This window comes from Odontesthes bonariensis, chromosome 4, assembly GCF_027942865.1.
Source record: "Odontesthes bonariensis isolate fOdoBon6 chromosome 4, fOdoBon6.hap1, whole genome shotgun sequence".
Taxonomy (NCBI): Eukaryota; Metazoa; Chordata; class Actinopteri; order Atheriniformes; family Atherinopsidae; genus Odontesthes; species Odontesthes bonariensis.
Window position 1 is genome coordinate 34,970,828 of NC_134509.1, and position 65,495 is coordinate 35,036,322.

Below are 65,495 nucleotides of genomic sequence, written 5' to 3' on the forward strand. Positions count from 1 at the left end.
ATTTTAGAAGATTTTGACTCAGACGCTGATCTTGCTAATGCTTTTAATAATTTCTTTTCCAGTTTTGACACTTATGATTTTAGTAGAGTCATTGGAACTTTTTCAGAATTTAGCAGATCAGGATCACTCTGAAATAAATAAGGGCTCTGTTGAAAAAGCACTACGTTTCACAAATGCAAACAAAAGCTGTGGTCCCGATAATATCTGTGGTAGATTGCTTAAGTGCTGTTCTAAGGAATTGTGTACAGTTTTTCACTACATTTTTAATAAGCCTTTACAAAACCAACATCCCAAACGTCCCAAAATGTTGGAAAGATGCAATAATTGTTCCTGTTCCTAAGATAAGGTGTCCCAAAGTCCACAATGATTTTAGGCCTATTGCTCTGACCTCGCTGGTCATGAAAACATTTGAAAAATTGGTAAGGAATTTTATTTTAATGAAGACCCAGGCTGATCTTGACCCATTCCAGTTTGCTTATCGGCCATACAGGGGTGTTGAGGATGCAACTGTATCCTTAATGAATTTGCTTTTAAAACATTTAGAAGGCAAGGGAGCACACGCCCAACTATTATTTATTGACTTCTCCTCTGCGTTTAATACTATTCAGCCCCATGTTTTATTAGAAAGACTTTTGGAGCAATTTCACCTGAGCAGGAACCTTCTGGGCTGGGTGCTACATTTTTTAACTGACAGGACACAAAGAGTGCGGGTCAATGGAGTGCTGTCTGACCAGACTTGTACCTCCACTGGCTCCCCTCAAGGTTGTGTTCTGTCCCCTCTTTTGTGTATTCTTTACACCAACATGTGTCGCAGTAGCAGGGAGGACCGATATATTCTTAAGTATACAGATGACTCTGTTATTGTCAGTCTGCTAAAAGACAATTAGACAGGTCATGGTCCAATTGTCCAGGAGTTTGTAGATTGGTGTGAGCAGTCCTTTCTACAACTGAACATCTCAAAAACAAAAAACATGCATGTGGACTTCCGGAGACACATCACTGATAAGGAACCAATTACCATAAAAGGTCAGGCAGTGGAATGTGTAGACAATTATAAATATCTTAGGACCATTATCGACAGTAGACTCACCTTTGTGGCACACTGTGAATCTGTATATAAAAAGGCAAACCAGCGTCTACACTGCCTAAGGAAGCTGTCATCCTTCCATATTGACAAAAAACTGCTAACCATGTTTTACAGATGTTTTATTGAGTCTATACTTTCTTTTAGCCTTGTGTCCTGGTTCAGCAACCTACCCCTAAAAAATAAAAACTCCCTGAATCAGATTGTGAAGTGGGCTAGTAAATTAATTGGAGAATCACAGCTCAACATGGAATCTCTTCACAATAGGCAGTTACAGAGACTGGTGGGGTCCATCTTAAATGATGCATCCCACCCACTATATGGTGAATTCCAGCCTCTCCCCTCAGGTCGTAGGTTCCTAATGCCTGCCTGCAAAACCAAGAGGTATAGATGCAGTTTTATCCCCTCTGCTATTAAAACACTGAACAGTACATGAGTCCTACTTTTAGGGTTTAGCCATGTTTTTATAGATCTATTTATATATTTATTTGTCTATTTATTACTCTTTTCTATATCCTTGTTTGGAGCACTTGTCTGCTTGTCATGTTCTGTTTTTGTTGTCCTTGTTTTTGCTTTGTTATTGTCCTTTGTCACTGTCATTAGTATTGTGTTGTTTGTGCAAGCTTTTATTGTTACTGATGTCAGTACTGTGTTGTCTATCTGTGTAAGCTTTTGCTACTTTTACCTGCAATCAAATCTACCTTCGGTATAAATAAAGTCACCTTACCTTACCTTACTTACAGCAAGAGGCTGGCCGCTAGTGGTGGCATGTAGACGAGCAACAATGGCAAGCGAAAATCAAACAACGACGTTAACGTTTGAGGGATGGAGGTATTCCCACTACTTCAAGTTTGTGGAGACTAAGGGGAAGAATATAACTGTAAGGTGTACACTGTGCGAGAAACTGTTGTCTGCTGCCGCTAACTCAAATGCCAACCTCACCAAACATTTGAAAGGAAAACATGCTAGCATGAAACTTGTAGCTCAGGATCCCCGGGGAAATGATGGTCCAAGCCCAAACAAGCAGCAAAAACTCCAGTTTCACCAGGTATCTAAAGAAGAATTGGACAAACTTGTAGCTTCGTTCATAGTCGAAGAAATGTTGCCCATCAATACTGTCGAATCGCCCACTTTCCGAAAAATCCTTGGCAAGATACCAACTACAGGAGATGCCCATGGTCAGATCGCAAAACGTTCGCTGGGTATCTGGATGAATGTTACCTAAAAATGGAGAGTGAATTAAAGAAAACGTTTGAGAGTTTGCCGTATGTGTCGACCACTGCAGATATATGGCGTAGTCACAACAGAAGCTTTTTGGGGATCACCGTGCACTGGATCAATCCATGCAACTTCAAACGTGAGAAAGCTGCTATCGCATGCAAACGAATAAAGGGCAGGCATACATTTGATGTTATAGGTTTCGAAATTGAACAGATTCACCCAGCATTTAGCCTTTCACATAGGATCACCGCCACCGTTACAGACAACGGGTCTAATTTCGTGAAAGCTTTCAAGATGTTTGCACCCACTGAACCTAATGAGGAAGAGGAGGATGAGCAAGATGTCGTTTTCACAGATATGGAAGAGTTGCTTGGGACAACAGAAGGACAGTTTTCTCTGCCTCCACATTTCAGGTGTGCTTCGCATACACCCAATTTAATTTCGTGTAATGACATAGACAAATGGCTGTCCTCCAACAGTGACTCAAAATGCGTGTACAGGAGTGCAACAGCGAAGTGCGCTGCTCTTTGGACAAAGGCTAGCCGTTCTACCGTGGCCTCCGAGATTGTTGATGAAATCTGTGGGAAAAAAATGATTGTGCCTACATGAACAAGTGGAACTCCTTCCACGATGCCTTGTCCCGTATCAGTGACAACTCGGCCCATGATCTGAACACGCTTTGTGCTAGATTCAATATCAGAGCCCCGACTGAGCGCGAAAATCTATTCCTAAAGGAATACTGCAGTGTTTTGAAACCTCTGACAGTAGCACTGGATATATTGCAAGGGGAGGATAACTAGTACTATGGAGTTATTCTACCAACTCTGGAGACCCTGATGTCCAGCACGCTGGCTCTGTCGGATAGACTGTCGAGGATGACTGCAAACCTACCCGGCGTAATTGTACTGGTAAGCCAAATCTTAATAGCCCCCAAAGGGTTTGTCAATTATCTGTTGTTTTCTATTGTCGTATTGCTGATGTGTTTTTGATATTTGCATGGATGTTTTTCACTAATTAAAAGTAATTAGTAGTGAATGTTGAAAAGGTAAGCTTTTATTTTAGTAAAGGTCAAGACCTGTTGTTTATGTTCCGGTGCAGACATGTGCTCTTGTATCCAAAGCGCGCTTATGACGGGCCTCACCTAAAAATACGCACAATGAATGGACCCGTAACGAGGCACAAGCTCTTGGTGGTTTTTGTTCATACGTTTTCATGAATGCACGTCAAAATAAATACATTCGTAAACATAACCAGCAGTCAAAGACCTTAATTGCCACGACAAGTTACGGGGATGCGTTACACTATGTGTTAGATTCAAGATTCAAGAGTTTATTGTCATTGTCAAAAAAAGCCAACGAAATTTTGTTTGGAGTACAAACACAGTAGTAATAGATCCAAAGTGACAAAGTGCATCAAAGACAAAAGGCATAGACATCACATCATAGACATAGTCGTGTACCTGAAACGTAGGCTTATGTCTTCTATATTATTTTGTCCTAGGCTATCAAAACGCGATTTGCACCGGTGTTGGAAAGCAGGGAAGCTCTATTGGCTGCCTTGACCTTGCCGAAGTTTAAGGTTCGATGGATAGCAGCAGCGGAGCGGAGAGAAGCGGCGCGTGCGCTGCTCATCGCGGAGTGTCGCACTTTACCCCATGATGAAGAGCCAGCTGAGAATAAACAAAGAGAAGGTGCCGCTCACAGCAGCACCAGTGAGGCTGACTTTCTTTCTTTTGATGAGGAGGAAGACGCAACGTCCTTTAGCGCAGACGCTGAGGTACTTGAGTACATGAGATCAGGCTCAGAGTTAGAGATCCTAAACCGATTCCCCCGATTGAGAGCTGTGTTCATGAAATACAACCATACAAACTGCCACACTGTCCAGTGCACCGGTGGAAAGGCTGTTCAGCCAGGGAGTATCGTTCTTACCCCCAGAAGAAACAGGCTCTCAGATAAACGTTTCGAAAGACTGCTCCTGATGAGATATAATCACACATTTTGTGCTGATGTGGAATAGGTTGCCTGCCTCCCATGCTATAGCTCAAACCTGCCTGTGTTTAATATTATTTTCTATCTGGCAAACTGAAGAAGGGCCAGCATATTCAGTGAACATAGCCTTTTAATTCTGAGGCCAGTCCTGCAATAAGTTGTTCTTGCATTACTGCATTAAGTTGTTCCAAGCAGTATTATCCCACTTTATTTTATTTTAACAATCCATAGATATCAAGCCATTTTGAAGGTATTTTTTTTCAGTTGGATTTACATGAGGCATGTTTTATTTTGAGAAACAAAAACCATTTAGAGGTTTTCAGAATGTTCCTAAGATTTGCACTAGCTTCTTTGCACCAATTTTAGGGGTAGCCTATGCTGCCTATTAGTGAGGTGTCGGTCGCGAACGATCCGGCTCTAAGAGCCGGCTCTTTGAAGTGAACGACAGGAACCGGCTCCACAATGGGAGACGTTTTTTTTCTTTCAGTATCTCGCTGTCTCTCCGCCTCCCTGTCGTTGTGCTTGTGCTCTGCAAGTGCTACAGAGCCGACAGTTGTTTTCCCCACATCGGTTTTTTTTGTCCTTCAGACCGGTGCCTCGCTGTCTCTCCCCCCCCCCCCCCCCCCCCCCCCCCACTCTCTCTCTCCTAGCGCGTTTTGCTCTGCATCTGCCAGTGCTAGACGGGGATACATGGGGAGCCGTTTGGGAGCCGAAAGAGCCGGATCTCCACAGTAAGAAGAGCCATTAGAGCTGCATCTCGAAAAAGAGCCGAAAATCCCATCACTACTGCGTATCTGATATTGTTTAATATTGTTGTTTGGTGGTGGTGTTTAAACCTACTCCCCAATGTGTACATGCTCTGTGGCATTTTTGATAATAAAGAGCATGAAAGAAATATCTGTTGTCCTTCATAGTACAACTTCCACAACACATTTAAGAACAGTTCTGCTCAAAGTCGAGCAACGTAACAGTAACATAAAAGGAACGTAAAAGTAACGAGTAACGTAATAAGTTACTTTCTTTAGAGAGTAACTAAGTAAAGTAACACTTTACTTTTTAAAAGAAGTAACGAGTAACGAGAAAAGTTACTTTTTAAAAGTAACTTCCCCAACACTGCTCACAACAAACATGTTCATACAGTAACCTAGTGCAGAAGTGCGCCGGGGAAAAGGTGAGGCTGATTAAGACATTTCACACTTTATGCACAGGGTTATCAACATTTGCACACAGAGACGATCAGGGGTTTGTTAGAAAGATCTTAAGCTGTAGTTCAACCAACAAAAACAGCAAGAAACTAACTTTAACTACCGACTAGTAATGATGCTGTGAATACGGGATAGAAATTGGGGGCGCACATGCTCAATGCACAAAATATTAGGACAATATTATGACAATTACATGAGAAGCCACAGATCGCGCACAGTGCCACCTTGTAGTCTGTTCCCAACAATGCTGTTACTCAATGTATGAATCGTGCATTGAATCAGGCCACCTCGCCACAATGTTGGTTAATTGCATTTGCGCATCACATATCAGAATCAGAAAAAACTTTATTTATCCCCGAAGGGCAATTAGAAGGGCGAAGAGCGGTACATTAAAAGAAGAACAAGAAAATGGAATCACAAAGAAAACTAGAAAGCTGCAAGCAGCTGTATGCGGGACCGAGATGTGCGCACGTTGGGGCACGCGCTGGACGTCATCGTCGCGTAGCTCTGCCCACACGCACGATACCCTCTGCGTACGTACGAGCACATAATAACCCCAATGCGGAGGAGCCATTTTGCTCTGCCCACATACGATACCCTTTACATACGTACAAGGTCATCAGGGTGGACGTGTGTTCCAAGTTTCATGACCTTGCGATGATGATAAGGCTTTCAAATCACAAAACGCCAACACACGATTTTCACCGCCTGGCCACGGCCACACCGTTCAGAGTTTGGGAAGGTTTCTCCATGATTTTTCCCCCCATGTCTTAAGAGTAATCTGGCCAAGTTTGAAGCTTGTAGCATTAAATCTGTGGGAGGAGTTCGATCAAATGCGAGGTGTGGAAAAAAAAAAGACGTTTCCAACCACCAGCAGGCTGGGTCCAGCGTTGAATGTATGACGGTTGGGACAGATTGGACAATGTATGTTGGAGTTATTACCGACTTCATTTTTTGTGGCGAGTGATGGCGAGTCATCCAACTTTGAGGCGTCGCCACGCCCACGCCCACGCCCTTTAAGTTTTGAAATAGTTTCCCAATGATTTTTTTCCCCCCCATGTCTTAAGAGTAACCTGGCCAAGTTTGAAGTCTGTAGCATTAAATCTGTAGGAGGAGTTCGATCATATACAACAAAACACACACACAAAAAAAGTAGAAATAAAAAGAAAACCGCTCAGCGCTTCGACCGGTCAACCGCAAGAGCAGTGACCCGGAAGGACGAAGGACGATCTGTACATTGATCGAATGAAAGCAATGTGTGGGCAGTCGATAGCTCCGATTACATTAGGAAAACGGGCAAATTGCACTTTAATGTTGACCTGTTCAACTGCATTGTATGGGAATTTAATATACCTGGCTGAGATGCGGAGAATTCCGTCCCACTCGGCTGGCATGGCTCGGCTCAGGGTCGACTGACACAGTCCTAATTGGTTGGCCTCTGTGTCTCTCCAACGGCGGCCGCAGTTCTGCGCACAGTTCTAGGAGGATTTCCCTCGGGAACCTAAAGCGGTTGATGAGCCAGTTGCCATCATGTCCCAGCAAATCCTCTCTGTCTCTGAACACACGCTCTCTTCGAATTGCACCATTTGCAAAGTCTTCTAATACCGCTGAAGCTGCCATTGTTTTTAATGGTATGCATTGCACCAATTTTTACAACACAGGAATGTAAAAATGGAGACAGGGAAATTTAAAAAAGAAAACATGGAAATAAATGGATTTGGGAAAATAAATGGGAAGAGAAAATGTAAAGGGAAGCCACGAGTCTGTGGGTGCTCCTGCCCCGAAGAACCCACGGAATCGGCGCCTTTGGTCTCTTTTGTGTCTATGTTGGAGAGGACAATCCTCCTCTTCAGCCTTCATGGACCCTGCTTTGAGATGTAGGTACCACTGTGGATTAGACGAGTCTTGGTAGGGATCCTTCTACCTACCAGCAAAACACTGTTGCAATGCAGCCAAATTTTAGAACTGGAGAAAATCATATCAACATTTTGGTGAGACCCAGCCAGTGGCTAGACAGGAATCCCTCCAGAATCTATGGAGGGCTCTAAAGGCTGGAATGATGGCAAGAAAGCCTTACAAACTAAAAGAAAAAAAAAGTGGTCCAAATTTTCAGTATTGGAATACATAGAACTTTAGCCGTTTAATTGCAGTGATGGCAGATAAGAACTTTGCCACTGATCACTGAGATATAGTAGACTAATGTGACATTCCATTAAATGATCTGGAAAAATAACAATACAAAGACATTTACACATAAAACTTATCCAAACCTGGTCTGGTAGCTTTTCTTGTCTCAAACTCGATTTTTGGCTAACTTCAATAAATGCTCTCTATGCCAATAAAGTTGATATAAGCAGATATATGGATATTTGAAGTTTTTATTGATACAGTGATACTTTTATGCAATGAATATAATTAATATAATTGGATTTGCGTTTCAATACATTTTCATCCAGTAACCTCAATCTGTGAGTATCCACTAGAAAAGTTAGTTATTAATATTACAAAAAATATTAACATAATTTTGCAGAGGCTTACATTGGAATATTAACCCTTTACTGAATGTTTTATACTATTTGTTAACACAGAATAGGGGAACTAGGGGAACAAAAAATGCTCATCTTTTTGGAAAAATACACCATGATTCAAAGGGCCAAGATATGCTGTCGCACTGGCAAGATGCAACAAAGTGGTCTCAGTAGGAGGCTCTGAGAATAATAAAAAAATGATAAGTTTGTGTTCTGCTGGGGACTGCAGCCAGCTCAGTGTTCTGCACTCAATGTGTGCTCATGTTTTCAGCTGCTAATGAAGAGAGGAATTGTATCCTTGCCTGTCTGCTTGGATGTGTTAACTGGAGGAATAGAAGATAGCACCATTGGCATCACTACTGATGTAAATGAGTAAGTAGTTACAAACAGGTTTTTCATAACAATTGTTTTAAAAGTACTAAACCTTTACAGTTTCGTATGAGCAGCAACTAGCTGCAGTTGTAAACGTAGTATTCTGTCAAATTTAAAACACCAAAATGACATCCTCAAATAAAATGTTATGTAAATAAAATTTAAAAAAAAACACTGATCCATTCACTGCAGTTTGGAGACTCCCCTTACAACTCATTGTAAGGGGATAAGACTCATTTTGAATATCCAGGACCATCAGGTAGAATTTCTCTTCTCCAGTGCCATTAGGTCAGCAGAACAGTTCTCCTGTGATGCTGCTGTATCTTTGCACTTTATTTGCTTCAGTTCAATCCGTGTTTCTCCATCTACATCCCTCTGCCTGTGTCTGAACAGAAAGCAAGAAAAGCAGGGAACAGTTATTTTCCCCCTGCAAATGAACACACTCTACTAGAGTTAGCTAAACCTATGAACACTTTATTGCAGTGACACATGATATCTCTTGATTCTGATTGATTTGTTGGTATTGATTAACATAAAGTTATTGACAAGTGTAATTGGACATCAGCTCTGAACTATAAACCTGCTTGGGTTAAAAATATAAACAATGAGTCTGAGTTACCACTGATGCTAACCACCTTGGATTCTGACGTGATCACTCCCAAGTCCAAATAACTTGCGTGTTTCTTGTTCGACCCATTCTACGGACATTAAACTAATGCAACACAACTCTTATCAGCAATAAGGTAGTCCTTCTTAGGTTCCTGTGTGCAGATTCATAATTGTTGCATTAGGTCATCTTTATCTGCATTTGATCAAATCTCTGAACAGGGTTATAATCTACACCCAACACATAGATTGAAGGACTGAAAGATCTGGAAGCAAATTCAAAACTCCTGGACTGCTCCGGAATCTGTATACTTAAAGGCTGGCGCACACCTTTACGATTCGTGTACGATTTTGTCGGCCCGATGACTTCGCATGCGAATCGTAAAGGTGTGCGGTAGCAGCCGACAAACGATTTAGTCGTTTGTCGTTTCATTGGATCAAATCAAACATGTTTGATATTTCCGTACGGATTTTCCTTGTGCCGAATACAATCATATGTGTGTGCGGTCTCTGTTCCGATGTCATCACACAGGATTATTTAAACAGCCAATGGGAATAGCGCACTTAGTCACGTTGGACGACTACGACATTTTCAGTTTGAAAGTCACGTGATTTGTGGCTTCCCATTTCGGTCATGTGATAACATTCGGTCAAAAATATCGTAGGTTCGCAAGTGTGTGCGGTGGACGTGCGAGCGTGTCATATACGGTCCGAATTGTTATGCCGATCACCCGACAAACGATGCAACGATGACATCGTAAAGGTGTGCGCCGGCCTATAGTCATCATTGTCATGGTTATTGGTCAGAATAGATTTGTGCTTTATTATGTGTCTGTAAGGCAGTTGCCTAAATATATCAGCAGGTGGCGCCCTCGTGCTGTATATGCTCTCTGGTTCGAGGCGAAGTTGGTAGTTTGTCCCAGACACCGTATTCTTTTTTTACTGTTTTTTTTTACAGTCTTTTTTTACTGCGCTGGGTGCTATTTTGATCAATGTTCATTTATGGTTTGTAAGTTAAGCACTACAGATCATTCCCTCCACATCATTGTCAAATATCTTGACCATAAACACTTGTTATGTTTGTTGTGAATTAGACGTTTATTAAAGGGGAACTCCGGGGCATTTGAAGCGCGTTTCCATTGCTAGAGGTTGTCAAATACTGATAGTAGGACACAGAGAGGTGCAAATCTGCGCTCCCTGTGTGGAGATCGCGCTGTTCGCACAGCGTGTCATGCGAGGCTAATACGTGGTGGCTAAGGGGCAACTGCTAACCCTTCCATGTAAAACAACAACTTGCACACAGCAGAAACGTCACACCACTTTATAAACCATCCGACAATAAAGTCACAAGCCTTACCATCAAAACCAAATGCATGGTTCTCACATTACTGGCATGGGGACGTTACAAAACAACTTTATAAACAGCATGTAACTCACCGGTTAGTTGTACGCTCGAGCATGTGAAAGCCCAAAAGAGTCGATGGACGATAATCCCATATACAAAACAATTATTTTCTCTAGAAAAACTGCGTTCAAGTATTTAAAACATTACAACAATACATGCCCAGTAATATTGTTATTGTTGCTTTCACATGCGCGAGCCTACAACCAGCCGGTGAGTTACATGCTGTTTATAAAGTTGTTTTGTAACGTCCCCATGCCAGTAATGTGAGAACCATGCATTTGGTTTTGATGGTAAGGCTTGTGACTTTATTGTCGGATGGTTTATAAAGTGGTGCGACGTTTCTGCTGTGTGCAAGTTGTTGTTTTACGTGGAAGGGTTAGCAGTTGCCCCTTAGCCACCACGTATTAGCCTCGCATGACACGCTGTGCGAACAGCGCGATCTCCACACAGGGAGCGCAGATTTGCACCTGTCTGTGTCCTACTATCAGTATTTGACAACCTCTAGCAATGGAAACGCGCTTCAAATGCCCCGGAGTTCCCCTTTAAGATTAGGGCTGGGCAACGATTAAAATTTTTAATCTAATTAATCACATGATTTCCCCGATTAATCACGATTAATCGCATTTCTACGCAAAATCCAAAAATGAATTCAAAAGTAGTGTATAGCTTTTAGCATTTAGTTTTATTCTAAATGTGCTGCCATATAAATGAAAGTGCCATAACATTTGTTGTGCAAACACACTTTTTACATCAGCAGTTTTATGTAGAAGCCTCGCTCCACTGTCTGTTTCCTTGAATGACTTGCTGCTATCAGTTGTGTGTTTTGCCTTTAAGTGATATTTTAAACTGGAACTACTACGGTGATAAGACAATTCAACTTGGCAGTGTTTACAGATGACTTTGGTTCTGTCGACTCAGCTGTCTGGAAGAACTTTAAAATGAAAATGGCCGAGTAAAAGTTCCGTAACCTTCTCCATGTTTGGTGGATCCTTTCTTTTCCGTTTTTATCTTTTGTTTCGAGTCTGGAACCTTGCTTAGTAGCTGTGAAGGTGCAGTGTTTGACTTTATTTTTAATTGTATATGAGTAATCTTGACGGAGTGTTCGTGTATGGTTTGTAAGGTGGAGCTGCCTGGACTAATTCTGAATAAACGGAGAGGTCTGAGCCACGTTCCTGACCACCATGTGTGTGACTCATGCCTCACTTTGCACCCAAACAACAACAACCTTTAACACAACGCAGAGTTCTCGGGTGTAGAGAAGCGCAATCTCACACGGGCTGGGTTATATGTCTATAATGATATAATAGCAGAACAGAAGATCTCTGAATGGCTGTGCTGCTTTGTTATCTGTACCTTCCCTCTTCAACATCAGAGATGTTTTCAGGCAGACAACTGTTGAGTGTCTCTGGGAGTAGGAAGACCAAACAGCCGCTAATAATCCCAGTCCCAGCAAAGATTATAGGGGGCAGAAGAAGCCAAACATCCTCGAGCAGCATAATCATTGGAGCCAGGGAACTTCCGATTCGACAGAGACACGATGTGTAGCCTATACCACACTGCCTGTTCAACAACACAACAAAGGGTTCCAATTGGAATGTTGCATCACAACACAGTACATGTAGAGTAACTTGGCTACAATGACAGAGATGACTCGCTGATTTTTTCTATTAGAGTGTACATGTCACTGGACGGAACACATCACCAATATGTGCTCCCATTAACTTGACTTGACTTGACTTGCCCTTCAGCCTCTTGACATACATCACTCTATCTGTTTTGTTTTTGGAGTTTTTTAGTAAAAAAAAAAATTGTTTAAACAGCATTAGCCTAAAGGGCTTTAAACTGATTCTTGTAGTCTCCAAAACACTATGGAAGTTTACCTTAGGACTGTTGGGTAGAGTTCAGCTGAGTAGAGGAAGGCAGTGGTGAATGCTGCCTCAGAGAAGCCCTTTGCTACCACAGCTATGCATGTACGAAGCACAAAGTACTCTGCAAGAGAAACAGAACAAATAAGAGCTTAGAAATGTCAATCTGTATACACAGAGATTTGTTATGTATGTTTATGTATGCATACATGTCAAAGAACCAATAGAACCTAAATTTATGGCAGTGTTTATTCCAATCAGAGCTCCCGTTGTGATAAGAAACCATGCCTGGCCATTCCGCCGGCCTATCCAGTCCAGGACAAAGAAGGTGAGAATTTTGGCTGGAACTTCGATGGCAGCATAGATGAACTGAGTAAGGTAGATGCTGACACCAAAACCAGAGATTTTGAAACTAATCCCGTAGTATAGGAAGGAAACAGCAAACCTGGTGATACAACACAGTCAGGATGAAAACATATCAGCCTGTAAACCTGCTCAGAGGACAGTACTTCCCAAAAGGTGATCAGGTACCAGAACAACCCAGAGCAGAGCGTGATCTTCCTCAGCTGAGGGGTTTTCAGCAGATCCAAGTAGGTGTGGTTCTTTCCAGCAACTTCAGACACTGTTACCTTCTCCAGCACCTGAAATAACCACATGATCCTACTGTGAGAAGACATCACATTTGAAGCAAAGCTACACGAACAATTAGGTATTGTTAATTATCAGCATACCTATACCATGATATAGGTATGCTGATAATTGACAAGACATTTCAGTACAGAGATGTACAAAGGCTACTTCATCCCTTAAAGTGTGTATCTTTTAATGGTCATTTGGGACTCCACATTTCAGTCTGCGAATTTGTAAGAGTTAAACTGGACTTACTTACTCAACAACAGCTCTCAACAACTCATCTATGTCCCCTTCCTGTTGCCTGACATCACTAAGTTTCATCACTAAGAACCACAGAACAGAACTCGCAGAGCCTTCTGTTTTCTCTCTCTTTTTGTTAAGTACCAAATCCTTCACACAAGCTGCTCGTCACATACTGCTGCTCGGTCAGGAGCCCACTGCATGGGTTCTGAATACAGAGGGTTCCCCTGAGGTGTCACTTTTGGACATGCAAGGTTTCCCAAGCGAGGACCATGTAGCCATGGCAATGTTTAAAAAGTTGGCGAAGATTGTAAGCCAGTACTACAGAATTAGGTTTTCCAGTCACATGTTACTATTACCACTGCAGAAGATTAACTAGCAACATTCAGCTGTAGAGCAGTTCCCTGTATATCGAAAAGTGACAGTAAAGGGGTACCCAGTCTGTTAAAAACTGAGGCTAAAGGCTCACCCATACAGCACACTATAGAATTGTTTTTTGTTCTCATGTTGATGGACACATTGGTAGGCAATTTTGGGTCCAGTGTCTTGCCCAAGGACACTTTGACATGTGGCCTGGAGAGAAGCCTGGAGTCAAACCAGCGACCTTCTGATTGGCAGGTGACTGCGCTTCCTCCTGAGCTGCAGCCATCCCTGTTGAACACTGCTGCTGTTATACCTGGACACTGTTGCATAAATATCTTCTCTCAGTGGGATTTATCACTGGTTCGATAAGGGTTGTCATATAAGGGTTGCCATAAAATATAAAAAAATACTTTTAACTCCTAACCAGAACCATTTCAGGGTGAAAATGAAGTAAAAAAGTAAGCAATCATTAGATTGAGCAGAAATAGAAAAAGTTATAGGACATTGTCATTTTTTTTGTCCAAGATTGACACATACAGACCAGAAATATCTGAGACTAGTTATTAATTCCCTTATTTGTCGGATGGTGTCCCATACTTATTGATTCATCATCATTCATCATCATTTTATTAGATATCAATGTGAGCTCTTGGATACTTCCTAATCATTTTTACAACAATGATTAGGAAGTATCCAACTAGCTCTTCCTCTCAACACTGACATCCTTCAACATTTAGAGAAGTTCCACCAGTTGAACAGAGGGCATAGATACGATCTGGGGAATTTGTCTTCCTGGCTTCTGTTTTGATTTCTCCAGTCTCTGATTATCCCTTAAAAAAATTATGACCTGAATATAAGAGGTGAAGAAAGCTTCAGACTGAAAATATGTGTCATGTTATACATGTTTATTTTTTTCCTGTTGTTTTATCATATACAGTTTATTTCTACTGATTACATTGGCACAACAACTGTGACATGCCTTCCTTCACAGTTTTTCAAAACTTCTAGTTCTTTCTTGTTTTAATTATGCCTTTAATTGAAAACACATACAATAAAAATTTAGCGTTATCTATGGTTTTAGAAATGATGGACAGATATATAAAACAGAACCAGTTGAAATTAACAGTCCAAATTTCTTCGGGGAGTGTTATAAAAAAAACAACCCAGTCTCACAGAAAAACGTGTAATACCTACGTTGGTCCACAAGGGAAAACGTGGAATTGTCACAATTTGGCCCCCAAAATTGTGACAATTCCACGTTTTATTCGGCCTATTCATTTACATTGCTTCGCAACCAGGTCAGTTGACTATCAAGTTTCCCTCAGCTAAAAAAGGAAAATGGCCGAATGTCAACCTTTTTTCTGTGAAAAACATAATATTTTAAGAAAGCATCTGCATTTGTATGCATTTCGATGGCATTTCTAGCGAGAACTATGCATCATATTTTCAGAATCTTCGTTCAGAGAACGTAGACGATCTTTCGTTTATTAGTTTCGCCGAAGATTTTGGCATCTCCTTGAAAAACGTAAGAATGTCACGTTTTCTACCTTTGTTAAGGTGGTTGCTATGGACGCTGCTATCTCAACGTCACCGACCTGCGCCGACATTCCCCGTAATTTCTGTTAAAAAATAAAAATAAAAAATGTGTATATATATAAAGATATAGCCACATAACAATAGTGACCTTATCATAGAAATGGTTGATAAAACATTATCAACCATTTCTATCAGTGGGCCATTATTTCAGTGAGCTAGTAGAGAGAGAAGGCCTGTTATCAGGCATGGGCTTTTTTTTTGTTTTTCAACTTTATTGACCAAACGTGTATCTCTCATAATATATTCATCATAAATATATTATACGCATATATAATCTGTCTTTATGCGACTATAAATAACCCTTGCAAACCGGAAGTACTACGAGTACCGTGTTGATTTTGTATGATATTACATGGTGCGGCTCTAAAAGTATCTGAAGTAAATTTATTTAATTTTTTTTTGTATTGATCATCGATATCAAGTGTAATTACTAATTCGGCTGTACTTGATATTTGATATATTTAGTAGATGTATGTTTTTCCAACCCCACTTTGCAAAACGGAAGACGCTGCTAACCCAAAACCACATTTCGACAATAACAGTAAGAATATCTAACATATACCAACATCTTGACTTTTTCCAAACCTCAATCATATAGATGAAGTATAATTACTAATTCGGCTGCACTAGATATTTGATATGTTCAATATATATATGTTTTTAAAACCCTACTTTGCAAACTGGGAAGAACTACAAATATGGCGCTAATTTGGATCAGATACATAGCACATCACTGGGAATTGTAGTTTATTTTAAAAACGGGCGTATTTCTTATTATTTCGAGTAGTAAATACTAAATTGAGAGTACAAGGAGAGATTTAAAGGGGTGGAAAACACATTTATGTCATCAGATTTTAAATATGCAATTGTGAAATTGGTGAAAATGATTTTTTACCATATTTGATAGCGCCCCCACTTGGTGGTCATATCCATATGGGTATAGTCACATAGCTGAAGTCAAGAGCTCTCTATAACAGTTCATTCCATATCTGTAGCCTCTTCTGTTAATGATTAACAAGCCTTCTAAATTGCACTGAGGTCAACGTTCAGAGGTCAATATTTCAAGGCAGGACTGATTTATAATCTTCACACTGACATATGTTACTCACCAGGTCAAGGTCTTTTCAAAAATGTCTTTCATTTTGTCCTACAACAAAGTTGAATTTTCACCTCTGTTTGTCGTCAGCCTCTTTCAGGTGTAGTTTCTAAGACCATTTGATTGTCCAGCCTGGATGAAATCAAGGTAATTTTTGGGGATTTTTTTGGATTTTTGGGATTTTTTTAAAATTTTTGGTCAGCAAGAACCTTCAAGGTATTGATGATTTTCCTAATCATGTTCATAATTTTGGATTTGGGCTACTGTAGACTTTATTTGACTGATAGGTGGGTGACAATGGGCCCCATACATCTTCTGTAAAGACAGACAAATGTGTGTGTGTATGTTATCTGTCCTCTATATTCACTAGTATAATACTACTACTCTTTCATAACTATATTAATCAGCCCAACTTCTTCCATCAAATCAGATACAAATATAACCAAATAGACATATGTTTGTTTATGTCGGCATACATACATACATGAATAGGAGTCATGTTTTTTGGTAAGTAGCTCTTTAACCAGCTTGGAGTGGTTGCCAGGTTCGCTAGTACCTGCGTTTATTACGCATTACGTGACCAGTCCGCGTCTATTGGGTCAACAACCACACTGCTACAATAGCGACCAGGCAAGCTAAGCATAAAAGACAAGATGTGGCAACCTGATAAAAAAATTTTAAAAAACGCAGCAGGACTGATGTGTGCTGATAACGTCTATTGAATAGACTGATAACAGTCAAATAGGGTGCATAGATATACTTATATTATTATTTATGATCAAAAAATTATCTTTTGCTTGTTGTGAATACATATTCCAAAAAATGTAAAATGAACAGAGTAAAGCATATTAGAATGCATACACAACAGAAGTTCTGTTGTGTCATTTGTACTACACACAATTAAATTAGACATTTTTAAATCCAGGTTAAAAACATTTTTGTTCTCATGTGTCTATGCATGAAATCTGCACGATATCTTTTAACTTATCTAGGCTGTTGCTTGTTTTTAAATTCATTTAAATTATTTTATTGGTTTCTCTTGATATTCTTTTATGTAATGCTTTTTCCAGTCCCTGCTGCAATGCTTTTATTTTATGTAAAGCACTTTGAATTGTTTGTACATGAAATGTGCTATATAAATAAATTTGATTTGATTTGATTTGATAAATTGTTGTTCCTTCACGTCAGCCTAAATTCCTTTCTGCATTGTCCTGATCGGGTTGCTGTGCCTCAGCCACTGGCGCATGCGCCACGCAGATATAGTGTGGCTATATCTAAAAAAAAAAAAACACCAAAAAATAAATATTTATTATATTTATTATATTATATTTATTAAATATTTATTTTTTTAAACAAAAAGTACGGGGACAGTCGGCCATTTTCCTGTTTTAGCCGAGGGAAACTTGATAGTCACGTGACCTGGTTGCGAAGCAATGTAAATGAATAGGCCAAATAAAACCTGGAATTGTCACAATTTTGGGGGCCAAATTGTGACAATTCCACGTTTTCCCTTGTGGACCAACGTAGGTATTACACGTTTTTCTGTGAGACTGGGTTGAAAAAAAGGACAAAGAAAAACAAAGATTTTGCTGTTGCACTCATTGAAGCCATTTATTTTATTAGAAGTTACCCTTCAGTAGAAGTTAAATGATAGTCCGTAAGCTGTACCTCAGTGTCCAGTTTGGATGTGTTTTCATTCTTTCCATTTATTTTAGCACATTGAACCAGATACTTCTTAGCTTCCTCTGTTCTGCCATTAGCCAACAACCATCGTGCTGATTCAGGCAGCCACCTGAAGAAAAGGAAGTGGCTTTTATAAACACAGAAAAACATCAATCTATTATTGTTGTGAGGGGCTGAAACTCCAACAAACATCCACCTTACCACCAGGAGATAATGACAACAATGCAGGGCGCTGTCACTGCCAGCGTCAGATGCCTCCAGTCTTGTATGAAGTAGGCAAGCAGGGCGAGAAGCATGTTCCCTACGCTCCATGACAAACTTATAATAGTACCAGTGAATGTTCGGTGCTTTACATCTGTCCACTCAATACCTGAGCAGGATTTAAGGTCAACATGTAACAAATTACAATGGAGTACTCAAAAAACTTGTATTACTTTTAGAGAGAAGGTCAGTGTCATCTAAGATAAATCAGTGGTCATAAAACATTATCATAAGAATAATCAATAACTTAACAATGTGATCAGAGTTTCTTCTCCACATGAAATAACCCCTCAACCTCCCCATGTAACCAACACACTTTGATTCTCAGCCAGGGGGTTAGAGGTTAGAGGTCAGGCTTTTATTTTTTCAGCTGTTAACTGTCTATTCAAAGCCAAATGTTAAAGACATTTTAAAGCAAACTGTGCTTTTCTCAAATCCATGCTATAAACTTAAGAAAAATTAAATGAATAAATAAGAATGTCATATTTCGTATATACTGATAGCACTGAATAAGCATGCAAATGTGAATTTCCTTAAAAAAAATTTCTATATGTTATAAGTGTGCCATCGAGTTTTACCAAGGACCACACTGATGATGGACAGCCCACTGAGTGCCATGCCACAGAGCGCTCTGGAGACAGCAAACATGACGTAGGAGGTGGAGAAGGCTGAAATGGCTCCCAGCATGGTGGTGGCAATTAAAGCCACCAGAAGCATTGACTTACGACCAAACCTGCATCACACACAGACACAGACACAATAGTTAATATCACAGGATTTAAATTTTCAGATGGAACAATTTTTTCTGAGCACTAGCTCAAATTTTTCAAGTTGGTGAAGTCACCAGCTATAGTCCTGGTCCCACACTGTAGCTACAAAATAATTCGATCACTTTACAGCTATGGAGTAAGTCGCATTCGGTAATAACTTCAATGAAAGTTACACTTGGTGGTGGACATGTACTGTCGTTGATGTGGCATCAGTTATTAGTGGTCAAGAGGGTAGAAACTTGGGAGAGAGAAAATAATAACAGCAGTTTATTTATATATATTTATATATATTTATTTCTACACCCTCAGCAGGATCCTGGAGGGTGCATGGAAGTTCGCCCAACCGGTCTACATGTGTTTTGTGGACTTGGAGAAGGCGTTTCGACCGTGTCCCTCGGGTACTCTTGTAGGGGGTGCTCTGGGAGTATGGAGTGCCGGACCCCTTGATATGGGCTGTTCGGTCTCTGTATGACCGGTGTCAGAGTTTGGTCTATATTGCCGGCAGTAAGTTGGACATGTTTCCTGTGAGGGTTGGACTCCGTCAGGGCTGCCTTTGTCACCGATTCTGTTCATAATTTATATGGCGACCTCAGAATCGGGTCTCTGCTCTTTGCGGATGATGTGGTTCTGTTGGCGTCGTCGGGCCGTGACCTTCAGCTCTCACTGGAGCGGTTCGCAGCCGAGTGTGAAGCGGCTGGGATGAGAATCAGCACCTCCAAATCTGAGACCATGGTCCTCAGCCGGAAAAGGGTGGAATGCCCTCTCCGGGTCGGGAATGAGATCCTTCCCCAAGGAGTTCAAGTATCTCGGGGTCTTGTTCACGAGTGAGGGACGAATGGAGCAGGAGATTGACAGGCGGATTGGTGCGGGGTCTGCAGTGATGCGGGCTCTGCACCGGCCCGTCGTGGTGAAGAAGGAGCTGAGCCAGAAGGCAAAGCTCTCAATTTACCGGTAAATCTATGTTCCTATCCTCACCTATGGTCAGGAGCTGTGGGTAGTGACCAAAAGAATGAGATCGCGAATACAAGCAGCCGAAATTAGTTTCCTCCGCAGGGTGTCTGGGCTCTCCCTTAGAGAAAGGGTGAGAAGCTCGGTCATCCGGGAGGGGCTCGGAGTAGAACCGCTGCTCCTCCGCATCGAGAGGAGTCAGATGAGGTGGCTCGGGCATCTGGTTAGGATGCCTCCTGGACGCCTCCCTGGTGAGGTGTTCCGGGCCCGTCCCACTGGGAGGAGGCCCCGGGGAAGACCCAGGACACGTTGGAGAGACTATGTCTCTCGGCTGGCCTGGGAACGCCTCGGGGTCCCCCAGAAGAGCTGGAGGAAGTGGCCGGGGACAGGGACAGGGACGTGTGGGTCTCTTTGCTCAAGCTGCTGCCCCCGCGACCCGATCCCCGGAGAAGCGGAAGATGATGGATGGATTTATTTATAGATCTCTACTGTCTGCAACAAAATTTTATTTTTTATACTTTGATGTGATCAAAAGCACATTATTTACCTACATTGACATTTTCATAATTTTCAGTATCTTGCTCTGTTATACTTATTTATATAGCCTCGCACTGTTGATCATCAAGTATATGGACTGCCTCACGACTTAACTAAATCGTTTGCACATTGAATGAATGTTTCTTTTTTTGTGTGTGTTTATTTACACTGGTTCCAGGAACAGTAAGACATTATGAAGACATTATGAAGTTATGTTTGTGAACCTTCACCAGGTCAGACGAAGCTCTCTCGAGGCAAAATGAATCCAAACCTCAACCACATCACGAGACAGTGAGTCAGCAAGTTTAAGATGAGAAAAAAGGGAGCACAGTTGTTACTGTGTGTGTGGTCATGTGAAGTTGTGTTAGGAATCACTGACGTAGGTCTATTGGGTAACTGACATTTTGGGGTTAAGCTGGTGATTGTAGAGACACATGGGCACAAACACACACACATACAAACTATGTTTTATTAGCAGAGCAGCCGCTGACTTCGAATAAATGTTGCTAATGAAAACACAAATCACTTGACAAATATGTGGTAATGGAATACCATACTCAGAAGAAGTAGAAATATTTATCTAAACATAATCATTAAAAAGCTCTGACCCAAGTAATGGCTTTTATAATGACACAGTAATGACATACAGCAGATAACGTATGTTAAAGCCAGACTCATTCAGAGATTTATTTCATTTTGAACATGCCGTTGTAGCGTAACTAGATAAAATATAAGGATTTACAAGACGTTCTCACTGTCTACATAAACCTTATTTAAAGGGACACTATGTAATTTCTTCCCCCATCTAGTGGTGCAATTTTATTTTGCAAAGTCGAATGAATTTGCTCTCTAGCACCTCGCGTATTCAAATGTGCGTTGAACTACGGCAGGCGGTATGTGTCAAGATTCAAGAAGCTCACGTTGCCTTTTCAATTCTCTTTTTCGCTTTTTTGGCGACGAGGATCCCTTCTCCTGTGGCGTGGCTTAACTATGGTCTTCCATTGCAAACAAAAGTGCAGGCCGTTCAGGCTGGTTTATACCAGAGAATGTCTAATGTTGTAGACTGGCTCTGTTTTTACCTGCGTGCAAACGTGACGTCAAAATAAGGAAAACGCGATTCGAAGTGCTTTATGTCCCTCTCGGCACATCGTCGTTTTTCATAGACCGGAAGGACATGGCAGCGTCCATAGAGCTTGCCCGCTCTATGTAGATACAGACAAGTTATTCTTCACTCAGGAGGATAATTGAGATTTTTGACACCAAAAATTTTGTGATAATTTTACACCAATGAGGACTAATTTATGAATGAATATGTTGATTTGAGCTAATAAATGACTTAATATATTACATAGTGTCCCTTTAACCTTGTATATATGGGCACCACCTTCAAAGAAGGAAAAAGACAGAATCTTATGATTCTGGTATGTTAAAATTAATGTTGAAATTACTAACCAGTCTCAACCTTTGTGAATTCTCGTTTGGTTTGACCGACATTACGTAAAGAAAACATACATCACGACGTGTTAGTTTTTGCTTAGCCTGGGAATTCCCATGCTGCTTTGCGCGCGATTTCATTCACACTGCAAAGGCAGCCTGGAAACCACCGCCCTTATTTTTGCCTGAGTTAGGGAACCAATCACAGAACGGGGGGGGCAGCAAGACGATGACGACGTCTATGCGCTACACCGAAGCTTGTAGAGTGTTAATCCAACATGGCAGCGGACACAACGTTACCGTTCGATGCAGCCTTAGAAAGCGTTTTAAGTAGCTTAGAACGCAAGTTTACTTTTAAAAAAGAGCAACGTTTGGCGTTGAAAGATTTCATTGCCAAGAAGGATGTATTTGCTCTGCTACCAACATACGTCATCTGGTATAAGTGATACAATTTATGATGCATGGGAAGAACCAGATGCCATTTGATAGACATTCGTAGCGCCCAATAAACAGCTCTAGGCATTCGTAAACCACACCTCAAATACGAGAAAATGCACATCTAGTTCCCAGACCACCATCTCATCGAGATGTGGACGCGTCACCCAAGCTAGTTTTTGCTGGCATTTTTAGTAATTGTAGGACTGTTTAGGTGAGTTTGTCTGCTGAATCTGCTAGTGTGTCTTGTCCTGCCTCCACTTCTGGCATATATATTTTCTATATATTTTCATTACCTCCTACCCCAGGGGTCTCAAACTGATCCGTGAAAGGGCGGTGTGGCTGCAGGTTTTTGTTCCAACCCTGCAGCAGCACAGCTGATTTGTTTCATTCAATCAACTGAACTGGTTAAGACCTTCAGTGCAGAGAGGAACAAAGATTTACCTTTTCAATGCAAACATGTCAAAAAGAAGGAAGAGTTGCATGACGCTTCAAAACGAGTCAGAAAAGCCACGACAAGAGGCGACAAGGGAAGTTGCAGCGGTCATGCTGACGAGCAAAACCGTCTGCAGCAGGAGACTAGCGCCGCAACCGCTAGCCAACTTCACCGACAGCTAGCCAAGCCAGGGCAGAAGGCCGGTACCGCGGCAGCAGCAGGTCAGGTTGCCCGCCAGCCTGTGCTGTGCGGTATAGCCTAAAATAATTGTAAATTAGTGTCATAACATTTATACCATGGATATTATTTGAAATTAAGGCTTGTAAGTCCCACAGCATTGTCAGTTGTATGTTGTTTTCAGCACCCTTTTCTGTATGCGTTCCGGGACCTGTGCCCGTCTCGTCTTCCCTGCGCTGTCATATGTACTTTGCGTCCCGGCACCTTTTTACAAATTAAGCACTGTTATTCTCCAATGTTCTCCAAAGAGGGTCCCTTGTTTTTTCAGCTTAGTTGGCACAAAGTCATTAATGCATCCTCATAAGTTTATGGGGCAGGTCTGTGGAAAGAGAAACCCCCCCAAAATTCTTTGGTAGGGCAAAGGTTGTTGTAAATTAGACGATCTTGGTCTCTTTCTTGGTGTAGAAATCCCAACCTGATCCCAGCACAGAAACATCCCCCACAGGAATGTTGGAGTCTTCAAAAGTTTTAAGTTTGTATTAAATTCCACACTTGAGTTCACTACACCGTCAATGATATGTATGAAAAAAGTTGGGAAATTGATATGACACAAACAATTAAATGGAATACTGAAGAAAGAAACATCTCGTGGATCTGACTGTATAAAATATACTCATGACTCTATGTGGCCTCAGTTTGTTTGTCAGTTTACTCCTTGGTTTAATTGACAAAACAGGTTGTCAAACTGATTCGATTTTCTTTTTCTTATAAATACGCTGATTGTTTCTTCATAGTTTCTTGCTTTAATGCATGTTCTGTGTAATCTAAATCTTAAGCAGAAAATGCACAATTTAACCAACTTTGTGCATTTAAGTGTTTTACCACAATAGAGGTAGCCTGGCTGACGCGTCCACAATCTTGATGAGATGGTGGTCTGGGAACTAGGTGTGCATTTTCTCGTATTTGAGGCGTGGTTTACGAATGCCTAGAGCCGTTTATTGGGCGCTACGACTGTCTATCAAATGGCGTCTGGTTCTTCCCATGCTGCTTTGCGCGCGATTCATAGCCAATTGTATCACTTATACCAGATGACGACAGAAATTCGACGAGGAAGAAGAAGAAAAAAAAGTAAAATAAAAGTAAACTTGCGCTCTAAGCTACTTAAAGTGATGGTTCGGAGTAAATTCACCCTAGGGTCATTTGAAACGTGACATCCAGCCAAGTTTTTCCGATATTGGCTGAACATCAGCCGAGTTACTGAGTTATTCCGAATAGCTTAGTACAAGCGCTAACGGACCCTGGCACTATCTCCAAAATTACCACATTAAAATCACATGGCATGACACCAAACTTCTAGAGTTGTACAAATATGGTCTGTACTCACAAAACGATGCATTTGGAAGTTTGTACATAGTCCAGGAGTTTATTATTATCAACACAAGCCTAATAGCTTCTCTGCTGCTAAAGCTGCGTCGACGCCACTTCCTTGATCTGGGAGCTTCAATGTAAGATGAGGGTTGATCTACTACTGTAGACAACAAAGTATATGCTATATTCTACATGAATTTTTATGAATTTTTATGTTGTAGAATTGTGAATTTATTTTATCAATGGAGAAATTGAGCAGCCTTGCTTTGTTGTCTACATTAGTAGATAAACCCTCATCTTATATTGAAGCTCCCAGATCAAGGAAGTGACGTCGACGCAGCTTTAGCAGCAGAGAAGCTATTAGGCTTGTGTTGATAATAATAAACTCCTGGACTATGTACAAGCTTCCAAATGCATCGTTTTGTGAGTACAGACCATATTTGTACTACTGTAGAAGTTTGGTGTCATGGCATGTGATGTTAGTGTGGTAATTTAGATACTGCCAGGGTCCGTTAGCGCTTGTACTAAGCTATTCGGGATAACTCAGTAACTCAGCTGATGTTCAGCCAATATCGGAAAAACTTCGGGTGAGCTACTTGGCTGGATGTCACGGTTCAAATGACCCTAGGGTGAATCTACTCCGAAACACTTTCTAAGGCTGCTTCGAACGGTAACGTTGTGTCCGCTGCCATGTTGGATTAACACTCTACAAGCTTCGGTGTAGCGCATAGACGTCGTCATCGTCTTGTTGTTTTTTTGTTTTGTACATATAATGTACAAAACAAAAGGTTAATCTGTGAAAGACTGAGTGGGCAAATAGTTAAACAATTTAAGCAAAGCTTTTTTACAACACAAAATTTGAGGATTCCTTTAAGTGCTGTGCATCATATTTAAAGATTATAAAAAATATTAAGAAAGCTCTGTATGCAAAACAATATGAAAATGCTGTGATCTCAATATCGCTTATCGATTGTGTTCCTTATCGGGTCTCTTGTCGATTCTCATCCAGTTATGTATAGTACAAATATAGTACAAATGGCTTTGGTTGCAGTACCACTTTAATTTCAAATATGCACCAACATTTGATCTATTTTCGCCTCTGTCATTTTACTTTTCCCTGCCTCGATGAAAGGAGTAGCTACGGGTATGTGGGAGCCTGCCTCTGATCCTGCCTCTGAGCCTGCCTCACTCTTGCAGTCCTCGACAACTAAATGTTAATATCAGATGGAAATCATTCATAGAGTATGTCGCTAACATTGCAATCAACAGTACCTGGAAGTTTTACGTTACAGGGTTCTCAAGTTTTGAATGCAGCCAAGAGTGACATCTCTCTTCTCCTCCTCTTCTTTTTTTTCAGCGTGAGAAATACAATGTGTGGCGGGAGTGCGTGACAAAAAACTGAAAAGTGTGACTGTCACGCTCAATGCGTGAGACGTGAGAGCCCTGTTACAATCAACAGGACCTGGAAATTTTACGTTACCTGGGACTTTTGAGACAGAAGATGCTGTGCCACAAGGGGATTACATACGTGCAAAGTAATTGTATGATGTGTGGTCAAATGTTTCAGCATGTTGGAAGTATTTTCCCCCTTTGATGTGATCAAAGCTCTGCACGTGTTGCAACTGGTCCTAGTATTGTCCTTTTTGGTGAAATATAACCCAACTTTGGAGCGCTTCTGCCTCAACGCCATGTTGGAAGCATTCTGAGCCAAAATACGAAGCATGCACATTATCGCACAAATGCGTCAGACGTTAGCAGAACCTATAAACGGGATCGTTTGGCAGGCGGATTAACGATTCCACGGAATCTAACTAAAGGGAGCCAGTTCTCTTTGAACAGCCCCACCTTTTCAGGCTGCACTGCAGAAACAAAATATATACTTTATTGCTTGAAATATTAAACTCTTAATTAGACTACCTAGTCTTTTTTTATGTAGAAAATCTACATGGTGCATTGCTAATTAACAGGCTTTGAACTGTTGCTTACTATCTTTCATTAAGACAAACACATCTATCCACCCATATTCTACACCAGGTTATTCACATTCAGGATTGTAGAGAAACTGGAGCCTTACCCAGCTGCGATTGGGCAAGAAGCAGGGTACACCCTGGAAAGGTCCAGGTCCAGGGTGTTCATCACAGGAAGACAAACACAGTCATCCAAGCATCTTCTTGTTGGAGCAGTTTTGAGTCACATTAATATGCATTCTGATTCTAACTGGTACCCTCAACAGACTTGACTATCAGCAGGGACAGCAAGGTGGATTGGTTGTGGGAAATTGGGTAGGAGGTGTTATACAATCCTGCAATTGTCGCTATCATCTTAAAATGATAAATATAACTCAAAGGTAAAACTATGCAAATGTTATCCTGATGACAAAGTCTTATTCTGGGACAGGACACACAATAAGTGGGCAGATTTTGAGTCACAACTTAAGATTTCAAGTTTTTTTTTAATCCAGTTGTGAATATACTAATGAAAAGATAAATTACTTGGATTCAACCATATGCGACTGGGATATGTCACACTACCATTTACAAGAAAGACATGGAGCAGAATTCAGATACTATCTTAAAGGACTACTTCTAGAGGTCATAAGAATAACGGCATGTGATGTATTAATTGGCTGCTATTAACTTGACTTTGGCGTATTATAAAGGAATTATTTTGTCCGAACCATGATATTTTTTAACACAAACCAGATAGTTTTAATTTCTGATCCTAACCAAGTGATATTACTGCCTAAACCCATCCAGGAAGTGACAAAGTTTCATCATAATGATGTTGTGTTTACATGTAACTAAAGCAACCAACCAAATGGCATCAATAAAGGGCACACAATGTATTTTAGCCCTGACCATGATTGTTTTCTAATCCTAAATTTTGATTTCCAACAAACCAAGCAATGTTCTTTTCATTAAACAAACGATTATGTAAAAAAAATGTTTAGATTAAATGTTGTTGTGTTATTGACTGAACGTAACTTAAAAGTGAAAAGACTCGGGTTTATCAAAAACACTCCATTGTTAAAGTGGCACGGTTGTAAGTACTGCACATTACCATATTAATCGGATTATAGGCTTATCAAAGGAAACACTTGAGACTGGTGTTTGTTAATTCTGAAAATCATATGAGAGTCATATTTCCATCCTGCTATTTTTAGGGGTGGTATTTTACAGAACGCTATTGATAGTATGAAAGACTTGTGTGGTTGTTATTGGTGGGAATTTTGTGTTGCATACCACAAGTAATCATCCGAAAAATCTAAGAGATAATCTTGAAGTTGTTCAATTTTTAAGATCTAAACACACTGATGACTTTTGCTCCAAGAAAATCATCATGACAAGAGAAAAAACTGCTCCTCAGATTCTACCCAGAAAATCATGTTACATGTGAATACTACCTTTAGCTTTGTACTCTAATCAAACTTTTAAAAGAACTTCAGAACATGTTTGTTTCTTTAATACTACTGTGCCTCAAAAATAAAAGAAATGATCAAGTGACCCTGGCATGTGCTTCAAACAGAGAAATCGTTGATGGATTTCTGGAAGTTTCCACCCTTTTTCTCTTTTAGTGAAGCCTTTACAATCAAACTCCGTCATGTACAGAAATAAGTCCCCCCCCCCCAAAAAAAAAAAAAGAATCCATGGCTTATACACTAGGCATGTGCAAATGTGAAAACTGTGCTTGTTAAACTAATAAAACAAATACTGAATTATTCAACCATCCTCATTCTGAAAGGAGAATTTTAGCTTAATCAATGTGATTTATACTGCCCCTGTGGTTTAGCATGTGTTCAGCAAACCAAACAAACACTCAAACAATGATTATTAGACCATATAAAAAGAAGTTCATACAGACTTTATGGATGAACTGTAAAACACTATGCTGAAACTAATCACAGCTCAGTCTTCATTAAGGTTCATTGAGTGTAAGTCGCTTTGGATAAAAGTGTCTGCGAAATGCATAAACATAGACATTAGTATGGAGCTAAATCAGTCTCAATTTTCACAAATGCACAGGACGATTCACATGCGCACAGGACGATTTACAAATGCGCAGGAAAAGATTCACACATATATTTCTGATGCACACACAAATAAGACTTGATTTACAAACGGCTTCTGGTCTGTGGACTTCGCTGCATTTGTGTGTGATTTTTGAGACTCCCATGACTTGCGTCAACCCACAAATGTCTTTTTTTTTAACACGGAATGATCTGCAACCAATCAGATATCTTCCTTGTTTCAGCCAATTATAAGAACGCACCCAACGTTGGAGACAATTTACTCTTAAACCAATCATATCAAGCCATGCACTCACTTGTCTGACAGCTGTCCAAATAGAATGGCTCCAAATGTGACACCGAGGAAGAAGTATGTAGCAAGAGCTTGATTTAGATGTTTGTCATTACACACCAGATCCCACTGAAAGGAGACAAACAGGAGAAAACACATTCTGTTTAACACCGGTCTGTCTTTAATCTCACCCTCAGGTTTGTATTGTTATTGATTATTGGAATTATTGAACATTGATTAGGATTTTAACATTAACTTTGGAATAAAGACCAATGGATAATTTTCCTGAGAGTCAGCCTCAATTTGGTGTCTGCTTTTGATTCAGTTTTAAATATAGACTATGTTAGAAAACTCTCCAGAATCACATGTAGTGCATTATTACAAGTGCCTTCAAGTGTCTTAATTGTGATTTTAAATTTGAATTTAAATTTAAAATGTTTGAATTGATTTACTTTTACACTGTCTCTTAACTAGTCTATTGGGCTGGACTTTGGAATTTACACAATCAGTAGATCCTTGGGCAACAGCCTCTCTGTCAAGTAAATTTCAATATGTCTTGTCTAAGGAAACTCAGTGAGTGAAGACAAACACAATGAAACCTCATGCAACTACATGTGATAGACTGGCGATTTATTTTTGCCACAAGTCAAAGTTGCAATATGGAACGTCACAGGAAAATGTAACAAGTAATTAAATCATAAACTTCTGATCCAACTGTCACATCAAACTGTGTATAATCCTGAGATGGTGAACAAATCAAGTGTTTTCTGGTACGCAGTTTTATATCTTCATGCCAAAAGTTAATCAGAAACTTCAGTCTATCATAGAAATGCTCAGCAGTCATATGTGGGTCAAAGGCAGCCCATAGGAAAGAAAACAGATTCTTTAATGTTAACATTTCTTTAATTTAATATATATATATATTTTTTTTACCTCAGAGGAAGTTGTGGAGCTAAACTGTGATTGGTCATAGATCCAGCCATGTGGACAAATTATAGTCCTGTTTGTTTGGCTTAGGTTGCTGGTAAGCGGGGAATCATAGACCCTGCAGGAGCTGAAGGAACCGTCATCCTGACGGGGGATCCTGAGGGCAAGCACCTCAGAGTCAGAACCCCAACTACTTCCATTCCTTTCTTCTGGGATCCTGAGCAAGCACCGGTGAGGAGGGGTGGCAGAGATGAAGTTGTGCAGGAGAAAGTGGAGAGGGAGGATGGCGCGGGGCAGGCACAGGATGGTCAGGAGCAGAAACTGAAATTTACAAAAGCCACCAATATCATCCAAGATCTCCTCAAACCTCATGGTGACAAGCTGGAGGAGCTGGGGATCAGAATCTCCTTGGTTACAGTCTTCAACTGGCAACTCATGCACTGTCCGTCTGCGCTCCTGCTCTTCATATAATACTGTGTTCTCAGTCTGTATACAGCTTACAACAAATGCCTCTTTACAACTGGAGGGGAACCACAGGCAGAGGGAGGTTCTTTGAACTGGATATGTCTCATTTCCTTGTATTATTCTATCAAGATTACCTCGTACAATAAATTGTGTATATTTTCATTGGAATCTTGTTTTGAACTGATGATGTTAGCCGCAGGGTCTGTGGTTTAAAACATGTGGTTCATGTAGACCTATTTTAGCATCAAATATTCTATTATATTGATATAATATATCAGTAATAGGTTGAAGCCCATCATGAAGGGGCAGTTGGGTCCATAATTTTGACTCCAAAGGTCCCGTCTCCTCTATGTACCAGCCTTCACCTCTGAACAAGTATAAGCAGAGCTGTTTAGATCTTAACACGATACTGCACACGTCAGTAGAAAAGCGGACAACAGGTTAGATTTCCAAATAAGACCGATATCATCTTTACTAATAGGTACTGTGGTACAGTGAAGCCTACAATAAACACCAGTTGAGACAATCTGGGTTATTATGATAAAACTCATATCAGAAAACTTTTTGATGGGTATTCAGAAATAGTTATAAAGTTCAGTGCATCAGCATAAAAAAACACAACACTGTGTAACAAGCAATTTATACTTACTGTTTATCGATGATAAGTAGTCTGGATGTAAATGTTTCTCTGACACTGTATACATGGTTTTACAATACCATATAGTTGTTGAGCATTGTGAGCCCGAGGGCTTAATGCAGCAGATAAAGCTGAAGCTTGAGCTGTGGTTATTTAAAATATTTTCAGTGTGCACAGACATCTGATACCGTTATTTTAGAGATCAATTATAGAATCTGGCCTAAATTACCAATTGATCTGCACCACAATCTGAAATAGGAATCACCTCCTCAGGCCTTGTGTAATTTTTTTCTTGCATCACTAGCTTTTCTTGTCTGACATTAACAGGAAAAGATTCATGAGGAAAGTTACAACGACTGAACGTCACAGAACTGTACAATTAAACAGGAAATTAAACAGAAAGAAACCTAATTTCAAAATTATGTTACATTCATTTAGCAGATGCTTTCATCCAAAGCAAGATATAAGTGAAACAACACTGTCAGAATGTGAATTGAGGAAGTTGGGGATCAGTCCAGCAACCCTCAGATTGAAAGGTAACCACTCTAACAAAAACAAAGGATTTCAAAAGACAGGAAAAAGGTTCAACATAAGATGAAGAAACAAACAAGAGCAGGGGACATCTCAAAATTAAAACTCCACAGGAAAGTGTTGTTCGAATGAAAAAAAAACAAGCCAAAAACCACAGACCATGACAACGATTATCCGTATAAAATCAATTTATCCAAAAATCTTAGATCTTTGTTGGGAGAGGAGAATCTGATGATGCAGCAAGGCCCACAGACTTGACCCCAGAGCATCTGACTTTAGCCACAAACTCTCCATGAACTTAATCAAATCTTATTTGATTTATTCTTCACTTACTGATATTGTATTTGTCACATACTGACACATATTATCACTGACTGAGCCATCAGAAACGTATAAAAGGGGCAATGGAGCAAAGTATCAAGCACATTTACCCAAGTACTATTCTTAACTTAGATGTGCTTGTACTGTATCAGTGATATCCTCTTTCCTTTGCCATCTCACAACCCCTCAGATCTTATTGTATAAATCTGTGTATAATATCATTCACACTATCTTCACCTCCAGCAGCTTCAACTCTAACAGCTTTATTAATCTACTTTTAACTCAGTATTCTTACTGCAGTTAGAGCAGTTCTGTACTTTTACTTAAGTGAAGTTTCTCACGCTGTTCTTTTACTTGTACTGAAGTATTTTTTTTCATAATCCATTGATAAATTTATATTTTGATATTTGTACCATTGTCGAGAAGATGTTTCCACATTACTTCCAATATCTCTAACGGCACATACGTGCTGAATCAGTGGCTAACAAATAAAGCAACTGAAATGCTGTTAAATCTGAAACTTGACGTGAACAGACATCACAGCAGAAAGAAAATTATTATCTATGTATTTAAACAATCTTAGCAATTTCTATTCACCATCCGCTACATTGTAGTTTTGATACTGTAGTCATTCTTCATAATCAGCAGCTGTCACAACTATGGAGAGCTTTTGACATATGATTAAACTGATTCTATTTCTGTTCTGACATTTGAGCAAACTGAAAAGTGAAAAGGGGCTCACAGGCGGCATAAAAACCACAAACAATTCTGAGCGACCATACATGAGAGCTCATCTAAAATGATTGGGCACTTTAATGTCTTGTATTTTGGTGTCTTGGTTTGCTGCAAGACCTCCCTGTTTGATTTGCAGATGTGTTGCGTCAAAAAGATGGCGTGTTGAATTTTTTTCTCCCCATGACTGTGTCAGTTTCTGTGTGTGTGTTTTTGTTGTTATTGTCACTACACTTTTTAGTATAATCATTTAAGTGCAATTATAACATGAACAGCACAATATAAACAGCACCTGTGAATTATTATTTGTTTTTATCTATATAGCCTTGCTTCTTCTTTTTTTTTTAAGCTTTTCTGGCCACGTGACTTTGATTCGACTCTACCCAGACCGAGTGTATGTGTACAAATGTCAAATAAGGATCAAGGGAACCCTCAGAACTAAAGCAGGTCACTGTTGCCACCTGGTGGTGTCCAACCATTGACATGCTCTCTAACATCTGAACAACACAAATCACCAGCTTTTCTCTCTCGGGCAATTTCACGATAGAATATTATCTCTGCTACAAAGAATATGTGGTTGGTAGGGTTTCTTTGTTTGTACTCTATTCTTCGTGTGGTATTTAAGTTATTGTAACTTATTGTATAAAATTAATTTCATAATTCATGATAACAATAATAGGAGGGAAGGTTATTATTACGGAAAATAAATAAATGATTAGATAATTCAATTAAATGGTTGTTTGTTCAAATCAATACAAGGTTGGGACTTTGCATGACTCTTTAGCAGGCTTGAGGGAGAGAGAAGGATGTGTCAGTGAAACCAAAGATTGTTTATTATAAGATGCATCACTATGTAAAGAAAAGAGTTAATGCCTGCAGCTTTAATCATGACAACATACCATGCACTGAAGGGTGAAGCTGTTTACTCTGTCTCTCACACAAACATCGGGTTACGTTCTGCCAGTCACAAAATTTTATGATTTGTTTTTTAACATAGAACGGAATAGGATGTACCATGGCTACTGGACTGTGTACTGTGGTTATAAGATTTAAATGTGAGGTTGGTTGATTAAACAATAGAACTTTGAGAATACTTTTTATTTGATATAATTTCCTCTTGTCAGAAAAGAAGTCTATCAAACTTTCTGAGACAAAGAGCCATCATGTTTATGAACCTGGATACTGGTGGTTAACGTAGAGTGGCAAACGGGGTTTCACTGAATAACCACCATTAATTCTACCAAGAAAGTATCGTTTAATGGTTACATTTGAAGCCTAATCACATCACAGTTTGCTCTACTCAGCTTTTTTGTGATACAGGATTTGTATGACTCAGCAAGAGTGAGGTGAGTACCAAATAACATTTGAACTGCAGCAGCCACACGTAGAAAAGTAAACCTGGTCTTATGTGCATTTAAAACCTGATTATTAAATTATTTTAGAAGACATCGGAAGCAGACAGAAGATGAGTTGGAACCTGACAGAACACCATGAACCCTGCTGTATTTTCAAGGACTAATACTATGTAACAATGTGTTGCGTACATAATCAGGAAATCAGTACAATTTCTTATCAGTGAATTTAAAACAAAAGACACTCTGCTTTTTACATCAACGATGATATTTCCTGAGACATTTTGAAATTGGTGCAACTCTTCTGATGCTGACATTCAGTTTAACAGGTGTGTAGTCACTGTGGTAACCTGACCTCTATGTAGAGGAAACAGCTGGAGAGAGACAACTGACTGTTCTCCATAATATCTCAGAGACACCTCTCATTTAACTTTAACTTTCTTTCAGAGCTTTTTATTTGTGTATTTTTACAATTTAGAGACACTAATTAACCTGACACGGTGGTTACATGCAGATGGTGGAAGAAGCAAGCGTAATTGGAGAGAACTTACACATACACAGGGAGAGCATGCAAACTCTACACAGAAAGGCCCCAACAGGGATTTGAACCAGGAACCCTCTTGCTATGAGACGACAGCGCTAATCACCACACCACCGTGCAGCCCCAATGCACAAACACTGAAATTAAAATGTTATATACATGTAGATATCATAAAAGGGAACTGTAAAACTTCAAAAGTTAAAATAATAAAAGTTTAAGACACCAAAACCTCAACAAATTTAATAGCTACAGCTACTGCAGGATAAATGGAGGGAGAATGATCACTTACAGCATTTAGAACCAGACATAACTACTTCTTATGTTTAAATGTTTTATCTATCTAATGAAACCAGCTCTTTAAGATTCAGATTATTTTTGCAATTAATTACGAGAAGAGAGAGCAGCATAATAAAATTCAGTTTAGTCTGATTGAATCAGGTGAAGTTCCGTCTTCACTTCTTAAGTTTCTCAGCCTTTGTGTCAGGAGCTCATGAGGGGACAACAGATTTAATACTCAGGGGTTATCCTACAGTAACAACTGAGTTGGTACTAAGGAATTATTTTACAGTTCTTTGACTAATTAAAGGTGTTTGTTTTAGACGTGTTGGATTAATGGGGTCGAATCTGAGAAAATGTGCACGAATCACAGAATGTCATCATATTTGCATATACTATCTATTCGTCCGAATCTGATAGCAAAATTATCCTAAAATGAGCAGACAAAGCAATGTCAAGTGCAATATAAAAGTTCAGAGGGGAAGAAGTCTGGTGGAAACAAGTTCATGAAGCAAGTTCATAAAATCTAAAGAAATCAGTGGAAGTATGTAACTCACAGAACTCTGACCTTTTTTTCACAAGGTTGTTCAGTTGGTTAAGAGACATATTTATATCATGTTTTTTTTCTTTTTTTTTATCCCACCTGAAAAGGATTCTTTACTACAGTTGAACCAGCTCATCACAATGAATTGGAAAGTTCGTTTTTTATTTTTCTTCTGTGAGGATTTTGCAACACAGTAACACGCGTCTATAATTACACTCAGTGTTCCACTCGGGTCTATTTTGGGATCTCTAATCTTCAACATTTTGAAACTCTGTCAAGGCTGAGGCTAATATGGTAACATGAAAGCTTAACAAACAGGCCTTGCAGCAGAGTGAGACGTCCTGTTGTTTTTCATATCTTCGGAGAGAAGCAACCCAAATCTGCAGTGAGAGAGAGAGAGGGAGAGAGAGATTGAGAGTCATGTCTAGCAGGTGTCATCGTCTCTTCCTCATTTTAACCGAAAATCTCTGATTTAACATCTCGCCTGTGATGGAGGATAAGGAAGAAGAAGGGGGATACCACCGGGCGGCCAAACGGCTGCGGACGGAGGAGAAGACCGATGTAAGAGAGCTAGAGGACGGAGAGGAAGATGAGGAGGAGGAGGAGGAGGAGGAGGAGGACTCGGCCAGTGAAGAGGCAGCGGGGAGCGGATGCATCGATGGCAGAAACCGGAGGAGCGGTGGGAAGGTGAGGAACGACGCAGAGGCTCAGACTGATGAAAATGTGTCCCAAACTGTTCACGGTGATAAATAACGAGTCGCATGAACACAATAAAAGCATCACTGTAAATGCATAGGGAAAGCAACAAGGAGAAGACAGTTCAAATCACCTTCATTTTCAAGAGGTGTGTTCCTTTTATTTTTTACGATTATCACTCACTTATCTCTACTGTAGGAAAAAAAAAGCGCGATGTGCATTTTATCACACAGGGGCAGAGCAGTCAGCATCACTGTTTCTCAGTCTGCTTTCATGTCTGCAGCATCGGCCTAAAGATTGAGCGTTTTTAGTTTTAGGTTTAAGAATGATGGCAGGATCCTCATGTTCCTTCGTTTGTTCAGTAGGTCCACATATGCACTTACAGAGTAAGTAGGCTTTGAAATAGTGAAGCCTTTTAGGTGGTAAAGAGGTACTCACAATTTCTTTAAAAGTTTTTTTTCTTTCTTTTCTTGCCAAAGAAAACTGCTTAAAAGCCACTTCATCTCAACACTGTCTGTCATTTAGGACATTATGTGACTTATCAGGTGCAGCAGGTTGTCCATCGTGCACTGTAGGCACTTTAAATTAGCAGTTCCCTCTGTTCACATGTTTCAGTGCCTGAACCCTAAACTGACCCTGATACTCAGTCTAACTAGAACTTTGAGTAGCAGCTTCTGTGTGTGTGTGTGTGTGTGTGTGTGTGAATAAGAACAGTCCTGGTTCCAAATAAATGTCCAAATCTTTGGTTGTATTTTTGCGAGTTCTGCATATTAAATCTTCAACATAACCATAATCGCAGCACTGTAGTCTAAAGTCCAACATCAAAGAAAGCATCATTTAGTTTGGTTTCTGTTTTCGAGTCAACTGCCAGAATTTGATCCATCAGCAGGTGTATGATTATTTTATTTTAAGCAATTTAAATGAAAAGAGAAACACTAAAGGTGAAAAAGCTCTTCAGCGAGATCACTGTGTGTGGCATTCACTACACACCAACCAAAGCTTACTGGCAAAGAGGTGGAGCAGCCAGTGACCAACAAATGGAAACAAGAGCAGCCCCATCAGCCACGAGGACATCATCTGCCTTTCACTTTTGCTGTTGTGGAAGCACATGGTGCACTGTCTGTGAACTTTCTGATGATGGGAGTCCCAAATGCTACATTGGTCGTTCAAGCCATTGAATCATGTTAGTGTGCCTTGTGGCCTGAATGGTGAATAACATCCAATACTGCAAAAGTCAAAATACTTGAAATACCCCAAGATTTAGGGCTATGAAGTCAGTGCAGACTCCAGCCTGTTGACCCAAAATGTTGAGAATGCAAGGTTTAAGCATTTATTTAATTGTGGACCTTTCCATTACATTTTCAGTGAGGTCATTTTAGGAGTGTTTAATGAGGGTTAGGAGATAATTATGGATGTGTTTTACTTGGCAGGTGAATATTTGTATTTTTCTACTGATCTGATTTAGTGGACTGATTGTGTTTATTTTCCATCTCTGATAGCAAATCAGTATGCTCATGACCTGTTTACCACTCATGTCTGGCTCTGATTCTCTGCTTGGTGACACAATATGGCATATCAGTGAGGTTGTCGCCGTGACAGGAAGTGCTGTCAGTCAGCAGGAAGTGACACCATCTGTCTGTCTTTGTGATTGGATCTGTAACCACTCTCGTGACAGGAGTGCCATTTAGCCTGGTGGAATCTTAGTGTCCAGATAAGTTTAGAGTGAATCCTGCAACTTGACCAGGTAGGACTCTTAGAAGATGAATGTCATCAGTACAGTTAACATAAAAAAAACCTGAACCCAGAGACAAATTAAGCCAGTAAATAAACAAAGAGGTTGTAAATGAGATAATATGGAACAGCTGTGAAAATTAGATTTGACGAGCAGGCATTCAAGCTAAATCTGAGGACATTCACGTTGATGGTGGAAACTGAGCCATTTAGAAGATTATCATAGTGCTGTCATGAAATCAATGCGAAAGTAGTGACTGACATTATAAACTCAAAATTCTCGTCTGAGGTAATGGGGATTATTTTTCTATCAGATGAGTCACTCCCTGCCAACTACAATTAACAATGAATTGAACTCCAATTGGCTTGAATTGGACTATATTATTTAAGTGCCTTGAGATGACATTTGTTGTAATTTGGCACAATATAAATAAACTGAATTGAATTGAACTATTAGAGAGAATGCAGATTAAGGAAGGTTAAGGCGCTATTGTGTATGATGGTTGTTTTGCAATAATGGATGAGCACAGTGTAGAAAATGTGTTGGAATACATTAAAATTAGCTTCATATTAATATTTGATGAACACATCACTCATGCGTTTTCTTAAAATTTCAACACGTTGCCTTAGAGCAAGAGGGTTCCTCGTTCAAGGGCTGGAGCCTATCCCAACTGTCGTTGAGTGAGAGGCAGGGTACACCCTGGTCAGAGAGGTCCGTTTCACAAAGCAGGTTTAGTGAAAACTCTGAGTTTATTAACCCTGAAATGAGGGAAACTCGAGTTTTCCGTTTCACAAAGGGAGGTAACTCAACCCCGAGAAAGAGGGGTAACTCTAGCCTGTTTCACAAAGAGACCGTCATAACAGACTCTATGAACCTAACCTGGTCGGGACCAGGTTTTACTCAATGAACCTCGAGTTTCTCTCTGTCTCCGCCCTCTTTCAGCCACACGCCATTTGATTTCCTCATTCATTCAGTCAGCAGAGCGAGTTCTTCTACTTCTAGAAGTCCATTAGGCACAGTAGGAGACGACTTTTTTCACGAACATGGCATGAGCCTTTCGACAACGATCCCGTGGATGAAGGTGCAGCATTACTGCGCAGAGAATTAAATATTCGTCGGGAGATGGTTATCAGAGATGTTTTAGCATTTCCAGACAATTATCGTTTTGAGCAGCACCATCAGAATTTTGTTGGGACAAAAGAAAAAAAGGCAAATACATATGTGTATCAATAGGCTTAAAAAATATAGATATAGGCCTATTATATTTTATAAAGACACTTGTGTCTTGGGGGTGGACTCTCTCCAGGGATTCCCTCAGCCACTGGCCCTCCAATTTTCTGGCTTAGGGCCAGCTCCTCTGCTTCCGTAAGAGGTGGCGGTGCTGGGCCACCACCCGTTTTACGGGCATCTGCCTTCTTTCTGTTGGCTGAGTAGAAGTCTGTGTTAGTTTAAATAGGCTTAATTATTTAACAGAACATGATATAGATGAGAAGAAATTTGTGTGTGAAAACAGCATTATGTTGGGGATAAAACAACTGCACTGTGAACTAGCCACTTAATATTTACTTTACAGTGTAAAAAATGATCAAAATGAGGTACCTCCATGCCGAGGTCTCACCTGTTTGAACAATGTTTTTAAATTTCATCTTAAACTGCTGCTAAATGCGCTTCTCCCCCGCGGGAATGCACCTAAATGAAATAAATGAATGGGCTACCATTCAAGCAGTTTCCCTGTAATATTATTGTGATTGCAAAGGACTACATTTAAACTTACACTTTTGCTGCTGCAGCGGTGCACTTATTTATAAAAACGTATTGAAACTCGCCGTATGAGCGCATTGAGATTTGCAATTCAAGGTTGGTGAAAAAACGTAACCCCTCCTCTTCCCCGTTGCCATGGTGACTCGTCGAATCGGGGCTCCATTGATGCTGGCTTTTTAAAGTTGTGGCGCACGCGCTAAACTCAAGGTGAAACTACTCAGAGTTGAATAAACTCACTCAAATCAGCGTTTCTGGAACCGAAAACTCAGAGTTTTCTATCTCAGAGTAGATCAACTCAGAGTTCAGGAATAGACTCAGAGTTTGTTGAACCTGCTTTGTGAAACGGACCCCTGATCTCCAGTCCATCACAGGGCCACACAGAGACAAACGAGGAAAACAACCATGCATGCTCACACTCACTCCCAGTGTCAATTTAGAGAAATCAATTAACCTAACATGCATGTTGTTGGGCGTTGGGAAGAAGCAGGATTACCTGGAGAGAACCCACACATACACAGAGAGAGCATGCAAAAACACAGAAAGGCCCCAGCTGGGATTCGAACCAGGAACCCTCTTGCTGTGAAGCAACAGCACCAGGCACCCATGTACCCATTTTTTCCACCTACTTTTTGTCCTCTCATCTCAAAACCCAATTCAAGTCAATTAGAATCCAATTCATTGTAAAAAAAATCATAATCCAATCAAATCCAATTAATTAAATCCCAAATTAGTCCAATTCATACATACAGAGCCAATTCAAAGAAAGCCGAGCTAAGGAAACCAACAGATTGCACAGAAACTTAAATCCAATTATTATCATTATAATATTATTATTAAAATTCTAAGTCATCAGGGCTTCATGTCTTTAAGACATGCTTGAAGCCTAACTAACTGATTGGTTTCATAAGTATAGCTGAATATCATCAGCATAGTAATGGAAATTTATGCCACGCTGTCTAATAAGATTGCCTAATGGAAGTATATATAGAGTGAAAAGAATTAGTCCAAGCACGGAGACCTGCTGAACTCCATGACTTACTCTGGTGTGCGAGGAAGATTATTCATTTACATACAGATAAGTATGACTTAACCGGCCTAATGCAGTTCCTTTAATCCCAATAACGTATTCAAGTCTCTGTAATATGCTGTGGTCAATTATATCAAATGCAGCACTGAGATCCAACAGGACAAGCACAGACACAAGTCCACTATCAGAGGCTTAGAGGAGATCATTTGTAACTGTCACCAGTGCAGTTTCTGTGCTATGATGCACTCTGAATCTGAAACTCTGACTGAAACTCTTCAAAAATATTTTTTAAATGTAAAAGATCATAACGTTTAGCTGCAACAGTTTTCTCAAAAACTTTAGACATAAAAGGGAGGAGGGGTTAGATATAGGTTGATGATTAACAGTTTTGGAATAAGAGTAGGTTTTTGTAAGTAAAAGTATAATTACAGCAACCTTCACAGTCTGTGGTACATAGCCTGCCAACAGAGACAGATTAATCCAATGGTTTAGAGGTTGATGGTTTAAAAGAGACTATTGCTGTTGTTAGAGAGATCAACTGGAGAAAAACAGTCTAAATACAAATCAGGTTCTAAAGATACTTCTAAAGCTGCTGTACTTGATGATACATCACTGATAATAGTGGGAAGGACTCCATGAATCTAATAGAAACAATTTAAAGAAGCTCGTGAAATCATCACAACTGAGGGTTAAAGGAATACCTGGCTCAACAGAGCTCGGCCTCTTCGTCAGCCTGGCTGCAGTGCTGAAAAGAAACCTGGGATTGTTCTTATTCTCTTCAATTAATTATGAATAGTAAGCAGTTTTAGCTTTATGGAGTTCTGGAGTCCAGAATAATAAAATGGTTAACCAGGTGAGGGGGTGTTATTGTACTGTACATACATATACAAAATATATATTTCTATATTTATACACATATGTAAAAGGCAATGGAAGCCCCCAGTGTGCAGTCTGACTGCTGAAGGAAGGAATGACCTGTGATATCTTTCTGTCACACACTTTGGGTGGAACAACTTTTCACTGAAGGAGGTCCACAGTACAGTGAGTTTGTCTTGTAGGGGGTGATTTTTGCTGTCCATGATTGATAACAGCTTGGCTGTTGTCCTCCTCTCCTCCACCACCTTCACAAGTTCAGGAGGGCTTCCCTGGAAAGACCTGGCCTTCCTAATCAGAGTGCCACCCACACCCCCAAAAGACCTGAGCCTCTGAGCAGTAGAGTCTGGTCTGTTCTTTTTAAAAAAGTACTGTGGTGTTTAAAGTCCAGTCAATTGTTCATATGAACACCTAGGTACTTGTAAGATGTCACCAAGTCAATGTCCCTTCCATGGATGTTCACTGGTGTGAGTGTGAAGTTGGGGCACCTGTGGAAATTCACAGCAAGCTCCGTTATTGTCCTTGCATCGATCTGTTGGTGTTTCTGCTGGCACCAGTTTACAAATTCCTGAATTAATGCTCTATACGACTTGTCATTCCCATTTCTGATAACAGAGTCATCAGAGAACTTCTGAAGGTGGCAGGTAGATGTGCAGGTGTAGATTGTGACTGTTGGTGATGTGTAGACATTTTCTTTAGTCTTTATACAGGCACAACATTTTTAGGTTGAGCAATAATAAAACTCAAATATGTACAAATTTTGGCGCTATTTTCTCTCCCTTCCTATCACTGCGTGCTGTGTAGACTGTGCAGACCGAAGTGCAGACCGAGCAGTCCCCTGCTTCCGAGCAGTAAACACTGTGAAACAGGCGCGGCTGTCGGCAGGCGGCAGCACGCAGTGATACGAAGGGAGAGAAAATAGCGCCAAGCGATTATGAGGTCTGACTTTTTCCTAGAGAACGATTTTGTGATGCAAATGTATTACTCTTTTGAACGCATATTGTTTTGAGAAGCAAAACTCTTCATTTTTTAAACCCCAGCCAACTAGCCGGACTACTTTTGTCAACGCCAAAAACGAGGCCGGAACTCGGCTCACAGCACGCAGTAGGGGGTAAGAAAATGTTCATAAACGATATTGCTAGTATGGGATGTCATACAGCTTCATGTCAAAAGAGACAAACTATCCCTCCAAGTCTAACTCTAAGTCTAAGTATAATTAAGTTTGATTTAAGTCTACTTTAGGACAGACTTTTGGCTTCACCACTGAAGATTTTTCACTGAATACCTATTAAAATCTCTGGAAAATCAGCGGTCAGGGAATATTTTGGAGCATTTGCAGCTGCTGTGCGAGTGAGCATGTGTGTGTCGGTGAGAGTTTCTCCTTTCTTCTGGCCTGTGAACTGATTTCTGCTTGCTTCCCACAGTTGTGGATATATACAGATACATGCATTACTCATATCAACACAACAAGGACCCTATTCAGCCATTCTCAACAGTAAGGAAAACAACAATTTCCATTGCGTTATTTCTCTATCACATGCAGCCTTCCGTAGACACCGGTTGATTTGATATGAAAACCTTGTTCATACTGAACATCAGGCACCCATATATTAGCTGTACAGAGACACACATTGCCTCCTTATGTACACAGTCTATTGTGAGACACTCATCCATTTCCTAAAGACTTACCACAACAATAACCATGACAATTATTTGTCTAAACATTATCGTGCACTACCCTTGAACTAGGTCCACACCCTAAAATGTAATTAATTATGTTAGAGTGAAATGCTTTTGTCTCAACAAGGAAGACAAGCTCCTATGATGTGAATATGTAAATTGAAGCCTTTAAAGCGTGAGTAATTAAAGTGCAAACATAAACACATTGCACCCACAAAGAGATCTATGAAAAGCACTTTATGACCAATCCATGTAGCGAATCCAGGCTGTGGTAATAGGCTTTATAAATTATCTATCTACTTGTCTTGTTCGACTTCTTAAAAACTCGTAAGTTCAGCAGCTGATCTTGCAAATTTTTACATTGAAGTGCAAGGCAGGAGGAAAAAGAGGAGCTAAAGAAGATGAAAGTAGTGGGAGGTATGACTAAGAAGTAGAAGGAGAAGGATGAGGAATTGGAGTGGATGAGCTGAGGCCATATAAAGCCATAATGATACAGAGGGCTGACAAGAAGGATGTTGTATGTCACCAAACATCCAACCTTAGGCTCACACTCACTGACTAAATAAAGACACACATGTTCACTCAAAAAAAAAAGCTGAGGATTTGTTTCCATGGCGACAGGGCAACGTGTGTTCTGCCTCCTCTGCAGTACTGTGCAGGAGGTGGAAACTTCTCATTCCAAATGCTGTCACCATAACCATGGTACATTCCAACACTCTCACCAACAAGTTGAAATTAGCAAGTATGTTGGTAACATCTTTCCTACTCATCAACATAATTTCTGCTTCAACCAACTGTCCACCACTTGTTGTAGCTATGGTAACCAAGAACCATGTAAGTACAGTCAAGTGTGCTTTCTTACTTACATCACATGTTTTTACTGATGGCTGTAGGATGAGGTTGGCTCTCACTGCCAACTCAGTCTTTCACTTCAACCAGAACACATTTTGTACAGAACAGGTGATTTTTCCATACATGTGTGTGTGTATGAAAAAATATAGAAAATATCAAGCTGATATGAGAATGAGATGACCATGTCAAAACTGCCTGGTGCAAACAATGCGATCCAGAGATAATCATAGCTTTTGAATGATTACAGTATTTCTGGTTTTAATTGTATTTCTTTCTGAATGAAGAGATGGCATGTATACTAAATTCAGCTTGTGTATCTCACATCTCTGTTCACTATGCCAATTCTTGAATGGCACCACACTTGTAGCAGCTTGCCCCAGCAGCTCTGGACATATTGTGTCTCTTTGTATCTTTTTATGAAAACACAGATTTTTTAAAACAATTTTTACGCAATTTGCATGATTTCTACTAATAATTTTGGCGCTTTTTTTTACATCTGTTATGACCATGCCAACTAGATGCCAATGAATGAAATAGCCGTCCTGCCTAGGAAGCAGTGAGAATATGAGGAAGGTAATATAGTTTGTTTCACTGAGACATGGCTAGAGGAACAACTCCAACAACAGAGAAGACCTCAGACAGAGGTAACATTAAAGGAGGTGAGATTATAGTTCTTGTTAACAACAGATGGTGTCATTCTTGACATCAAGATCATTTTAGGTCTTTTGCCTACAGCCAAAAGTCCTGGGAAGAAATCTGTTGAATTTATTGTGTTTGTCAATTCTTGAGATAACCGATTGAGCTTTAAAGCTAAACTTTCAGCGTATACACTCCAACAACTCACAATTGGTTAGGGTTGGGTGTTTAAAATACATTGTTAGGCTTAGAATTGAATACACCAATTGAATATGTTAGGCTAGGCTTTGCAAAATAGAAAAGAATAAAATAAAACATAATAGAGTCTGTATTGTCATTGCAATTGACACTGTAGTACAGTGCAACAAGTTTGCATCTCTACAGATGCAAAATAAGAGATAAATATATACTAAATGCAAGTATCAAAACATAAAGTTAGAAAATATGAAATAAGACAATAACTTAACATGAGAAAGAAAAGAAAAGAAAAAACATAACATAAAGTGAGTAATATAAATATGTGAACGCTAGCCTACACAAAACAACAAGTTAGTAATAGGTTGCCAATGAATTGAGCATATGATCAAATATACTGATTGCCAATTGGCTGCTAATCTCCTTAATGGAACATTTTTTAACTCTTCACACAGGCATGTTGAAAGTTATAAAATCTATCAAGCAGATGAAAAATAAATAAATAAAGGAAAGTGAACTTATATACTGTATATATTATATAGATATATAAATAAAATACAAATTTAGTCTTAAATTCTGGTCTGAATGCTATTTAGTAGTTTAGTAGCTGACTAATTCTGTTCCAAAGACGTGGTTTTAAACTTTTCCTTTATGTCGTCATAATGGAGATTTTTACACTGACTTTATGAGTTGAGGATGATTTTATCAAAGTGATCAACAAAGAACATTAGTCACTTTTGCGGGTTGGTAATTCAGCATGGTGCTGCAGACCATATTTACCTTTCAGTAACACTTATGTTACATATAAAGGAAGGGATTTTAAGTTGGCAACACTGTCAGACAAACAAAACTTTCACAATCATCAAAGCTCACATTTAACAAAGCACAGATTTACGAGAGCAAATCATGAACGCTTCTGATAAAACATAGTTTTTTTGGAAATAGTCTCAGTCAAAGTTCATTGGTAATGATAATGTGAATCACAAATAACATGCACAACAAAAAATATAAAAAAAAAAACAATATATCAACAACATATCAATCTGAAAGTTTGAACTGAGCACATGATTAATGCCATAGAAATACAGTGTTGGACTGATACTGTGAGGTTATAAAAATGAGAAACAACGTTGTCCCATCTTAAGCTGGCGGGCCCATGCAGCCAGAGACATGAGAAAGAGCGGGTTTCCTGCGTACGCTGATATAAAGTGGCTGAGCTTGCAACCTGCCTCAACCTGCTGCAAAACAAAGGTCAGGTTGCAAAACTGTCACACTTGCTCAACGTCTTCCTGACAAAGACAGAAAACATCTTTTGTCAACCGTATTGCTATGAGAAGATTTTCCGATTGTAACTGTCACATGTTTACACTCATCTCAACAATGACGTAAGATTCTCAGCTCTCTTCACAAAGAATGACACACTTTTAGTTCTATTTGCAACTATCAAGAAGACCTCCCAACATCACCTTATCCTGTTCTCATTCTAAATGCGAACTCTGGACTGGACTAAATTTCATACATGAGTCACAAATGTATTGCAGGTATCAAGAGGGTTTTCACACATTTTTATTTTTATTTTTAAACATTCCCCGAGCTGAAAAGTGATTAAAATCATCAGGGTGTTGGACAGATGTAACAGCATTTTACTAATGGTGGAGCTAGTTAACACTCAGGTTTATTACATTAGTTTCCAAATTACAGGTCACAAATCTGTTTATAAGTTTAGAAGGAAAATGCTTTTGCAAGTGCAGACAACTCATAGATATCTGCAGCATAAATGGGAACAACTACACAGACCTGATATAAAAGACACAAAGACAGAGCTGTTTTTCATGTGACTCTCCTGAACACTAAATTTCACGTACATTTAAATAGAGTACTATTCTTATTCACTTTACACCAAACTGATATCAACAATATCATCCAGTATTCAGTACAGGTGTCTTCTCATTGAACTGAACTTTTATTGATTGAAAACCTGGTCTGAAAAAGATTTCTGATGGGTGAGGTGTTGCCAGGGGTGGAGCAGCGATTTTAAATGTGGGGGTGTTACATGAGCACCACATCAAGCCCATAGACACAACGCTGAAGTTGGCATCCGATGTGCAGAACAGGGCCAATATACTGCATTTTTTTGCATTTTGATCGCCCTAAACTAGGTCCTGTATGGAAACTACAATAGTTAGACTGCTCAAATCTGGATGGAATTATTCTAAAGAGGCTATAGATTCATTAAAACCTTGTTTGGGATTTGTGAAACCTTTTTCTGATTTGTACAAATGCAGAACAGGGCCGTTTTACTGCATTTTTTTGCATTTTGATCGCCCTAAACTAGATCCTGTATGGAAACTACAATAGTTACACTGCTCAAATTTGGATGGAATTATTCTAAAGAGGGTACAGAGTCTTTAAAACATAATTTAAGATTTGTTAAAACTTGATTTGGTCATTGAAAATTCAAAAAAGTGAAATCATCTTGCTGTAAAAGTGGGGGTGTCGAAACACCCCCATCTCCCATGGGTGCGACGCCCATGGGTGTTGCTTTTTTCTGCATCTTGGTTTGATGTGTTTGTGGACCAACAGCTGCACAGAGATGACTTCATGATCACTGTTCACATAGGGGGAGCGGGTCTGTCTTTGTCTGTCTTTCTCAAAGTGCTCCTTTGATCTCTTTATGAATTACATTAGAGATGTGTGAGTGTGTCTGTGGTTCTTTTTTTCTATTTCGATAGGGTCTGAGCAGCAGGGGTCAGGTGGGTAAAACGCTCTAAATAAGTTGTTTGTGCACTCCTGTCATCAGACTTACGAAGCCTTCCTTCACACAGACCTTTTATTTAAGTAAATGGACACACATGCACCCACCTTATTTCTATACATTATTTGTAAATGACTAGGACTGCCTGCACAGCAACGTGTAGGTTTTGAGGACCGCTTAGTAAAAAAAGGGCAGCATACAAGTGTGTCACATCAGTTAGGGTCTACAGTATCATCTGCAATCTGGGACGCAAACACACACATACATTATGCAACTTTGACACACTGGTGCACTAAAAACAAAAAGAAAGCCATAGCCATAATACATGAACATATTAAGTTATTTGTTAGTGTGAAGAGTTTAAAGTGATGAGATGATGATAAGATATGTCATATTATAGATTTAAAAAACGAAAAAAGTTTATTGTTGTTCCAACAATCTGACTTAATGGTGCTGTTAAACACACACAAGTGTTTCAATGTTTCTTATGTCATCTCATGACATCTTATGTCACGTCACCCTCAGGTCACTGTGGAAGAATGTGTTGCTCTGTGGACTGTCCGAGATATCTGAGTTAGAACCAAATGTGTCACTGTCAAGTTCAGAAAACAATTTAATCAGTGGTGCTTTCTCAGATTGTTTTCTGAGTCCAATTCTTTTTTATGTACAGGAGAGTGTGAAGGAGAGTCACCGCATCCCTCCGTCTCCAGTTGTCCACGTCCGAGGACTGTGTGATGCCGTGGTAGAAGCCGACCTTGTGGAGGCACTTGACAAGTTTGGCAACATCTGGTAGAAATAAACTTTTTGTTACTCCTTTTATTTGTCCCAAACTTTAGATAATGTTTATACATGTTAAAGTAGCTTTAAACTGCATTGCACATATTCCACCTAGTAATAACACATAGTTCCAAGGTAACAATCATAGCTAAAAGCAGCCACTCTGCAGTATTGATTACTGAGTTGGATTGCTGTTGTTGCTGCAGTTAGGTGCATGATTTGAAAATGTGAGGTATTTTTCCAGAATTTTAGGTTTCTGTGTGCCTCATCCAGTTGTGTTTCTGTTGTCCATTGTGACACCCTGACTCTAGCGCAGTAACCACAATGAGCAGCTTCCTGTACCCAGTATAGTTTTACTGCATGTTATGACTTCCTCTGATCTCGTCTACTCTGTCTGTGGTCAAAATTCTCACAGAATCTATCGATGAGGCCTTTGTTTGTTGTTTTTTTTAAATTGGGACTACAAGTACAGAGATTCTGAGCCTAGTTCCTGTCTGCATGGTGACGCTGTAACCTTATAGTCACTGAGAAGTAAAGAGAGATAAGCTATTTGAAGGCAGAGGAGGCAGGAATGGAGGGTATGTCAGATGTAAGCTGTTATGAATAAGGCAGAGTGTATTATAGACACAATTGATTAAAAAGGGAAGCTGTTTTCTGCAGGCTTTGGGATCTGACTATAGATGAGTTTCTTCTATATAAACATTACTAAATGCACTGGGTGACAAAACCACAGTTGGCACTGATAGGATTGTAATAAACTTCTTTAAAAAATGTACACTTTCATTGTTTGTAAACTTTTGTTGACTCATAACAATGTAACATTGGTATTAACATTAACAATGTTAATAACATCATTACATATGTAACAACATGTTACTATGGTAGTCCAGAGCGGGAAAACTAATGGAGTGAAATCTGTGCATCTTGCCACTTGCCCTTTCTAGTAATCCGGCAAACTCTTCTCTTAGGGGAAGCCTCCTCCTTAAAACAAGAGGATCTGGCTAAAATGTCTTCTGACTGGTCGAATTACTTAGGGTTTGGAGGTTTGAGGAGGAAGTAGATGACAGTTATTTATTGAACGTGCACTTCCCCAGTTGACAGCTAGGACACTACAACAAAAGTTAAACAAGAAAAAAGACTTTTTTTCAAGCATGGCAACACAACATACGCATTCGAGCCCCACCTCCTCTTACCTCCTCACCTGTCTGCTCTGTTGGCAGTTATGTGATGATGATGCCATTTAAGCGCCAAGCTCTGGTGGAGTTCGACAGCGTGGAGAGTGCTGAACGCTGTGTGACGCGTGGAGCCCATGAAGCTGTCTACATTGCCGAACAGCAAGCTTTCTTCAACTTCTCCACCAGCCAGAGAATAACCAGACCAACCAATGCAGACGACCCCACCAGCAAAAACAAAGTCCTGCTGCTGTCCATCCAGAACCCACTGTACCCCATCACCACTGTGAGTGCAGCATTTCCTCATCTCTGACTCCTACTATGGTTTGAAATTTTTCATCTGTTGGATGAAAAATGTTTTAAACTGATGTAACCAGAACTATCATTTCACCTTTTCTTCTTATTTGCCTTCAAAATGATACTATCCTAATTTTGGGCTATTCTGCCTTCTTAACATGTCTTCCAAGACAGTTGTAGAAACATAGGCTTGCAAAATGTATTCACTCCATTTGGTGTTTTTCCAACTTTTTGTATTACAACCATAGCCTGGGAATTCCCATGCTGCTTTGCGCGCGATTTCATTCACACTGCAAAGGCAGCCTGGAAACCACCGCCCTTATTTTTGCCTGAGTTAGGGAACCAATCACAGAACGGGGGGGGGGGGGGGGCAGCAAGACGATGACGACGTCTATGCGCGACACCAAAGCTTGTAGAGTGTTAATCCAACATGGCAGCGGACACAACGTTACAGTTCGATGCAGCCTTAGAAAGTGTTTAGAACGCAAGTTTACTTTTAAAAATAATCGTTAAACGCCATCGTCTTCTCATACACAGTAAAGCGTCTTCTTCTTCCTCGTCGAATTTCTGTCGCTCTACATACGTCATCTGGTATAAGTGATACAATTGGCTATGAATCGCGCGCAAAGCAGCATGGGAAGAACCAGACGCCATTTGATAGACATTCGTAGCGCCCAATAAACGGCTCTAGGCATTCGTAAACCACGCCTCAAATACGAGAAAATGCACACCTAGTTCCCAGACCACCATCTCATCGAGATGTGGACGCGTCAGCCAGGCTATTACAACCTTTCATTTTAGTGGATTGTATGTACAAAATCTAAAAAGAAACAGTTCAAATCGGTTAATTAAAATGGGGGAAAAAAACTAAAAAATCTAGCTTAAAAAATTCTGGAAAATGAAATATGAGCCCTTGCTGTGAAGCCCCTGAAATTATTCTGGTGCTACCAATTATCTTTAGAAGTCACAAAAAGGTCTAAACAAGATCCACACATATGAGTCACACACACACACATCTATATATGTACATATAGAAAATAGGAAAAACACCAAAGGGGGATGAGTACTTTTGCAATCCACCTTTATTTTGGTACATCTTGCCAATGAACAGCAATTAAATTTGATCTGTGAAAATAACATTTTACAACATTTGTAAAACAAAAAATAGTTATCTTAATTAATTGGAGAGACGGTTTGTGTTGAAAATCTGTTAAAAAATCTATTAATTATTTATTAGATAATCTATTGGGTTTTAAAGACTGTTTTTCTCAATCGTAGTTTCAGTTTTTTTTGCTACTTCTACACTGAAGATTTTTGCATGAGCTGTTGTTCATATTTCATTCATAGCCTGATTTATAAAACATTTTCATTCTGAAATCATTATGATAACCAAAATCTCTTTTCTGCATTTTGATGGTATTTCCTAAATAGTTATAAAAATATATATATATAAAAAATTCCTTATGGACATAATTGATTTTAAAATGTCAACAAAGTGAAACAGGAATTTTGAACCTGCCTTTATCCGGTGTTCACTTTTCTGTTCTTTTGTTCACATGTTTAAGGTTATTTTTAGATATGGAACCTTAGTCACATTTATAAACATAACATTTAAGGAAGCTTATCCTGCTAAATAGATGCGTAAAAATCTGTTGGACATTTTATATGATAAGTTTTGAAATGTAAATATAATAAAAAATAAAATAAAATTTGAGTTTTATTTGGTCGAAAGCTCAGTTTGTACTCGTTGATACTCATGCCGAAGAATACAGTGTAAGTTGCTGTTTGACGGTGTGATCTGTCTGTTTCTCACAGGACGTGCTGTACACTGTCTGTAACCCTGTCGGTAATGTCCTGCGTATCGTCATCTTCAAACGAAACGGCATCCAAGCCATGGTGGAATATCCTGACTCTGTGTGTGTGCGCAAGTGTATATGCATTTTTGCTCTTCAGTAGAAGTTAAATTATTATTATTATTTTTTTTGTAGTTTAGTGTTTCATTGGCTTTGTCATTTATTTCATATTTTCACTCCTGAGGATGCAAGATGACGATGATGATGATAGAAGGAGGATTGTAGAGGGAGATTCAAGCTGACAGGACTTGTTTTGTCAAAGTCAGGTTAAGTTTAGATTACTAAAGCTGACAGTCAGCTCCCCTGAGGTTTGTGCGGGTCCAATTTCTGTCCTCTGATTGTCTGCTTGCTTGTTTTCATGATGAGTCATCCTTAATGAGCTTGTTAACGTTTGAGTCAGTGGAGGATGCTCAGAAGGCCAAACTGGCTCTGAACGGTGCTGATATTTACTCTGGCTGCTGCACACTTAAGATCGAATATGCTCGGGTAAACACACACACACATACATATTCTCCAGCAAACACACATTCAGGTGCACGCATACATATGCACTCTCATTCTCATGCCCACGCACACACACCCACCCAGAGGTGCTGTGCTCTGTCGCCCCCTGCAGCCCAACAGACTGAACGTCGTCCGCAATGACAACACCAGCTGGGATTACACCAAACCCTTCCTCCTGCACCGAGGTAGGACACACACAAAAAAAAAAACAGACACACACACAAAACACATGCAGCTAATCTGACTGTTACACTCAGTACAGCTGTGAAGTTAGAAATGTTGGAAATTGTTTATTCTGATCAATCAGCTTGAATTTTCAACTTCGTTTTTATTTGTAAACCAAAATACCAGTACTTGCATTATGAGCAAAGCAAGATAAAAAGTGACTGTTTTTATCTGATCCTTTATCAGTTATAATGTAAAACAGATTTATATGTCATGATTTATTAACTGATTACATGAATAATTGCTTACTTCTAATTATATTTGGACTGTCACCAAATAATCCTACATATTTGCCTCATTAGAATTTCTTTAACTCAAACATGAGACATGAAAAAATGAGTGTTACATAACAAATCTTAATTTTATAAAATTCTCTGAACTAAAAAAGTCCACGCAACAGTTGAGATGCCATGACTGCATTGCTAAAAAAAAAATAGGATGTGGTTTAATATGCGATGGGTCTGTTGATCAGCGCACAAAAGGAAAATTCAGATTGATGGTATCAATATTTTGGAAAAATAAAGATGTCCTCCTCAGAAAAAAATCTACTGTGACACAAGGCATGTATATAATTTAAGTAAAATGGTGACAGAGAGTCCTCTGTAATTTCCAAAGAAAAGCTAAATGATAGTTGACAGGCTTTGCTGACAAACAGACTTTAAAAAAAGTGGTAAGTATGATGCTAATAAAGAAGAAGAATAGAATAGAAAATAGAAAAATACTTTATTCATTCCCCGTGGGGGGATTCAAATATTTTTTAATATTATAATATAATGTAATATTATAATAATTTATAATAATTTATTATTTCATATAACATATTAAATTCAAATAATTCAAATAAGAACATCCAAATTCACAGCGGGATGAGTTTTTCATGCATTTTTGTGTTGACATTCATAAACTTTTGCTCTCCCAATTAGATAAATAAATAGATAAATTAATTAAAATGCAGCAGTGTAACTGACAAAGTGAAATCCAAGCTTTTTTACTGAGCAGCATCCATGGGAATATATTTATATTAGTATATTAGTAATGGATATTTCCTACTTACTCCTTATTTTGTAAAAACTCTTACACTGTTCTTACACAGTACTGCTGCTGTGCTGTTGCATTGATACTGTCTCGTCCATATCTCCTTTTTGTACTGCAGTGTCACCAGTTATGAATTTGTTTTTAATGGCATGAAAAAATGTACACGAGAGAGTTGTTAAATGAATGCATCTCATGTGGAATGCTTCAGACAGTTCAAGTTGAACAGTCTTGCTAGCCTGGTTCAAGGGGGTTGCCAGAGGAATTCACATGGTATAATGATGTAGGTTGTGTGATCATTTTTGTCATTAAGGTTTGTCTATTTTGAAACTGTGAAATGGAAATTAATTTCCTTTTGATATCCTTATTAAAAAGATTAATTAGAGAACTAACACAGAGACAGACAATCAAACAAAATGACCTACAGTTAATCTGGAAGCACCAATTAAGCTAAAACACATTTATTAGGAGTAAACTGGAGCAACCAAAGAAAAGCACAGTGAGATCATGCAAACTGCATGTAGCAAGAGCCTAAGCAAGATTTGAACCCCAAATCCCCTAGCTGAGGTGACAATGCTGATAATGCTATGGCATCTCCAGTCGATGTTTTATATATTTTTTCCTGGTTTAGTGGCAACCAAAGAACCAGAATATTTGTAACTCGAGAATGCTCCAACAGGGTCCTTTGTCATCCACAGGTCATTTTGTATGCCACGAGCAGAGGTACTCAGTACCTATTAGACCTTATTATGGTTTATATACAGCCTCTCATATGATTCAATTCACTGGCCTATTCTCTGGCGCCTGCAAGTACTTTTTCTTTCAAATATAGGCCTTTGTTCATAGAATAATGTGTTGCTCACTGATGTACATTATATATGCATGTACATCCATGGCAATCCTCAGACCACAGAGCCATGTTTTGAAAAATCAATGTCTAACTGCATCACAATACAGTAACAGTACAACCGACTTTTAAATTTTAGATTGTAGACAGAACTCGAAAGTTGTAAAATTCCACGAGAATACATAAATGAATAGATAAATAAATAAAAACACTACAGAAGAATGCAAGAAAGCACTGGGAAGCAGAGACTAAATTACCTAAACAACACAGGTTGCCAGTTGTATTGGTCAGATCTATCTTTTCAGCTGTATTTCAGCTGTGGTCATGATCTTTGGGTAGACTCAAAGAATGAATATACCCTGTATGGTGTTTAGCTTATCCTAATCAACAACATGTCGAGTTAAGAGCTCGAAGTAGAGCCACTGCTTCCCTCAAAAGTGGTTGATTAGGGTTTCTCTGGCATCTGATTGTCCACAGGTTTCCCAAGATTGTTCAGATGTGAGGTGACCAAGGGTTAGACCTGGACCATGCAGAGAGATCATATTATTTTTATATCTTATTTGAGTTTAGAAGGACTCGGGTTCCCTCAGATGGAGCTTGAAAATGTTGCTTGCATGAGTCCTTTCTGGACTAACTTACTTAACCTGCTTTCACTGCACCCCTGAGATGCATGGATAAAAGATACCAATGAATTATACCATTAATTTTCTGTTCCTCAAGTGTTTTTATCATTTAGACTCATATTCTTGATTTAGATACTTTATTGGATGTAACATCCTGTGCCTTTTAGTAAGGCCCCCAAGCTTTGTGGGGGTTGAAATAGGACAGAGCTGTGTTGGCTCTGCCTAGAGCCTCAAAGGGTGAAGCCAGTCAGTGGCTGGTGAGTGTGCTAAAGGTTCTGTGGAGGCTGATAATAGAAATAGTTATCTTTCTGTCCTTCCCACTGTGCCTGCATTCTTATTTCATATCAAAAAGAGAGAGTTCTCACTTCTACGTCAGTCTGATCACAATTTATTTTGTTCAGGCTTTGCTTTCACATGACATTACACTGAGACCCCCATGCTTTAGTGTTTGTGTACGTGTGTGTAGGTGTGTCCCTATAAAGTCCCCATGAATGATTGAGTTTTATTATGAGTGGGAACTTTGTGTAAGGTGAGGGTAAGATAACTGTTAGATTAGGGTCAGTGTAAGTCAAGTACTGATTCGGGCCAGGTTTCAGTCTCTGTGAGATGGTTTAACCATATCAGGAATCAAATATGTTCATAGTTACTCTAAATGACTGGATTGGAAAACTGCTAAGTGTGTCAATGTCACACACGGGACAGAACAGGACACACATGGGCCATTGCCAATGGCAACAGCACTCTCCTGTCATGTCTTATTTAACTTAAATTTTGTATTCCTTTATGTTGCAGAGCGGGGGAAGGGAAGGCAGCGTCAAGCCATCCTAGGAGAGCATCCATCCAATGGCTATGGTACTGCCTGTCTGTCTGCATCACCTTCTCTCTGTCCTGAAATTCTCTTCCCTGTTCGCTCTTTCTAACCCCAATGTATTTTGTGTGTGTTTGTTTGTTTGTACCTGTGCCCACAGGTCCACAATGCCCCCTGCTGCCTCTGCCTGCTAACAGCAGATACAGAAGAATTGGTGAGCAGGTACAGGACATGATCTCTTACCCACCACTCCTGCCGAAGACCTTTCCCTCCACATCTTCTTCCTCGCTTTTGGGCTCCAGTTCCGTTGCCATGGTGAGTGGACTACATCCCACCAAGATGAACTGCTGCCGCATCTTCAACCTCTTCTGTCTCTATGGCAACGTGGAGAAGGTGTGTGTATTTTGCTCGGACCTTTAGAGTTATGGGATCACTAGAATGTGCTTGGAGAACTGTTGTATGATGCCTCAAAATCATCACAAAAATGTTTGTGTAAATAATCATCCTTATAGAATAGAAAAAATTCTTTATTCATCCCCCAGTGGGGGGAAATCAAGTAGCTCAAAATTTTCTATTATTTTTAATATTTCCAATGATTGTATATTAAAACAATAACAATAATAATAATAAATTAATACATAAATAAATAAATACATTTGAGAAAAACACATCAGCAGTCACTGTTAAAAAGCCTTATGGCTGTTAGCCATATGGCTAATAGCTAATATATAATATCAGAATCAGAATCAGAATCGCTTTTTATTGCCAGGTATGTGGACACACACAAGGAATTTGACTCCGGTTACACCTCACTCTCTTTAGTGCAACAATTACAAAAAAAATAGACAAAAAAATAGACATAGAACAAGATTAAATCAGAAGTGCAAATTGGTGCATGGTGCAAGGATGAAACACTGAAGTCCGGTTTTAGCTGTTTAACACAGAGACAGCCTGAGGGAAGAAACTGTTCCTGTGTCTTGTTGTTTTGGCGTACAGAGTTCTGTAGCGCCTTGCAGAAGGGAGGAGTTTAAACAGTTTGTGTCCAGGGTGTGATGGGTCTGCAGAGATGTAACCTGCCCGTTTCCTGACTCTGGACAGGTACAGATCCTGGATGGAGGGCAGGCTGACACCAATAATCTTCTCTGCAGACCTTATTGTCCGTTGCAGTCTGTTTTTTTCCTGTTTGGTGGTTGATCCGAACCAAACGGTGATGGATGAACAGAGAACAGACTGAACAATGGCGGTGTAAAACTGGATCAGCAGCTCCTTAGGTAGGTTGAGCTTCCTGAGCTGCCGCAGGAAGTACAACCTCTGCTGGGCCTTTTTGATGGTAGTGACTGTGTTGGTCTCCCACTTCAGGTCCTGAGAGATTGTGGGGCCCAGAAACCTGAAGGATTCCACAGCAGACACTGCGTTGTTGGTGATGGTGATGGGTGGCAGAGTGGGGGGGCTTCTCCTAAAGTCCACTGTCATCTCCACTGTTTTTAGCGTGTTCAGCTCCAGATTGTTCTGACCACACCAGCAGACCAGCCGTTCAACCTCCCGTCTGTATGCAGACTCATCACCGTCCCGGATGAGGCCGATGACTGTTGTGTCATCTGCAAACTTCAGGAGTTTAACAGACGGGTCTCTTGAGGTGCAGTCGTTGGTGTAAAGGGAGAAGAGCAGTGGGGAGAGTACACACCCCTGGGGGGCACCTGTGCTGATGGTCCGGGTGCTGGATGTGATGCTCCTCAGCCTCACCTGCTGCTTCCTGTCAGTCAGGAAGTTTGTAATCCACTGACAGGTGGAGGAGGGCACAGTGAGCTGGGTGAGTTTGTTGCGGAGGATGGCTGGGACGATGGTGTTGAACGCCGAACTGAAGTCGACAAACAGGATCCTGGCGTACGTCCCTGCAGAGTCGAGGTGTTGCAGGATGTAGTGCAGTCCCATGTTAACGGCATCATCCGCTGACCTGTTCGCTCGGTAGGCGAACTGCAGGGGGTCCAGCAGGGGGTCTGTAATGTCCTTCAGGTACCCCAACACCAGTCTCTCGAAGGACTTCATGACTACAGATGTGAGGGCAACAGGCCTGTAGTCATTCAGTCCTGTGATGGTGGGTTTCTTGGGGACCGGGATTATTGTGGAGAGTTTGAAGCATGAGGGGACTTCGCACAGCTCCAGGGATCTGTTGAAGATCCGGGTGAAGATGGGGGCCAGTTGGTCAGCGCAGACCTTCAGGCAGGAAGGTGACACACCGTCTGGGCCGGGTGCCTTCCTGATCTTTTGTCTGTGAAAGACTGACAGAACATCCTCTTCACAGATCGTGAGTGCTGGTGGGGGGTCAGAGGGGAGAGGTGGCAGAGTGGCAGGTGATGTCAATGGGGGGGGGGGGGGGGGGGTGGAGAGGTGTGAATGTGTCAAACCTGCAGTAAAACACATTCAGCTCGTCAGCCAGTTGATGATTCGCTGCAGTGTTTGGGGATGGTCTCCTGTAGTTGGTGATGGTCTGCAGGCCTCTCCACACTGACGCTGGATCGTTGGCTGAAAGGCTGTTTTTAATCTTTTCAGTGTAGCTCCTCTTGGCTGCTTTCACCTCCATTGTCAGCGTGTTTCTGGCCTGGTTGTACAGGACTCTGTCCCCACTTCTGTAGGCCTCCTCCTTGGCCTGACGAAGTTGCCTGAGTTTTGCAGTGAACCAGGGTTTGTTGTTGCTGTATGTGCGGAAGGTTTTGGTGGGCACACACATGTCCTCACAAAAGCTGATGTAAGATGTCACAGTATCAGTCAGTTCATGCAGGTCTGAGGCTGCAGTCTCAAAAACACTCCAATCAGTGCAGTCAAAGCAGGCTTGTAATTCCACTTTGGCGTTGTTGGTCCATCTCCTCACCGTCTTGACCACAGGCTTAGCAGATTTCAGCTTCTGCCTGTAGGTCGGGATAAGATGAACCATGCAGTGGTCAGAGAGTCCCAGGGCTGCACGGGGGACAGAGTTATATGAGTTCTTAAAAACAGTGTAACAGTGGTCCAGAGTGTTTGTGTCCCTGGTGGGACACTTAATATGCTGTTTATATTTTGGCAGTTCGTGGCTAAGGTTTGCGCTGTTAAAGTCCCCCAAAACAATGAGCAGAGAGTCCGGGTGTTTTATCTCCACGTTATTAATCTGGTCGGCCAGGTGTTGTAACGCCTCAGTAACACAGGCCTGAGGAGGGATGTAGACTCCGACCAGAACAAACGAGGAAAACTCCCGCGGCGAATAGAACGGTTTACAGTTGATGAAGAGTGTTTCTAGTTGAGGACTGCATGATTTGTTTAGGACCGTGACATCAGTACACCAACCTTCGTTAATGTAAAAGCAGATTCCGCCTCCCCTCGTTTTCCCCGTAAGCTCCGTTATCCGGTTCGGTGCAGGTGAAATCCAGGCAGGTAGAGAGCAGTGTCCGGGATGTGCTCACCGAGCCAGGTTTCGGTGAAGCACAAGGCAGCAGATCTGTTGAAGTCCGTGTTGGTTGTATTGAGGAGCTGCAGTTCGTCCACCTTGTTCGCCAGAGAACGGACGTTGGCCAGGTGAATAGACGGGAGCGCAGTGCGAAACCCCCGCTGCCGCAATCTGACAAGTGCGCCGGCTCGCTTCCCCCGATGTGTCCGGCGTCTCCAACGGAGAACTCCAATGAGTAGTTCTGTTAAGTTTTCCGGATCGATGAGAACCGAAGAAAAAACTTTGCTGGTGGTTATACCAATGTTTAGGAGTTCTTCTCTGGAGTAAGTGACCAGAGAAGGAGCACAGAAAACACGACAAATGCACAAAAAACGTAAAAAACACGAGAGAGCGAAGTACCGAGGCAGCCATCCGCGGCGCCGTCTCCATGGAAACATTTCACACATATATATATATAATAGCTGTTATATAATCCTAAAAATTATATTATTAATATAATCCATAAAAATAATCTACATTTGGTTTTATTTACAATATAATAGTGCTAATCCAGAATACAATATATTTCATTTTAGGTTGAAAATAGAATGAAAAATAAAGAAACAATTTAGACATAAAACATATTTTTTATTGACTTTTCTCCTTAAAAAGCTCTCTTCCTAAATTATATCGTCTGCATGTGCAGAAAATCTGACTGAAGACAATATATATTAATTAAAACTAATAATTCCTTTATTTGTAGAAAATGTTAAATAATGTTGCAAGTAGAGTGTCTGCTAAATGATTAAACTCTCAAATGTCACGTAACAGAGAGTCAAAGTGTCAAATTTCAGTGACTGTTTCAGATCTTCTTATTAGTTAGATATTTTTGGCATCCTATGGCCTCCTTAAGCTGCAAATAATTCTTAAAGCAGTTTCCATTACAGTGTTTTGGGAAACTAAAGCTGGATAATCATGTTAGCATGTAGAAGCATTTAGTAAAACAGGGCACTGATTGGTTGTGTTTACAGGTAAAGTTCATGAAGAGTGTTCCTGGCACAGCATTAGTGGAGATGGGTGACGAGTATGCTGTGGACCGGGCTGTGACTCACATCAACAGCATCAAGGTGTTTGGCAAGAAACTCAATGTCTGGTGAGCACTGACGCATCCTCAAACTTCAGGAAAACATGTGGAGCTTAGGGTAGGGGTAGGGAGGAGTCTGACAGTCCAGTGCTAATTATCTTAGCAATGTCATACTTCCTTTCTCTGGTTAAAATTCTCACCACTTAAAAGCAGAAATAATGGTGTGAACAAGTTTTTTGGAAAGGCCCACCAAAGGCCCACTTAAATTGACCAAAAACTGATGTCTATGATGGGTAAAAGCTCCTCCAACACAGTAGCAGTAACTAAATAAATTCCCGTTCATTTCAATGCTGCTCAAACACAAGCATCATAAGCCTGACTGTCTTACTTGTTCCTGTGTTCCTGCTGTTTCTTTTGGCTTTGTCATCATGAATCCGTCCACCTGTCCCTCCTCAGTGTGTCTAAACAGCAGGCAGTGATTCCCAGTCAGGTGTTTGAGCTGGCTGATGGCAGCAGCAGCTACCAGGACTTCAGTCTAACCAGAAACAATCGCTTCAGCAGTACACACAGCAGCAGGAACATCATCCAGCCACCTGCTGCTGTGCTTCACTTTTACAACGCACCCCCCACCCTCAGCCAACACCAGCTGCTCAAGGTGAGGCCTCACCTGCGTGAGAATCATTTTTTGATGGAGGACTATAACTTAGCAAACAAAACCTGTCTAAGTCATATCTAAAGTTCTTTTCAGTAAATAAGCAAAGACACTGACTTATTTTCTCAATTTTCTTTCAACTCTTTCCCATCTATAGCTTTGCTCTGAACACAATGTTCCTAGCTTCACCAAGTTCAAGGTCTTTGATGCCAAACGTGAGTTTACCAATCACACAGCAGATGCTAAATGTCACAAACAGATACATCTTTATACTCAGAAATCTGTATTTCCCTCCCATTTCCTTTGTCTTCCCTGCAGCCAGCTCAAAGACCTTGTCTGGTCTGTTGGAGTTTGACAATAAAACCGAAGCTGTTGAGTCTTTGACTGTCCTCAACCACCACCAGATCAGAATACCCAGTAAGTGATTTAGGGTACATTTGTTATGCATAAGGCTTCATAGGAAGAACCAGTCACACTGAAGGTGTCACATGGATATTAATATAAATCACATATTAATATATATATATCTATATATAGATATATATATATATATATGTATATATATATATATAAGGATCACATTTTTTTAATTACTTCTCTTCTAAGTCCTAATACTTATTATCAGGTGGTAAAAAAGAAGTCATTTCTAAAGTACATTGTTACCAGTTCATTAGTGTAATGTGGGCTCATTCTCTCTGACCGGCAGGCAGCTCCAACCCCTTCACCTTGAAACTCTGCTTCTCCACTTCTTCCCATCTGTGACCCAGAGACTAGATGGCTACCACAGATACAAAGATCTTCTTGGAAACACCATATAGCCCATTTATTCATTTTGACAACAAGGAGGGATGGGCAAAAGATTCACATTTTGAATGGATGAACTTTGCATGGTTCATGATGAGGCAGTCTGAAGAAGTGAAGCAACTTGATGATATTGCAGTAAACTAAATAAGTGACAACTAACAGATGCTTGTATCTGTTAAAATACTTAAAGGTTCCAACTAGTACCAACAAGTAAATGTGAATCAGAGGAAAGCCAGTGAGGAGCTTGTGCATAACAATATATATTTAGTAAGTGCTGTGTTTAAATGCAACTTTTCAAACTTTGTTCCTCCTTCCTGGTGCAGCAGAGTGACAACAGAGGTGTTCAAAGTGACAAACAGACACATTCACAGTAAAGTGCCCTTAAAGAAGAAAAAGGCATAATTTACCAGTTCTTTCTCAGTAGTTATGTTTTAAAGCACAAATAAACACATTCACACCCCCAGCCATCATCTGGTCTAGCCATGGACTGCAGCTGAAAAATATTCTGAAAACAGAAAAATTGCAAGTTTGTTCATTTGGTTATGGTTGGGGTTTGAAACATGACTTTTTTTTATTATGTATTCAAAGAGGAATACTAGTGTAATATCTTAAATGATGATTGCAAGGTTCCTTATTAAACATGTAAGATTGGATGTTTGAGCTACACAGTAAAATATAACTTGTTAAAACTTAAAAAATGAATTGAGGGCCTTCACTAAATATCCAGATTATGTCTTAAAAAGAAAAACAGTTTGTCCCTCTGACACCACAGATGTTACCCTGAATAAAGATGATATTCTGTATATACTCTCGTCTTAATTTGTTGAATTACATTTGTTTGTCAAACAGCATAAGCAGTTGCTTGTACTCATTTCATTCTTAAGATGTATGGAATGGAGTTCCACGAAAAAGATAAATCTGTTGAACAATAAGAAAATGAATGGAGAAATATAATTAATTAAATAATAATAGGTGTTGAAATAAGAAAATGTAGAAATATGAACGACTATAAATTAAGGGATAGATTGATGTTGGTACATTTTTATAACTAATTTACATAATGTAATGTATATATTTGTCATTTTATTTTTCCTTATTTTTTCCCCATTGCAGTTGCTTTTTTCTGTTTCACTATTGCATTGTTGGTGCTTTGTTATATGTCAGAAGCTCTTTCCTTTGCAATTTCTCGGATGCTTTTTTTTATTTTCATTGCTTTATTTCTCAAAACTTTTGCTATTACCATTTCTTTATTGGTTTGCTTTACTTGATCGCAACTGCAATTCAATATCAGCTTTGCTTTTGTTTTTTTCTCAGTTGCTTTTGCTACTCTTTTCGCTTTTATTATTTGCAAGTTGTTTTTGCTTTTCCCTTCTCTGAATTGCTTTTGCTTTTTTCTTACTTTGTTTCCTACTCCAGTATTAGAGTGTCATGATCTTCAACCTGCAACTTCAAGCCAACAAGGCTATGAAACTATCAATTGGACTATTCCTGCCACAAAGCTTTTTGTGACAGGATGTGTGTTAAACGCCTGTCCATATTTGTAATGTTATCCTCTGGCAAGCTCTAGATAGCAAAGACAATAGGATACGACACATTCTTACACAACACATGCAATGTGTGACAATGGTAGGAGTCCTTAAGGAACAGGATTTACTTCCCCTATATGTACGTGTGCAGCCAAGCTTTAGCAGGAGCTGTCAGTGTCTCCCCCACCCCGACCCCGGACCAAATACTGCTTCAAGCATACTATGTATATGCAAGACTGTGTAACATCTTCCTCCATTACCAGTCTCTGACTTTGCATTTATTGGCAACTAAATTATAGGTATAGCCTAGTGGTTGGTTTCACTGATTTGTAAGCTCTAGTTGGCTCGTTCAAGGCCAGATGTTGGGTTCAGGGTCTGAGAACAACACAGAGTAAGAAAATAGAAAAAGGTATTTGGAGAAGTGAAAATCAATTGATATGATAAAGGGTAACATAATAGCTAAAGCCAGTAAAACTGAAAATGAGAAAATAAAAAAGCTATTCAGAAATGGTTATAGCAAGAATTACTTGGAAATAGCAAAACTAATAATGATAAAGCAAAAGTAATATGGAAAAAAAGAAAAAGAAATTAATTTATCACGTTAGTTAAAATGAAAAATAGAAATATTTACACATTTATTCATAATTTTATATCCCTTTTCTTATTCCCACATTTATAATTTCATTACTTTCTCTTTACATTCCCTTTTAAATTTTTTTTATGCTTTTACAGATGTATTATTTTTGTTGAACTCCAACCACTGCATAAAGATGTAACAGTTTATTAGAATGCACAGTTGTCATTGTTCTGTTCCCCATAATTCCCCGTGCTTCCACTACAGCTGCTTTTAAGTATCAGCAGGAAACTGAAAGTATTTTGTTGGTAAATAACTGATTTATATAGATGCATTACATTTTAAATTGTTGCATTATACTGGATATGTGACCTTTTTTCTTTTCATGGGTGATGTCTCAGAAAAACTTACTCTAGCTGATAGTTTCCTCCAAATTAATGGTTTTACTAAAATGCACATCTACATTGTGTCAAAATAAAGAATTAGTCACAATAAACAACATTTTAGACTGATGTATTTTTTGTGGCAGGTGGAATAGGATCCAGCCCCCTTTGATCCTGAACTTGATTAAGCAGGTATAGAAAATGGATGGATGGATGGATGAATGTATTTGTTGTTGAATTATGAGGTTCACAGTAAACTCAGGAAGGAATTGCTAAATGAAAAAAGAAATCAGACAGTTCCAGAGGAAAATATCCCCAAAAACATAAATATACTATTAAATATTTGAAATATTTATGTAGAATTGTTTAGTTTTTTTGTGCTGTTTAGATTAATGCCACTTAAAAATAACCGCATGACTGCAACTTTCTTTAATAGGAAGGCTTGGCAAGTGACAGTACATCTTTACTTTGTTTGTATTGTTCTTTAATGGTTTGTGGGTTGAATTTAATTCATATTTGCAGAGTCACAGCAGAGTCATGAAATTGACTAATTAAAAACTAAACCCCTTGGAAGTGCTTATATGTATATGTAATATATATGTATATATATATATTATATGTACATATTTATGCTGCCAGACAGTAACTCACAGTTAATTCTTCAATTAATACAGCTAATTATCCCTTACAATAACAAATCCTTTAATAGCTCTACCTACTTTTTCTTTTGCTTTGATGTAGTTTTTTAAAATTACTTATATTTAAAAAAGAAAAAATCTAAGTAAATATTATTTTATCTACGTTTAGCATTAATTATTATCTGATTTACTGATTTATCAATGTTACAATAAATTCATCATTCATTCATCATTCATTACTGTCTATTGTAAAGTGACTCGTAAAGGCAAAGAGAAAGAGAACAATGTGTCTTTCAATTCTAATAATAATGAGTTTTGGTCTTTCCTTTACAGCTGCAAGATGAATGGGTTAAATTTGGGTTTATAGAATAAAAACAAAAGTAATTTTTTAGTGTGGACATAACTAAACATGAAAGTACAATTATTGATGGTTTGTGCTGAAGGCCTGTAAAAAATTCTGTTTAGACAATACATGTATTTTTATTTGTGGTTGTTTACTTTGCTTGGATGGAATCTTTGATAAGTATGTCATCCAAGAAACCAAACCACTGAGTTTCTGTGCAGTTATATAAGATAAGATATCATTTATTGATATATATAGTCGTATATATCTGTAAATGGAATGCGCTTGTATTGTGCTTTTCTAGTCTAGCTGACCACTCAAAGCACTTTATACATTACATACTACTATAGTATATCATATTGCAATAACTAAAAACTGTTTGTAGTTTGTGCTTTTAGTGTTCTGACTAAATTCTGAGGCTTCATGTACATCAAATGCTGAGCAGATGCAGCATGTTTCTGCATATATATATATATATATATCAGTGTCAGTGTATATATCTAGGTGCAGTTATATAAGATAAGACATCTTGCCTTGTTATATCTATATATAGATATATACACTACCAGTTTGGAAGTTTGGACACACCTTCTCATTTAATGGTTTTTCTTTAATTTCATGACTACTTACATTGTAGATTCTCACTGAAGGCATCAAAACCATGAATGAACACATATGGAATTATATAGTAAACAAAAAAGTGTGAAATAACTCTTAAAGCTGCCATCGGCAACTTTTTTTAGTCATATTAGCTTGAACTGTCATGGGATTCTGGAAGTAGAATATTAAATAGACTGTTTAGGAAAAATCCCGAATTCTGTAGCTCCCTCTAAAGCCTGTAATCGTGCTTGCAAAAATCGAGCGCTCCCGGCTG

At 39.6% G+C, this 65,495-nt stretch overlaps 2 protein-coding genes across 2 annotated transcripts; one reads left to right on the plus strand and one right to left on the minus strand.

Moving 5' to 3' along the window:
* Positions 1–8,575: 8,575 nt before the first annotated feature.
* Positions 8,576–29,921, minus strand: slc22a7a (solute carrier family 22 member 7a). The gene is made up of 10 exons (XM_075464598.1): positions 29,483–29,921; positions 28,575–28,678; positions 18,725–18,879; positions 18,087–18,255; positions 17,871–17,994; positions 12,806–12,915; positions 12,505–12,719; positions 12,290–12,398; positions 11,763–11,969; positions 8,576–8,783 (listed from the first exon to the last, which is right to left on the minus strand). The coding sequence occupies exons 1-10, from the start codon at positions 29,846–29,848 to the stop codon at positions 8,654–8,656; spliced, it is 1,689 nt and encodes a 562-aa protein (XP_075320713.1). The 5' UTR covers positions 29,849–29,921; the 3' UTR covers positions 8,576–8,653.
* A 5,326-nt stretch (positions 29,922–35,247) lies between these two features.
* LOC142379028 (heterogeneous nuclear ribonucleoprotein L-like) lies at positions 35,248–63,758 on the plus strand. The gene is made up of 13 exons (XM_075464094.1): positions 35,248–35,562; positions 47,753–47,871; positions 49,080–49,317; positions 51,144–51,229; positions 51,571–51,667; positions 51,798–51,870; positions 55,205–55,264; positions 55,381–55,613; positions 59,649–59,770; positions 60,158–60,356; positions 60,511–60,568; positions 60,672–60,770; positions 61,060–63,758. Exons 1-13 carry the CDS (start codon positions 35,365–35,367, stop codon positions 61,113–61,115), a joined length of 1,638 nt encoding a protein of 545 aa, XP_075320209.1. The 5' UTR covers positions 35,248–35,364; the 3' UTR covers positions 61,116–63,758.
* Positions 63,759–65,495: the final 1,737 nt, after the last annotated feature.

What these genes read in the sequence shown, in the direction of transcription:
- slc22a7a (XM_075464598.1), bottom strand. Translation starts at nt 29,848, where the DNA reads ATGAGGTTTGAGGAGATCTTGGATGATATTGGTGGCTTTTGTAAATTT. An exon ending in CATCCAAACTGGACACTGAG is followed by an intron (nt 12,916 to 17,870) that starts GTACAGCTTACG and finishes TGGTTATTTCAG; the next exon opens with GTGCTGGAGAAGGTAACAGT. An exon ending in TCTGATGTTGAAGAGGGAAG is followed by an intron (nt 8,784 to 11,762) that starts GTACAGATAACA and finishes CTTTCTGTTCAG; the next exon opens with ACACAGGCAGAGGGATGTAG.
- LOC142379028 (XM_075464094.1), top strand. Translation starts at nt 35,365, where the DNA reads ATGGAGGATAAGGAAGAAGAAGGGGGATACCACCGGGCGGCCAAACGG. An exon ending in GCATCCATCCAATGGCTATG is followed by an intron (nt 55,265 to 55,380) that starts GTACTGCCTGTC and finishes CTGTGCCCACAG; the next exon opens with GTCCACAATGCCCCCTGCTG. An exon ending in GCCAACACCAGCTGCTCAAG is followed by an intron (nt 60,357 to 60,510) that starts GTGAGGCCTCAC and finishes TCCCATCTATAG; the next exon opens with CTTTGCTCTGAACACAATGT.